Here is a 72,089-nt window from a genome sequence, read left to right as displayed (position 1 = left end):
CACATATTGCAGATGAATGGTGTTACACACTTTTCTTTATTTGTCTTTTATTGTGCACATATATATATATTTATTTCTCTTTTACACAATACGGAAAATAATGTGTATCCCTGTATAAGGAAATATATGTTAATACATGTCAAATATGGATTAATCTTTATTTTTATTTTTATTTGTTGTGTTGGTTTTTGTTTTTTTTTTTTTTTTTTTTTTTTTTTTTTTTTTATGTTAAGTGGTTGTTTGACGTCATTCCATGCAACGTGGCAGTCCTTCCCGCTCGTTTTTTTCTTTAGGGGATGTGCCTGTGATGTCAATGTGTCTATATATTGTATACATTGTCTGTACTAGACAGATTGGATGTTATCTGTTTCTTTGGTGGTCCTGATGAAGGGGGCAGATGCCCCAGAAACGCGTTGACCTGGAAAACAATAAAGTAACACTGGTCTGAACATCATCTGAAGTGATCTATTGGCGCGGCATTAAAACACCACTCTCTTGTGCTCTCTGTTAACTTAAATATTCGGTCAGGGCAAGAAGAAACTCGGTCTGAGGGGTAGGGGAGTGCAAACACAACAATTGATGATTAAGTTCTAGATCACACCTACTGTCAACCCACAGTCAGACACTCGAGGAGGTCAACAGAGGCGGTGGAGGAGGATGCAACCGACGTCGAAGTAACCTGGCGCCTTCCTGGACACAGTCGGAGCACTGGTAGCACGTCTACAACTGCATCCTCAGCCACCACTCTGCCTCTGAGCATTATTCGGGGTGGATCAACAGGTCGCATGGCCTCTAAGCCTTGCCTAGCCAGGTCCTTTTTTGACATAGAAAAAGATCGCCCAAATTATGTGATCTGTAAAATTTGTCATGGTTCTCTTAGTAGAGGTCAAAACCTCAGCAGTTTGACAACTTCTTCCATGAATCGTCACATGAATAAATATCATATGGCCCGATGGGAAGCTCACCGTGCTGCAATGCGGCCTAGCGGAGCGAACCATCCACCGCCTGCCCCTTCCAGTGCATCCGCGCGCTCGTCATCTTCTAGGACTGTGGGGACAGCTGTCACACCTGTTTTTCCACCCACAACTTCCACCACTGTAACCGCAACAGGCAGTTTGCTTGGTAGGTCGTCAGTTGGTTTGGAAGGGGAAACAAGTGAGTGTGTACAGCTCTCTCAGACATCGATAGCACCAACTTTGGATGAAGGCAACATCATGTCTCCGCCTGCACTTTCCTCACAAAGCTGCATTTTTCCAGGGACACCCGACTCAACACCGTCTACACACAGCAGCCAGATCTCTGTCCCTCAGATGTGGTCAAATAAAAGGCCACTTCCTGCGACCCATGACAAAGCGAAGAGGTTGACTCTATCCCTCTGTAAGCTGTTGACTACAGAAATGCTGCCTTTCCGCCTAGTGGACACACAGGATTTTAGAGACCTTATGTCTGTCGCTGTGCCCCAGTACCAGATGCCTAGTCGCCACTACTTCTCTAAGAAAGGTGTGCCCGCGCTACACCAGCATGTCGCACACAACATCACCGCTTCCTTGAGAAACTCTGTGTGTGAACGGGTGCATTTCACCACCGATACTTGGACCAGTAAGCATGGACAGGGACGTTACATGTCGCTGACTGGCCACTGGGTAACTATGGTGATAGATGGTGAAGGGTCTGCTGCACAAGTCTTGCCGTCCCCACGACTTGTGTGTCAATCCTCTGTCTGTCCAAGTTCCGCCACTGCTTCTGCATCCTCCACCTCATCTGGGTCCTCCACCTCCGCCCCAAGCCTGCCTGGTCAGGCCACCAGCGTTCTCACTGCGCAGAAGGAATCACGCACCCCTCATTACTATGCTGGTAGCAGAGCGCAACGGCATCAGGCGGTCTTTAGCTTGACATGTCTTTGAAATAGGAGTCACACAGCGACTGAGTTGTGGGCAGCTCTGGAGACTGATTTTGATAAATGGTTGTCTCCACTCAACCTGCAGCCTGGTAAGGCCGTGTGCGACAATGCTGCAAACCTGGGTGCGGCCCTTCGCCTGGGCAAGGTGACACACGTGCCTTGTATGGCTCACGTGTTTAACCTTGTTGTCCAGCAATTTTTAACACACTATCCCGGCCTAGATGGCCTTCTGACCAGGGCACGGAAACTGTCTGCAGTGCTCACTTCCGCCGTTCAACCGCCGCACCTGAGCGACTTGCATCGCTCCAGAAGTCTTTCGGCCTGCCGGTTCATCGCCTGAAATGCGATGTGGCGACACGCTGGAATTCAACTCTCCACATGTTACAGCGACTGTGGCAGCACCGGCGAGCCCTGGTGCAATACGTCATGATGTATAGCCTGGGCCAACGAGATGCAGAAGTGGGGCAGATCACCCTGATGGAGTGATCTCAGATCAAGGACCTATGCACCCTTCTGCACAGTTTCGACATGGCGACGAATATGTTTAGCGCTGACAATGCCATTATCAGCATGACGATTACAGTCATTTACATGCTGGAGCACACGCTAAACACTATTCGTAGTCAGGGGGTGGGACAACAGGAAGGGGAGGAACTACAGGAGGATTCATATGCGCAAGACACAACAACATCACCAAGGTCCAGACGTTCATCATCACCAACGCGGCAGGCATGGGACCATGGGGGACAGGGATCAACAAGGGCGCATGGTAGCAGGTGAGATGTTGAGGAAGGTGCAGGAGGACATGAAGATATGGAGGACGAACTGTCCATGGACATGGAAGACTCAGCAGATGAGGGGGACCTTGGTCAAATTTCAGTTGAAAGAGGTTGGGGGGAGATGACAGAGGAAGAAAGAACGGTTAGCACCTCTATGCCACAAACACAGCGTGGACTTGGTGCGCATGGCTGCGCAAGACACATGAGTGCCTTCTTGTTGCACTACCTCCAACATGACCCTCGTATTGTCAAAATTAGAAGTGATGATGACTACTGGCTTGCCACACTATTAGATCCCCGGGACAAGTCCAAATTTTGTGACATAATTCCACCCATAGAAAGGGACGCACGTATGCAGGAGTATCAGCAGAAGCTGTTACTCGATCTTAGCTCGGCTTTTCCACCAAACAACCGTGCAGGTGAAGGGAGTGATTCTCCCAGTTGTAACTTGACAAACATGGGACGGCCTCGTCATCTTCAACAGTCTACCCGTACCAGTAGGACCGTATCTGGTGCTGGTAACAGCAATTTTATGGAATCTTTTCATAATTTTTTTAGACCCTCCTTTGCAAGGCCACCAGAGACAACAAGTCTGACACATAGTCAACGGATGGAGAGGATGATACAGGAGTATCTCCAAATGAACATCGATGCAATGACTTTGCAAATGGAGCCTTGCTCCTTTTGTGCTTCAAATCTAGAAAAATGTCAAGAGCTCTCCAGTTACGCCTCGAAGATTTTGTCGTGTCCAGCTGCCAGCGTTGTCTCTGAACGTGTCTTCAGTGCTGCTGGGTGTGTGCTGACAGATAAGCGCACGCGTCTGTCCAGTGACAATGTGGACAGACTGACGTTCATCAAAATGAACAAGTCATGGATCCAGAAGGAATTTACTACCCCTGTGTCATCCTGGGGAGAGTAAATGCTTGTGGATTTGGAATGTGCTTGATGCAAATCAAAACATCCTGTTTGCAACTAGGGCACAAGTGCTGCCACTGATAAGGTGTCTGTGTGGGGCCCAATTTTTGGAAAAAAAGGGAGACTCCGCTTGGAGTAACCCTTGCTTGCTGTGTTTTTTAAAAATGATACAAGATGAACAGATCTGAAGGCAAGATGAAGCCAACATCATGTCTCCGCCTGCACTTTTCTCACAAACCTGCATTTTTCCAGGGACACCCTACTCAACACCGTCTACAGACAGCAGCCAGATCTCTGTCCCTCAGATGTGGTCAAATAAAAGGCCACTTACTGCGACCCATGACAAAGCTAAGTGGTTGACTCTATCCCTCTGTAAGCTGTTGGCTACCGAAATGCTGCCTTTACGCGTAGTGGACACACAGGATTTTACAGACCTTATGTCTGTCGCTGTGCCCCAGTACCAGATGCCCAATCACCACTGCTTCTCCAAGAAAAGCATGCCCGCGCTACACCGGCATGTCGCACACAACATCACCACTTCCTTGAGAAAATCTGTGTGCGACAGGGTGCATTTCAACACAGATACTTGGACCAGTAAGCATAGACAGGGTCATTACATGTCACTGACTGGGCACTGGCAAACTATGGTGAGAGATGGAGAAGGGTCTGCTGTACAAGTCTTGCCGTCCCCACGAGTTGTTTCAATCCTTGTTCTGTATGTAGAAGTTAATACACTGCTTCTGCCTCTTCAACCTCGTGTGGGTCCTCTACCTTTGCGCAAACCCTGTGTGGTCAGGCCACCCTTCCTTGCAACTGCGCACAAGGACTACCACACACCTCCTTACTATGCTGGCAGCAGAGCTCAATGCCATCAGGCGGTCAAAGTTTTACTTTGAAATGTATGGGAAATGTGAGTCACACCGCTATTACAGAGAATAGTAGTCAGGCAGGGTCAAAACATTAATTGAGGAACAGGAACAGAATGGGACGGCCAGGACTTAATCAGAAAACAAGCAGAGGTGAAATGCGTATCGGCCAACAAGGTACATAAACAGCAAGCAGGAAAAGTAGTCAGGTAACAAGCACACAAAATCATAAAACTGAACTGGGGGTAAAATTAACCAGAGGTTCATAGCTATGTCTGGCAGTGGTCTGCAGACAGGATGGGCATAAAAAAGGGTGTGGTGTCTTCCCATTGGTTGTAGCTGAATGATGGTATTTCATCTGTGAGATACCCACCAGCTACATTCAGCCAGAGATTCTGCATCTGTCAAGGTAATGCAGCCCAGTGGGTGAGCATAACCTGCGTCCACCTGCGCCGCTGGCATCGACTACTCTCCCATCATCAGCACTATTCATGAAAGGAACACGTTGTCACCTGGCGACCGGAGTACAAATTGACGGAGCGGACTCCGTTGGTGACTTAACAGCCGTGTGCGGCAATGATGCAAACCTGGCTGCGGGCCATCCTCAGGGCAATGTGACACACGTGCCTTTTATGGCTCACGTGTTGATCCGAATTCTCCAGCAATTTTTAAAACACCATCACGGCCTACATGGCCTTGTGCAGCGGGCACGCTCGCTATGTGCTCACTTCCATCGTGCGCACACAGCAGCTCAACAACTTTCATCACTCCGGAAGTCTTAGGGTCTGGCAGTTAAACGCCGGAAATGCGATGTTCCGACACGCAGGAATTGGAATCTGCACATGTTGCAGCGTGTGTGGCAGCACCGCAGAGCCCTGCTGAAATACGGTAAGACATATAGCCTGGGATAAGTTGATCCAGAGGTGGTGCAGATCACGCTGCTGGAGTGGTGTCAGATCAAGGACCTATGCACCCTGCTACACAGTTTTGAAATGTCGACGAAGATGTTTAGCACTGGCAATGTCATTCTCAGCGTGACAATTCTGGTCATCTACATGATGGAGCACACTGTAATTATTATTCGGAGTCAGGTGTTGGGACAAGAGGAAGGGGAGGAAGTACAGGAGGAGTCATATGCGGAAGGGATAACAAGATCTACGAGGTCCAGATGGTCAGCGGCACCTATGCGGCAGTCATGGTGAGGGAGAGGGATTAACAAGGGCGCATAGTATCAGCAAAAAGTGTTGATGAAAGTGCAGGAGCCCATGAAGAAATGGAGGACGAACTGGCGATGGGCATGGAAGACTCAGCAGATGAGTGAGAGCTTGCTCACATTTCGGTTGTGCGAGGTTGTGGGTAGAGGGCAGAGGAAGGATGCACGATTCTCACCTCTCTGCCACCAACACACCAAGGACTTGGTCCTCCTGGATGCACAAGACACATGAGCGCCTTCTTGCTGCACTACCTACATGACCCTCGGATTGTATGAATTTGAAGTAATCCTGAATACTGGGTTGCCACACTGTTAGATCCCCGGTACAAGACAAAATTTGGCGAACTAATTCCTGCCATAGAAATAGACGCACGTATACAGGAGTATCTGCAGAATGTGGTACGCAATCTTAGATCTACTTTTCCACTAAACACCAGTGCTGCACAGAGTGAATCTCAACACTTTGTCATGGATAGGAGGAAATGGTCTTTTACTTGTCCACATCGGAGGGACCGAGGGATGGCTGCTGTGCTGAGATGGCGTTGAGTACGGTGTCCCTGCACAGTTGCACTTTTGGTCATATCCCAAAATGAGTTGAAAAAGGACAGATGCTGTTGGAAAGGGGAACAGGTGTGTTGGAAAGGGGAAAAAAATTTTGGTCCGTGGATTTGGTGGTTAAACAACTGTAACATTTGCTGAAGAAACAACATCTGTTACAGTGGGACTGGCAGATTTGGATAAAGTGGTATATAATCTGTGACCGCTATATAACAAAAATTAATAAGAAAAGAAAGAGAAAGGTATATATCACCTTCAGCAGTCAGTGTCCACCGTGCTCCCAGTTGGAAAAGGAGAGGTTGGCAACTTGAAGGTTTGGTGGAGGATACAGAGCTGTGTGGCTATGAAACTAATAGTAGCCTGAACCGAGTTAGACGCCATTCGGATCTGGAGACTGTGAGCCCTGTTAGCGTCACAGGGTCCACATGCCCACCCAGCCCAGGAACTCCCTGTTAACAACACAGGGGCCATTGAGTACGCTGACCGTGTGCGTAGGGGCCACACCTGTGGACAGCAGGCGCATCAGCAGCAGCAGGCCTGTTAATGCCACTGGGCTGCACAAGCAGGACTGTTAGGACAGGAGCTGGTCTTAACCGTTCTGCGTTACCAACTGTGGTGGTGGCCTGCATCCACCACCCTATCCCTGCCTACCTCTGGCCTAAAGCCGCAATGGGTTCAACACATGGAGGTGTGCTCTTTCGGAGCATAATAGAAGACTGCGCACCTCCTTGTTGGCTCCAGCCCCTTTTATAACCTGGGTCCGCCCCAAACCAGGGTGAACCACAATGCACCTCCTGGAGACAAAAGCAGAGTGACACGTCATGAGTGGCATAACTAGCGTCCTATTTGGAAACGCAACTTCAATGATGACCTCATGGCTGCCATGACCCAAACACCTCACCAGTCATCGTCTGACCATCAATAATGCGGTGACAAGTCATAGGTGTGGGCCTCTGCAAGCCATTTGGGAGGACACCTGATGCCCTGTGGTCTATATGGGACCCCCACATCAGGGCCAGGGCCAAAGAGTTCATTACCGGACCTAGTCTCTGATGCAGGAAGTGCCTGAGCATGCTCAGTAGCATGAAATACAGTCTCTGAAAAAAGACTATCAGCTTTAGCATGGTGTCTAGGCACAAAACAGGACTTAGACCCGGCACAGAATGCAAGCACCTGTGCAAAGAGGCTTTTCACACTTAGTGTGGGAGCATGCGCTGTATCCCGAAATGAAGACTTAGCGTCAGGAATGGCACAGTCAGGCTGAGCATACTCACTAGGCGAAACACTGTAATTATGCTGCAGCTGGGGTACATCGGCACACGCATGCGCACTAGCTGCCTCTCCACACTTAGACGTGGAGGGGAAATTTGTCTTGGAGATGCTGTCTATGAACAGAAGGAAAAGCTAAAGGAAGCCTGACTTTCTATCCCTCCGAATTATGAAATGCAGCAATGAATTCCATGAGTTTGCTATAACATTAGCGTAGCTAAATGTGCATGAGGGTGTGATGTAGAGGTGCTAGAAATAGCTTGTCACCAGTGGGGCACTAATGGAATACAACAGCCAGTTCTATGATGCCACAAAATGGCAGTATTTTGTGCTATCATTATAGCTTATTAAAAACAGAGCACGAGGTTGTCATGCAGAGGTGCTGCACATAGATTTGCAGTAGTGTGAATAGACAAAAGTACAATAGCCACGTTTAGGATACAACTAGGTACAGTGAGTGTTTGCTAGTATAATGGCTGAGTTTAAAAAAGTTTGAGTGTGCAATGCAGGCAGATGTCCTGCAAATATCGTTCCAATACTGTGAATTGACAAAAGTACAATAGCCACGTTTAGGATACAACTAGGTACAGTGAGTGTTTGCTAGTATAATGGCTGAGTTTAAAAAAGTTTGAGTGTGCAATGCAGGCAGACGTGCTGCAAATAACGTTCCAATACTGTGAATAGACAAAAGTACAATAGCCACGTTTAGGATACAACTAGGTACACTGAGTGTTTGCTACTATAAATGGCTGAGTTTAAAAAAGTTTGAGTGTGCAATGCAGGCAGACGTGCTGCAAATAACGTTCCAATACTGTGAATTGACAAAAGTACAATAGCCACGTTTAGGATACAACTAGGTACAGTGAGTGTTTGCTAGTATAATGGCTGAGTTTAAAAAAGTTTGAGTGTGCAATGCAGGCAGACGTGCTGCAAATAACGTTCCAATACTGTGAATTGACAAAAGTACAATAGCCACGTTTAGGATACAACTAGGTACAGTGAGTGTTTGCTAGTATAATGGCTGAGTTTAAAAAAGTTTGAGTGTGCAATGCAGGCAGACGTGCTGCAAATAACGTTCCAATACTGTGAATTGACAAAAGTACAATAGCCACGTTTAGGATACAACTAGGTACAGTGAGTGTTTGCTAGTATAATGGCTGAGTTTAAAAAAGTTTGAGTGTGCAATGCAGGCAGACGTGCTGCAAATAACGTTCCAATACTGTGAATTGACAAAAGTACAATAGCCACGTTTAGGATACAACTAGGTACAGTGAGTGTTTGCTAGTATAATGGCTGAGTTTAAAAAAGTTTGAGTGTGCAATGCAGGCAGACGTGCTGCAAATAACGTTCCAATACTGTGAATTGACAAAAGTACAATAGCCACGTTTAGGATACAACTAGGTACAGTGAGTGTTTGCTAGTATAATGGCTGAGTTTAAAAAAGTTAGAGTGTGCAATGCAGGCAGACGTGCTGCAAATATCGTTCCAATACTGTGAATAGACAAAAGTAAAATAGCCACGTTTAGGATACAACTAGGTACACTGAGTGTTTGCTAGTATAATGGCTGAGTTTAAAAAAGTTAGAGTGTGCAATGCAGGCAGACGTGCTGCAAATAACGTTCCAATACTGTGAATAGACAAAAGTACAATAGCCACGTTTAGGATACAACTAGGTACACTGAGTGTTTGCTACTATAAATGGCTGAGTTTAAAAAAGTTTGAGTGTGCAATGCAGGCAGACGTGCTGCAAATAACGTTCCAATACTGTGAATTGACAAAAGTACAATAGCCACGTTTAGGATACAACTAGGTACACTGAGTGTTTGCTACTATAAATGGCTGAGTTTAAAAAAGTTTGAGTGTGCAATGCAGGCAGACGTGCTGCAAATAACGTTCCAATACTGTGAATTGACAAAAGTACAATAGCCACGTTTAGGATACAACTAGGTACACTGAGTGTTTGCTAGTATAATGGCTGAGTTTAAAAAAGTTAGAGTGTGCAATGCAGGCAGACGTGCTGCAAATATCGTTCCAATACTGTGAATAGACAAAAGTACAATAGCCACGTTTAGGATACAACTAGGTACACTGAGTGTTTGCTACTATAAATGGCTGAGTTTAAAAAAGTTAGAGTGTGCAATGCAGGCAGACGTGCTGCAAATATCGTTCCAATACTGTGAATAGACAAAAGTACAATAGCCACGTTTAGGATACAACTAGGTACACTGAGTGTTTGCTAGTATAATGGCTTAGTAACAATGAGTTGTAGTGTGCAATGCAGGCAGACGTGCTCTGCAAATGTCTTTGCACTAGTGGGACTATAGCAAAGTCCAATAGCCACGTTTAGGATGCCACTAGGTACACTGAGTGTTTGCTAGTAAAATTGCTTAGTTTAAAAAAGTTGGAGTGTGCAATGCAGGCAGATGTGCTCTGCTAATATCTTTGCACTAGTGGGACTATAGCAAAGTCCAATAGCCACGTATAGGATGCCACTAGGTACACTGAGTGTTTGCTAGTATAATGGCTTAGTTAAAATGAGTTTGAGTGTGCAATGCAGGCAGACGCGCTATGCAAATGTCTTTGCACTAGTGGGACTATAGCAAAGTCCAATAGCCACGTATAGGATGCCACTAGGTACACTGAGTGTTTGCTAGTATAATGGCTTGGTTTTAATGAGTTGGAGTGTGCAATGCAGGCAGACGCGCTCTGCAAATGTCTTTGCACTAGTGGGACTATAGCAAAGTCCAATAGCCACGTATAGGATGCCACTAGGTACACTGAGTGTTTGCTAGTATAATGGCTTGGTTAGAATGAGTTGTAGTGTGCAATGCAGGCAGATGTGCTCTGCTAATGTCTTTGCACTAGTGGGACTATAGCAAAGTCCAATAGCCACGTATAGGATGCCACTAGGTACACTGAGTGTTTGCTAGTATAATGGCTTAGTTAAAATGAGTTTGAGTGTGCAATGCAGGCAGACGCGCTATGCAAATGTCTTTGCACTAGTGGGACTATAGCAAAGTCCAATAGCCACGTATAGGATGCCACTAGGTACACTGAGTGTTTGCTAGTATAATGGCTTGGTTAGAATGAGTTGTAGTGTGCAATGCAGGCAGATGTGCTCTGCTAATGTCTTTGCACTAGTGGGACTATAGCAAAGTCCAATAGCCACGTATAGGATGCCACTAGGTACACTGAGTGTTTGCTAGTATAATGGCTTAGTTAAAATGAGTTTGAGTGTGCAATGCCGGCAGACGCGCTATGCAAATGTCTTTGCACTAGTGGGACTATAGCAAAGTCCAATAGCCACGTATAGGATGCCACTAGGTACACTGAGTGTTTGCTAGTATAATGGCTTGGTTTTAATGAGTTGGAGTGTGCAATGCAGGCAGACGCGCTCTGCAAATGTCTTTGCACTAGTGGGACTATAGCAAAGTCCAATAGCCACGTATAGGATGCCACTAGGTACACTGAGTGTTTGCTAGTATAATGGCTTGGTTAGAATGAGTTGTAGTGTGCAATGCAGGCAGACGCGCTCTGCAAATGTCTTTGCACTAGTGGGACTATAGCAAAGTCCAATAGCCACGTATAGGATGCCACTAGGTACACTGAGTGTTTGCTAGTATAATGGCTTGGTTAGAATGAGTTGTAGTGTGCAATGCAGGCAGACGCGCTCTGCAAATGTCTTTGCACTAGTGGGACTATAGCAAAGTCCAATAGCCACGTATAGGATGCCACTAGGTACACTGAGTGTTTGCTAGTATAATGGCTTAGTTATCAGTTGGAGTGTGCAGAGGACAAGAGGGTACAGTGGCAGGATTGTGGTGCTCTGGGTAGAGGAATGGAAGCCTGCCTTTCTATTCCCTCCTAATGGTGAAATGCAGGTAGGAAATCCCTGACCTGGGCTACACAGACGCTGTTGCTGTTTGCAGGACCTGTCACCTATGGCTCTCTGACCCTGCCGGTTGGAGCCCTTAAAAGGACTGCTATAAAGTGCTCTCCCTAAGCTGTCTAACGCTGTGTATGCAGCGCATACAGCTGTATCGGCTATAGGACTCAGGAAGACGGAGCTGCGACAGTGATGTCTGACACCAAAGACGCAGAAGGCAGATAATGGCGTCCGTGAAGAAAATGTCCGGTTTTATAATGCAGGGACATGTGACATGCAGATCCTATCACACATGCCGTTGCTTCTCTGGCTCAAAGTCCACTTAGCTGTGTGTGTGTCTGGGATTGGCTGACATGCTGGCCCGCCCCACAAGACGCGCGCGCTTAGGGAAGGAAGACAAGAAAAAAAAAAAAAAAAAATGGCGATCGCCATTATAGAAACAGCAGTGATCTGAAGGCGCTGTTCACGCACACTATACACTGAAATGTGATAATAGTTTGATTCACAGAGTGACTTACACTATTACAGCAGAAACCAAGCTATGATTTAGCTGTTTTTTGGCTGCTAGAACCGTTCTCGAACGTTTCTAGAACTACCGAGCTTTTGCAAAAAGCTCGAGTTCTAGTTCGATCTAGAACATGCCCCAAAATCACTCGAGCCGCGAACTGGAGAACCACGAACCACGAACCGCGCTCAACTCTACTCAACAACTGCCCTCTTCTGCTCACATATCCTGACCAACATGTGCAGAGTTGAATTCCAATGCGTGGGGACATCACACACCAGTCTGTGAGCCGGAAGATGCAAACGGCGCTGAAAGCCGGCAAGGCCGGCTGAAGCAGTAGGTGACTTTCGAAAATGTGCAGACAGGCGGCGAACTTTTACCAGTAGATCAGACAGCTCTGGGTATGACTTTATAAACCGCTGAACCACGAGGTTGAGCACATGGGCCACGCATGGAACATGTGTCAGCTGGCCTCGCCTCAAAGCCGCCACCAGGTTCCGGCCATTGTCACACACGACCTTTCCTGGCTTTAGGTTCAGAGGTGTGAGCCAGTGATCTGCCTGCTGTTTCAGAGCTGTCCACAGCTCTTCTGCATTGTGGGGTTTGTCACCTATGCAGATTAGCTTCAGCACAGCCTGTTGCCGCTTCGCCGAGGCAGTGCTGCAGTGCTTCCAGCTTGTGACTGGTGTGGAGGGCACAGTGGATGAGGATGCGCAGGAGGAGGAGGAGGCTGAAGAGCATGACATTCCGGAGCTGTAGAGTGTGGGTGAAACACTGACTGAGGTAGGGCCTGCAAACCTTGGTGTGGGAAGGACGTGTTCCGTCCCTCGCTCAGACTGGGTCCCAGCTTCCACAATATTAACCCAGTGTGCCGTCAACGAGATGTAGCGGCCTTGCCCACAAGCACTTGTCCACGTGTCTGTGGTTAGGTGGACCTTGGGTGAAACAGCGTTGTTCAGGGCACGTGTGATGTTTTGTGACACGTGGTTATGCAACGCGGGGACGGCACACCGGGAGAAATAGTGGCGGCTGGGGACCGAGTAACGTGGGACAGCTGCCGCCATCAGGTCACGGAATGCTTCAGTCTCCACCAGCCTAAAAGGCAACATTTCCAGCGCAAGCAGTCGCGAAATGTTAGCATTTAGAACTGTGGCATGTGGGGTGTTGGCAGTGTATTTGCGCCTGCGTTCAAAGGTTTGCTGAATGGATAACTGAACGCTGCGCTGGGACAAGGACGTGCTTGATGATGGTGTTCTTTCTGCGTAGGCAACTGCAGGTGCAGGAGTGGAGGAGGCTTGTTCGCAGGCAGCATGGACAGAAGATTGGCTCGCATGCACAACCAGCGAAGACGTAGCAGTGACATCAGCAAGCACTGCTCCTCGACTCTGTTGTACTTCCCACAAAGTCGGGTGCTTGGCTGACATGTGCCTGATCATGCTGGTGGTGGTCAGGCTGCTAGTTTTGGTACCCCTGCTGATGCTGGCACGGCAGGTGTTGCAAATGGCCTTTTTTGAATCATCTGGATCCAACTTAAAAAACTGCCAGACTCGGGAAGACCTAACATTTGTACAGGCACCTTGTGTCGTCGTGTTGTTCCGGGGAACGGTTGCCTGACTTCTGCCTGGGGCCACCACCCTGCTTCTTACTGCCTGTTGTGATGCTACGCCTCCCTCCCCCTGTGCACTGCTGTCCTCGCTCTGCATATCCTCCTGCCAGGTTGGGTCAGTTACTGGATCATCCACCACGTCGTCTTCCTCTTCCGCACCCTGCTCCTCCTCCTGACTTGCTGACAATTGTGTCTCATCATCGTCCACCACTTGTTGAGACACGTTGCCAACTTCGTGAGAACGTGGCTGCTCAAATATTTGGCCATCTGTACAGACGATCTCCTCATGACCCACTTCAATATGAGCTGGCGAGAGGCCAGAATGTGTGAATGGAAACGTGAACAGCTCTTCCGAGTGTCCAAGTGTGGGATCATTAATGTCCGAGGAGGACGTGTACTCAGCCTGGTGGTAGGAAGGAGGATCAGGTTCAGAAATGTGCGGTGCAGTATCACGGCTACTGACACTTGACCGTGTGGAAGACAGAGTGTTTGTGGTGGTGCCAATCTGACTGGAAGCATTATCTGCTATCCAACTAACAACCTGTTGACACTGGTCTTGGTTCAAGAGCGGTGTACTGCTGCGGTCCCCAAGAATTTGGGACAGGACGTGCGAGCGACTAGATGTGGCCCTTTGTTGTGGCGAAATTAGAGCTTGCCCACGACCTCGGCCTCTGCCTGCACCACCATCACGTCCACTTCCTTGTTCCTTGCCAATGCCCTTGCGCATTTTGCAATGCTGTGCACTGCTGACGTGTATATTCACTACTTGTGCGTTATATCAAAGTGTGTGGAAATTGCACACAAGTGCACCTGTACGCTGCCACCAACAGGCACACACGTGCGGTTTTAAAAACCAAGCACGGACGCAATAATAACCTAACAGGTTTTTTTGGGGAGCGACAATTACAGACAAGTCAGACACTATCTGGACTGTTTTACACTGTGTACACCAGCCCCAGATATGATGAAGGCTGGTATACGGTCACCACTACCCTGCCTGCCTGCCTGCCTGTATACTGGTACAATAGTCCTGACAAGGACTCTTTTGGTCACTAGCCTGTATTCAGACCTGGCTATACCCTGCCTGTATATAGCAACAGTAGTCCTGAGAAGGACTCTGCTACTGTACTCCGACCTGCCTATACCCTGCCTGCCTGTATACAACTAGAATAGTCCTGAGAAGGACTTTTGGTCACACTGTTTGCAGCCCTGCAACTGAAAAAGCTATAAAGGGCCGCAAAGCTTTCCCTGAATCAGCGACACTCTCCCTGCACTCACTGTCTGGATAGCTGTGAGCAGAGCACAGCGCGCCGGCCGATATAAAGGCTCGGTCACGCTGTGCAGGCCGGCCAATCACTGCAATTCCACAACTAACAGGGCTGTGGCATTGCAGTGGTCTGCCAGCCAATCCCTGCATGAGGGCTGGCTCTCAAAAGAGCGCCAACATGCAGAAATGAAGACCACGAGTACAGCACGAGTATCGCGAGATTACTCGGTCCCCGCCGAGCAGCCCGAGTACAGCGATACTCGTGCGAGTACCGAGTAGTGACAAGCATGCTCGCTCATCACTAATACACAGTCATGATACAGCCCGACAGCTGGGGGCTGGAGCTGTGGGCTTTATTTGTGCTGCTATCAGAATACGGGAAACCTGCACCGAATGTTTTATTTATTCATTTAGTTTTATACCACAATACTAACCCACAGACAGTTGCACTGCATTCCCCGCCCACCGGCTGTCCTGGCGCCTTTGATTGGTTGCAGTCAGCTGAGAGGCTGCCACTTAGGATGGGAGTGCATCTAACTGCAACCAATTGCACGCGCCGGTGGGCAGTGAAAGCAGTGAATATTCAATGTGTTAATTGTCGGGTCCAGATGGCAAAGCATGACCTGGAAGCAGCTTGCCGCCATGACGAAGGTTCACTGAGTACACCGCGCGTGCTCCTACCCCCATTCCCTTCTACCTACATTTTAATCTTCGGATTCTGGTTCCCATAGACTTATATGTGTACCAAATTCTGGACCGGATGTTGTTTTTTAAAAAATTCAGCAGGGACCCACTGGTCCCGGTTTTCTGCGAATTCGACCAACTCTATACAAGAGATATTTCATTACAGTGACAATGGTCAGATTGGTCACTAAGATGTTAAGCTTCAGCAGCTTTAGCATTAGTACTAAGGAGCTCAAGTCCGACTCCATCCCCATCGATTGAGTGTCAGCGTTCACAGGAGATCAGCATTAGAGATGAGCGAACCGGTCGCGGTTCGTCTCGAGCTTGGTTCGCCGAACAGAGGCCTCGTTCGAGTTCGGTTCGGCAAACTGGTTCGGCGAACCACTCGAACCCATAGGAAACAATGGGAGGCAATCACAAACACATAAAAAACACATTATAAATGTACACATACAGTTAATAAACATTGCCATAACACTAACCTGTCCCCGGGATGCGTCCTGCACTCTGTCTCCCGCCGCTTTTCCATCGGTAATCGCTGCGTCTTCCCGGTAACCAGTCACATGTCTATTATCTCATTGGCTACAGACTGGTCACATGACTATGACGCGTCATGCTAGGACCTCTCATTGCATCTCTCTGGTACACGGTGCACGTTTGTGTATCGGCGACATGCTCTAGCACACAGTCGACTCCCCATTCTGCTTCCTCGTTCCCTTATTGTCCGGCTGACACAGCCGGTGAATAATGGAGATCACCGTTGCCATAGCAACGCGCTTGGTAGCGGTGACTGTGATGTCACCGCTACCACACGCAGCGGCACCGGAATCACGTGATCGGAGCAGCGTTGCTATGGCAACCCGTCGCTTACAGCCGGGAGCCTGTGGTCACTGTCACAGAGTGATTTCTGCACGAAGCACAGCATCCTTTCTCCCATGCTGTCTGATGGAGCAGAGCTGCATGTGTTGAAGGAGAAAGAAGACAGAAGAGCATGGATCGTGGAGGAATAAGAGGGGGTAATAAAGATGGAGTCTCTAAGTGTGTCTGTGTATTTATTTCTATTAAAGTATTTTTTCTCTGTGTGGTGTTTTTTTTAACCCTTTATTGGAGATTCTTAATGGCCGGGTCAAACTTGCTTGACATTAACAATCTCTGGCTTAATACTACCTAGTAAAACAAAGCTAGTATTAACTCATGATTACCCAGCAAGCCACCCAGCTTCAGGGCTGCTGGAAGAGTTGGATACAGCGCCAGATGATGGCGCTTCTATGAGAGTGCCATTTTCTGGGGCGGCTGCGGACTGCAATTCGCAGCAGAGGCGCCCACAAACCTCGGGCTAACCTGTGCTGAGGATTCCAATCCCGAGCTGCCTAGTTGTAACCGGCTGGACACAAAAATGGGTCGAAGCCCACATCATTTTTTTTTTTTTATTTCATAAAATTCATGAATTAATTAAAAAAAGGGCTTCCCTATATTTTTAGTTCCCAGCCGGGTACAAATAGGCAGCTGGGGGTTGGGGGCAGCCGTACCTGCCTGCTGTACCTGGCTAGCATACAAAAATATGGCGAAGTCCACGTCATTTTTTTGTAGTTTTTTGGCAAAAAAAATAAAAAATACTTCCCTGGATTTTCCATTGCCAGTGAAGGTAACACCAAGCAGTGTGGGTTGGCAGCCAGTAGCTGCTTGGATTACCCTTAGCTAGCAAGACAAAAAAATGCAGCGGGAGCCCATAAATAGTTTTTTTAATTATTTATTTAAATAACTAAAAACAAAGAGGGCTTCCCTGTATTTTGATTGCCTGTCATCACAGTGCTGTAAAAATAAATCTTTAAAAAAAATGACGTAGCGCTCCACGGTATTTTTGATTCTCAGCGCAGATAAAGCAGACAGCTACGGGTTGCCACCACCATCTGCCTGTCGTTACCTTTGCTGGCAATCAAAATACAGGGAAGCCCATTAATTTTTTTTATTTAAAAAAATAGTTAAAAAAAAAATGACGTTGGGTCCCCCCATTTTTGATAGCCAGCTAGGGTAAAGCAGAAGGCTGTAGCCTGAAAACCACAACTGGCAGCTTTACCGTCGTTAGGGATCCAATGTGGAGGTCACCCCAGGCTCTTTTTTTATAATTATTTTATAAATATTAATAATTAAAAAAAAAAAAGTAGGGTCCCCCCCCAAATTGGATCACCAGCCAAGGTAAAGCGGACAGCTGTGGTTTGGTATTCTCAGGGTGGGAAGGTCCATAGTTATTGGGCCTTCACAGCCTAAAAATAGCAGGCCGCAGGCACCCCAGAAGTGGCGCATCCACTAGATGCGCCAATCCTGGCGCTTCACCACAGCTCATCCCGTGCCCTGGTGCAGTGGAAAACGGGGTAATAAATGGGGATGATACTAACTGTAAGGTCACCTGACATCAAGCCCAGCAGTTTGTGATGTCATGGCGTCTATCAGATACCCGATATCACAAACTGTCAGTACTAACAAAAAAAATAGACAAAAAAAAATTTATTTGAAAAAACACTCCCCAAAACATTCCCTCTTTCACCAATTTATTGTAAGGAAAAAAAATAAGGGGGTCCCATGATGACTCTGGACCGTCTAGAATATAGGGGGACACACTCAGGGAACGTGTCCCCCATTTTCTAGGAGTGCAGACCCTCCATGTGAGGAGTGTGGGTGCAATGAATCTGCATCCACTCTCCCCGGGTCCACAGCAGCAGAGTCCATGTCGTAACTGTTGCTACCAAAGCTGCAATGCCCTGCTCATGAGGTAAGGGCATGCCTAATCTGGAGAACTATTCTACATTTCCAAATATTGGTATTTGCTGATACGATTGCTATTCCACCTACTATATATTGGGGATAGGATCTTGGAGATGGAATACCCCCTTAAGTCCAGTTATCCAGCCGAATGAATACTAAACAACAGAGCTTGCTATTTAGTCATGTTTTCTTGTGGCGTATAACGGACTCTCACGTTTGGTAGTCGTTCAGCAGGGCAACAGAAATAGCAAATCCCTCTGTTTGTAAATGTAGTATAGCTCTCCTGATCAACTATGTTCCTTACCTCATGAGCAGGGCATTGCAGTAGCTTACAGATGCATCGTTACCACCACTCACTGTGTCTGAACACAGGAAGCTGAGCTGAGAACCGCTCTGTGCATGCGGCAGCGTCTATTGTGAAGGAGGGGGCAGCGGGGGATCAATGCTGCACAGGTACCGTGGGACACCGGGGAACACCGGTGGGGTTATAGGGGGTGACCTGGCAGGGCCTGGGGACGAGTTTTCTGTTGCATGTGTCATGGCACATGCGACAGAAATCAGAGGAGTAGGGTGATTGCGGCCAGCGCGCTGCTGTGCGCGCGGCTATCTTGGATTTCCGGGAGGGGGGGCACTTTGGCGACAGGGAGGGGACCAGGGAGGAGATTTATCTCCCATCTGACATGTTTATTCATGCCAGATGGGAGATAAATAATTTTTTAAAGGCGCTGTCATTTACTGTAACGTGATCACCGGTATGCGGTGTATACCGGTGATCACGTGAGCGGGGACCGGAAAAACCGGCCTGAACCATGATCTCCAGGGTCTCAGCTACCCCCTGAAGTTCCAGAGATTTTCTGATGCTGGGGGGCGCTATTCATATTCACTTATTTCTGCCTGCTGTTTATAAACGGCAGATCAAAATAAGGCTACATTCACACGACTGATCCGTTTTTTGCGGTCCTTAAAAACGGTCCGTTTTTGTCACGGGTGCATCCGTGTGGCATCCATTTCCGTTCCGTATTGTTAGGTCCGGGTAATGGATGCACTGGGTCGTGCACCCCACCGGAGGCCTGGGTGCACGGTAGCCGGAGCACTAGCATGGCAGGGACTGCGTCCCACAGGGGATGTGTAGAACAGAGTCACTGGGGCTTCAGAGTTCCTGGAGACAGTGCAGGAATCTGGCACAAGTGCCGGGTAGGAATGTCAGGCAATAGTATTGATCACAGGACACGGCACAAGGGGGACCTGAGCACCTAGCTTTTAAGACAAGGCTTACAAGACACGTTAATCAGGCCCCGCCCACATGGAAAGGCCAGTCTTATATACCCAGCACAGCCTCATGTCATATCTTGCTGCAGCAGTGCTGGGCCCATAAGACCAGGTGAGTGGGGGTGGCCCAACCCTATACAGAAGCATGAGTCAGACACATGAGACTGGGGACAGGACACAGGAAAGCACGAGCGGGAGCGGCAGCCGTGACCGGTGGACACGTGGACCGGATCAGTGGGTAAGGAGCGGTGCTGTGCAGGTGCGACCGGATCAGTGGGTAAGGAGCGGTGCCGGGATGGTGCGACCGGATCAGTGGGTAAGGAGCGGTGCCGAGGCATTGGGAGCGTGACACGTATACGGTCCGTATGTCATCCGTTTGTCATCCGTGTGCCTTCCGCTTTTTTGGTGTACTGCCAAGAAACTGAAGGAGGGAAAATACATAAATTTTCCCAGGATCCATAGCTTCAACCTACATGAGGCGGTCACTTGTTCACTCCAGTGCCATTTTCTACAGCTTTTCACAGCGTAGAGCGCTCTGGTGATTTTCTTGTGCTTGTACACTTCATATCAGTCTTTTCTGTCATTATAATGGCAGAAAGACACATAATGTCCCACTCTCCTGCATTTTGTAATTTTGCACCCTTTGGTGCCTTTCATGTAGCACTAAGGGGTGCTTAGCTTTGTATTTACAAAAAAAAATAAATACATGTTAAAAAAAAATGACGTGGGGTTCTCCCTATTTTTGTAGCCAGCTAGGGTAAAACAGACGGCTGCAGCCTGCAGACCACAGCTGGCAGCTTCACCTTGGCTGGTAATCGAAAACTGAGGGCACCCCACGCTGTTATTTTAAATTAAATAAATAATTTAAAAAAAAAAAAAACACGAGGGGTCCCCCCAAAATTGGATTACCAGCCAAGGTAAATCAGACAGCTGGGGTCTGATATTCTCAGACTAGGGAGGTCCATGGTTATTGGACTCTCCCCAGCCTAAAAATAGCAGGCCGCAGCCGCCCTAGAAGTGGCGCATCGATTAGATGCGCCAATCATGGTGCTTCGCCCCAGCTCATCCCGTGTCCTGGTGCGGTGGCAAAAGCGGTAATATATGGAGTTAATACCAGATGCATAATGTCACCTGGCATCAAGCCCTGGGGTTTGAGATGTCAGGCGTCTATCAGATACCCGACATCACCAACCCAGTCAGTAATAAAAAAAAAAAAATAGATGACAAACACATTTTTATTTGAAAAAACACTCCCCAAAACATTCCCTCTTTCACCAATTTATTAGAAAGAAAAACAAATCCAGGTCTGCTATAATCCAAGGGGTTCCCATGACGATCCATACCATAGTCACTGTCCCAGCCAATGAAGAACAGAATGTTCCCCATTGGCTGGGAGAGCAATCCAGTGACCTGAGCTAACATTAATAGGTCAGCCCAGGTCACTGCAGGGCATGACAAGTGCTGCTGTCAGGAGCGAGGTACAATACCTGCGGTGACAATCTCCTGCACTGCTGACAGCAGACCTGTCACTGACTTCAATGACCTTCACAGCCAAGTATCGCGAGAGCCAGTGACCTCACCGCTAGTGACAGTCTCGGGCCGCAGTGAGAGATGTGAAGTGGCAGCCATGGAAGACAGTGACAGCGCTGAGGTCGGGAGGGCGGGACTTCATCACCGCAGGTAAGCCGAGCAGGGCCATGTGTGCGTAGTGCAAGGTGGACGGAGCCAAACGGGGTAATGTGTGCAGAGTGCCAGGTGGGGGGAGCTAAGCGGGGTAATGTGTGCGGAGTGCGAGGTAGGCAGAGCCTAGCGGGGTAATGTGTGCAGAGTGCCAGGTGGGTGGAGCTAAGCGGGGTAATGTGTGCAGAGTGCCCGGTGGGTGGAGATAAGCGGGGTAATGTGTGCAGAGTGCCAGGTGGGTGGAGCTAAGCGGGGTAATGTGTGCAAAGTGCCAGGTGGGTGGAGATAAGCGGGGTAATGTGTGCAGAGTGCCAGGTGGGTGGAGCTAAGCGGGGTAATGTGTGCAGAGTGCCAGGTGGGTGGAACCAAGCGGGGTAATGTGTGCAGAGTGCGAGGTGGGCAGAGCCGAGCGGGGTAATGTGTGCAGACTGCGAGGTTTGTGGAGCTAAGCGGGGTAATGTGTGCAGAGTGTCAGGTGGGTGGAGCCAAGTGGGGTAATGTGTGAGGTGGGTGGAGTCAAGCGGGGTAATGTGTGCGGAGTGTGAGGTGGGTGGAGCCAAGCAGAGTAATGTGTGCAGAGTGCCAGGTGGGTGAAGCTAAGTGGGGTAATGTGTGCAGAGTGCCAGGTGGGTGGAGCCAAGCGGGGTAATGTGTGTGGAGTGTGAGGTGGGTGGAGCCAAGCAGGGTAATGTGTGCGGAGTGTGATGTGGGTTGAGCTAAGCAGGGTAATGTGTGCGGAGTGCCAGGTGGGTGGAGCCAAGCAAGGTAATGTGTGCGGAGTACCAGGTGGGTGGACCAAGCGGGGTAATGTGTGCAGAGTGCCAGGTGGGTGGAGCTAAGCGGGGTAATGTGTGCAGAGTGCCAGGTGGGTGGAGCCAAGCGGGGTAATGTGCGGAGTGCCAGGTGGGTGGGGCCAATCGGGTTAATGTGTGCAGAGTGCCAGGTGGGTGGAGCTAAGCGGGGTAATGTGTGCAGAGTGCCAGGTGGGTGGAGCCAAGCGGGGTAATGTGTGCGGAGTGCCAGGTGGGTGGAGCCAAGTGGGGTAATGTGTGCAGAGTGCCAGGTGGGTGGAGCCAAGCGGGGCCATGTGTGTGGGCGGCAGAGTGCGAAGTGGGTGTAGCCAAGCTGGGCCATGTGTGCAGGCGGCGGAGTACAAAGTGGGTGGAGCCTAGCGGGGCCATGTGTGCGGGCAGCGGAGTGCGAAGTGGGTGGAGCCTAGCGGGGCCATGTGTGCGGGCGGCGGAGTGCGAAGTGGATGGAGCCTAGCAGGGTCATGTGGCGTTGAAGATGTCAGTGCCGGGGACTGCATGGCTGGGGACAGGTGAGTGTGAGTGTGTGTGTGTATACATGCCGAGTGCAGGAGGGGGCGGAGCCGAGCGGGGAAGTGTCGGCTCCCTGCATACGTAACCAGGGTAAATATCGGTTTACTAACCAAAGCTTTGCTTGGATACCCGATATTTATCTTGGTTACCAGCTTACCGCAGGCTGCCAGCGATGGCTCCCTGCACACTGTAGCTGTAAAAAGCCCTGCTTTTGCTGATAGAACCGTTCTCGAATGTAACTCGAGCTGCCGAACTTTTAGCAAAAAGCTCGAGTTCTAGTTCGATCTAGAACACCTCTCAAAATCTCTCGAACCGCGAACTGGAGAACCACGAACCGCGATCAACTCTAATCAGCATATGTTGTTGTATGGAGCGGGACTGAAGTATCCCTCTGAACAGCAGAAGGAATCGGAATATATGAGCTTCAAGTTCCCTAACTGAGAATAGTAAAAACTAATTAAACTGTAAAAAAAATTGTTTCAAAATATGAAAAAAACACCCAAACCCCCCCCAAAAGTTCAAGTCACCCTCCTTTTGCACCTTTGAAAATAAAACAAAAAGAAATTACACATATTTGATATCGTAAAGTTCAAAATATATATAAAAAAAATTAATCTGATTAGTACAGGGTGTAAAGAGAAAATAATCAAAACGTCAGAATTTTTTGGGAGGGTCGATAGAACATTGCAATAAAGTGAAGTAAAAGGCGATCAAAACATCACATCTACTCCAAAATGGTATAATTTAAAATGTCAGCTCAGGACACAAAAAATAAACCATCACGCAACCCCGGAACCCAAAAAATGAGAATGCAACTGGTCTCAGAAAATGGCGATAAAAGCGCAATTCTTTTCTTTGACAAAATTCTTAAATTTTCTTCAACACTTTAATAAAAAAAAAAACTATACACATTTGGTATCTATGAACACGTACTGACCTGGGAAGTCATACAGCCAGGTCAGATTTACCTAAGGCCTCTTTTACACGTCAGTATTTTGCATCAGTGTTTCGTCAGTGTGTCATGAATGTTTGGATGCCAAAAACAGGAGTGGAACTTACAGGGAAGAACTATAATTGAAAGACTGACACCTGTCCTGTGTTTTGGAGACACTCCGGGTTTTGGCATCCAAATACTGATGAAACACTGATGCAAAATACTGGCATGTGAAAGAGGCCTTAGGCTATGTGCGCACTAGAAATGTGAAGTTTCTCAAGAAAATTTCTTGAGAAACTTCTGCCAGTGAAAGATTTCCGGACCTGCGAAAAAAATCCGCACCAAATCCGCATACGGTTTTGCCGCGGATTTGCCGTGGATTTACCGCGGATTTACCGCGGATTTACCGCAGGTTTGTCCCTGCAATAAATAATAAAGATAATCGATAGACAGATAATGGATAGAGGGAAAGATGGATAGATGAATAGATGAATAGATAGATAGAGGGATAGATAGATAGATGAATAGATGAATAGATAGATAGATAGAGGGATAGATGGATAGATAGATAGAGGGATAGATGGATGGATAGATAGATAGAGGGATAGATAGATAGAGGGATAGATGAGAAAAACCTATATAATGTTCCACCTCCCTGCATTTTCTAAGCTGGCACCCTTTAGTGACTTTAATGTGGCACTAAAGGGTGCTTAGCCTTGTATTTAGCCATAAAATAAATAAATAATTAAAAAAAAACGACGTGAGGTCCGCCCATTTTTTGTAGCCAGCTAGGGTAAAGCAGACGGTTGCAGCCTGCAGACCACCGCTGGCAGCTTCACCTTGGCTGATAATCCAAAACAGTGGGCACCCCATGCTGTTATTTTAAATTATATAAATAATTTAAAACAAAAAACGTGCGGTCCCCCCATATTGGATCACCAGCCAAGGTAAAGCGGACAGCTGGGGTCTGATATTCTCAGACTAGGGAGGTCCACTGTTATTGGACACTCCCCAGCCTAAAAATAGCAGGCCGCAGCCGCCCCAGAAGTGGCGCATCCATTAGACGTGCCAATCCTGGCGCTTTGCCCCAGCTCATCCCGCGCCCTGGTGCGTTGGCAAACGGGGTAATATATGGGGTTGATGCCAGATGTGTAATGTCACCTGCATCAAGCCCTGGGGTTGGTGAGGTCAGGCTTCTATCAGATACCCGACATCACCAACCCAGTCAGTAATAATTAAAAAATAGACAACAAAAAAAGTTTTATTTGAAAAAACACTCCCCAAAACATTCCCTCTTTAACCAATTTATTGAAAACGTCCGGCGTAATCCAATAAGGGGGGGGGCACGGCGATCCATACCATAGTCGCTGTCCCAGTCAATGAAGAACAGAATGTTCCCCATTGGCTGGGAGAGCAATGCAGTGACCTGAGCTAACATCAATAGGTCAGCTCAGGTCACTGCAGGGGATGACGAGCGCTGCCATCAGGAGCATAGATGAGATCATTACCTTCTGTGATCATCTTCTGTACTGCTGACGTCAGCGCTGTCACTGACTTCTATGCCCGCCGCGTTGTCAGAAGTATCGCGAGAGCCCGTGACGTCACCGCTAGTGACAGTCTCGGGCCGCTCGCGAGACGGGCATAGACAGCAGTGACCGCGGTGACGTCAGGAGGCAGGAGATCGTCACAGCAGGTAATGATCTCACCTCCTGACAGCAGCGATCGTCATCCCCGCGGCTCCCAGCACTGCAGGATGTCAGTGTCTGCCTGCGCTGCCGCGTGACAGGCTGCTGACACTGCGGGCAGACACTGACACCCTGCAGTGCAGGCAGCCGCGAGGCCGGAGCAGGACACAGACTGCACGGGCACCTGGAGGTCGCACGGAAGTGCTTCTGTGCGGCGTCCAGGGAGTGCGACGTCTGTGTTTACTCTGCTCCGCCTCCTCTTCCTGGCATAATGACATAGCTTCCTGCAAAACCGCAGGCAGCGATGAGCATTCCCGCAGGTAATTCGCGGCTATTCCGGTGGTATACCGCACATCATTGCTACCTGCGGAATACCCCCGGAATACCGCAGGTACCTGCGGAAATTAATGGACATGCACATTTTCTCAAGAAAGTTTCTCGAGAAAATTTTCTCAAGAAATTTTCTTGAGAAAAATCCGCACAGTGCGCACAACTATTTTTTTTTCTCATTGAATTTCATGGGAAATGTCTGCACAAAGATTGCAGACATTTCTCAAGAAATTTCCGGGGCAAATCCGCGGGTAAATCCGCAGGTAAAAAGCTCTAGTGCGCACATAGCCTAATAGTGAAGATGGTAAATTAAATAAAATAATTGTGAAGTGGCACTTTTTTTGCAATTTCACCGCACTTTGAATTTATTTCCTGTTTTCCAGTACATTTGGCAGAATATTGCAGTAATTAAAAAGTACAGCTTGTCCCACAAGAAATAAGCCCCATTTTGCTATATTGACTGATCATAAAAAAGTTATAGCTCTTAGAAGACAGGGAGGAAATAGCAAAAATGGAAAATGTAAAAATGCTGGTGATTAAGAGGTTAAAGGTGCTTTAATACTGTTTTGGTAATTAGCAGCTACTTCTCTGCATTGTAATGATTCTTTTAATTTTAAAGGCACTGTGCTGGTATGTTCTGAAGAAGATGACAAGTTTGCAAACATGAGATATGAGCATGACGTCTGTACTAAATGGGGTGAAAAAAAAAATGGGACTGACTTCAATCCATAAAGATGTCATCTATATGATACCTACATATAAATTATTTTTTTGATTCTGACTGCATCAAATCACTACTGTGGATCCTTCTGGTCAGGTGTTGGCTTGTAACAACTCTCAGCATCTCCTTAATACTGTAAAGGGCATACTGAGTTGAACATGTATATAATACAAGTGTATATGGAGGCTATCCTGACATTGCAATTGATTTCATTAAGCTTGGATCTTCATTCATGCACTGATGGTTCTGGCGTTGTATTCATTCAGTGATAATGTTTCTTGTGCTGAATTTATGTACTGATGGTGGTTCTGGTGCAGGATTCATGTCCTGAAGTTGGTTCTGGTGCTGCATTCATGTACTGATAGTGGTACTAGTGCAAGAATCATGTCCTGATGAAATTTCTTGTGCTGGATTCATGTACTGTACTAATGGTGTTTCTGGCAAAGTATTCATTTATTGACAGTGGTTCTTATTCTGTTCCCATGTACCAATCCAGAACTGGTCAGATAAGGTGCTACATGACTATGTTAAAACTCAAAACACTTCAAAACTTGTAGTTTAGGCATTTTCAGGAGAGTTTGGAGACTTTCTATTAGTTTCTGCTTAAAAAAATCAGTGTAAGTTTTTTAAGCAGAATGTTAACAGAAACTCGGCAAATCATCATCAAAAGCTGCAAACGTCTCAAAACTTGGTTCTAGTGATACTGTATATTCATTTACTAATGGTGATTCTGGTGATGTATTCATATACTGAAAGTGGCTCTGGTGATGTATTCATATAAGTACCCCTTTAAAAAAATTTACACAGCCCATGGGATTAGTATAAAAGAACAATGTTACCCTTGGATAAAAACAATGTCCTGGCCTAAGGCATTAAATAAAACAAATAATATTATTAGACTATCTCTAAGTACTATGCCAAAATTACTTAAACAATGATATGTATCCAGCGCGGGCTCCAGGGCTTTACCTGTAGTGATTGTGTGGACACATTGTATTACTATAAATATGAACACTGCAGATCTGTCTCCACAACACATCAACATGAAGATTGTAGTTGTCCTCATCCTCGCAGCTCAAACTGCTACGAGCACAATAACGGACCAGTGCAATTTGTTGCTTACAATAAAGAAGTTTTCTATGGATGAAAACACGGCGGCAAATCGTAAGTATGTCCTCTAAATTATGTATACAATGATTTGCTGCTCTGGATGTTCTATCTATCTACTGTATCTATCCCTCTATCTATCTATCTATCTATCTGTCTATCTTCCTAATCATCGATGTTGGTCACAATTATTTAATCTACTCCATGTATAATGTATCTCATTATCTAAGTTTCTCACAATGATCAGTTGGGACTTTTTCTTTTAGTTTTAATACCAGGAGCTAATAATACATTTATCTCACCATTATCTATCTTTCTATGTATATTACAGCCATTTATCACTTCTAACTTAATTATTGATAGTTACCAGTTAGTGCTCTATGTCTGTTTTTTTTTTTTTTCCTTTCAGTTGTGTGCATAGCTCATCATGCCAGTGGGTATAATACAAATCGTACAGACGGTGAGTACTATGGTGTCTTCCAGATCAGAGCCAAGGAATGGTGTGCCAATGAAAAATACAAATCAAATCGATGCAACATCCCATGTTCAGGTAAGATTCACCTCCATACTCTGTGTGCAGAATTATTAGGTTAATGAGTATTTTGATCACATGATACTTTTTCTACATGTTGTCCTACTCCAAGCTGTATAGGCTTGAAAGCCAACTACAAATTAAGTAAACCAGGTGATATGTATCTCTGTAATGAGGAAGGGTGTGGTGTAATGACATCAACACCCTATATAAGGTGTGCTTAATTATTAGGCAACTTCCTTTTGTACCGCCCCTGCAGTAGTCGGACTGCTCGGATCCGGGGTTGCTGTGGCTCGAAGGTCTCCGGACCTTGCGGCCACTCGAAAATAAAAGGGGGTTATTTACAGGGGATAAGTGTTCATGGTAAGGGGAGTACCACCGCTGCCGATGGGAGTACCCGGGGGAGATGTAGTGGGGCAGCCAGTTGACATTCCCTCCATGGGTAGGGGAGATCTGACTGATGGAGGTGTAGGGTAGCGTGATTCAGGCTATGCGGGCAGGCAGGCCGCAGGGGGGAGCAGCGTACTCACTTAGGCTGTGTGGATGTTGGTGCGACCATTAAGCAGACTCTGACACAGGAGTAAACCAAGTCTCTGGGTGCCGCTGCCACTCTGGGGAGCTCATCCGTGAATCCTTTCTCGTTGGTAATGCTAGTGGTCCGGAGCCTGCCTCCATGCACTTGTATTTAGACGTTTCTGAGTGACTCCTTAGCCTGAAGCTGTCGGGGTCCCACTCCCTATAATTAAATAGAGGAGCTGTGCTCTCGATGGCTGACACTTGGGATTTCAGTGGGCCACATAAGCTGGAAAGCCCTATCCCCCTCGTTGTGTTGGTGCCTTCGATCTCTGAGCTCTTGGGGAAAGTTCATGAAGAGACTATCCTCCATAGGTGAATTACCAGGTTGCGTGAAGCTACTCCCTGATCTAGGGTCCAGTACCCTGCCTTGCTCGGTACCGGTTCGGTTACTAGATTTTCCAGTGCCGACCGCTCTCCAAAACTAAGTCTAGACACCCTTCTCCAATACCCTGCGACCAGGTCTCCGACTCCTCCGGTCCCAGACCATCATCTGCGACCTAACCGAAGTCACCCAGGGAGCTACAACTCCCTCAGCATCTCACTGTCTGAGTGCTACTACTGGTCTGACTGTGTCCCTCCCACCAGTCTGCCTGACCCCTAGGCGGGTGGCCATTTTCCAGCTAGAGCACCCACTAGTGTGCCTGACAGAGTGTGGTGTGAGGTGTGGTTAGGATTTGAGTGCTGATGGAAGCAATACCAATAGTTAGGATCCCAGAACCATGAAGAGTGAGTTCTGCACCATAAGAGAAAGTAATGCAGTTCCTTGTGACACCCTGATAGAGTCAGGAGCATCACACTTTCCCTTGGCAAAATAGGTCAGAAGAAAGATTTGACGGGCTCTGAAAAGTCCAAAATTGTGAGATGTCTTGCAGAGGAATGCAGCAGTCTTGAAATTGACAAAATTTTGAAGTGTGATCACCGAACAATCAAGCGATTCATGGCAAATAGCCAACAGGGTCACAAGAAGCGTGTTGGGCAAAAAAAGGCGCAAAATAACTGCCCATGAATTGAGGAAAATCAAGCGTGAAGCTGCCAAGATGCCATTTACCACCAATTTGGCCATATTTCAGAGCTGCAACATTACTGGAGTATCAAAAAGCACAAGGTGTGCCATACTCAGGGACATGGCCAAGGTAAGGAAGGCTGAAAAAAACAAGAAACATAAGATAAAACGTCAAACTGGGCCAAGAAATATCTTAAGACTGATTTTTCAAAGGTTTTATGGACTGATGAAATGAGAGTGACTCTTGATGGGCCAGATGGATGAGCCAGAGGCTGGATCAGTAAAAGGGAGAGAGCTCCACTCCGACTCAGACACCAGCAAGGTGGAGGTTGGGTACTGGTATGGGCTGGTATCATCAAAGATGAACTTGTGGGACCTTTTTGGGTTGAGGATTCAGTGAAGCTCAACTCCTAGACCTACTGCCAGTTTCTGTAAGACAACTTCTTCAAGCAGTTGTACAGGAAGAAGTCGGTATCGTTCAAGAAAAACATGATTTTCATGCAGGACAATGCTCCATCACATGAATCCAACTACTCCACGGCGTGGCTGGCCAGTAAAGGTCTAAAAGATGAAAAAATAATAACATGGCCCCCTTGTTCACCTGATCTGAACCCCATAGAGAACCTGTGGTCCCTCATAAAATGTGAGATCTACAGGAAGGGAAACAGTACACCTCTTGGAACAGTGGCTGGGAGGCTGTGGTGGCTGCTGCACACAATGGATGGTAGGCTAAGTGTCATCATAAAGAAAGGTGGCTATTTTGGTCACTAATTTTTTGGGGTTTTGTTTTTGCATGTCAGAAATGTTTATTTCCAAATTTTGTGCCGTTATATTGGTTTACCTGGTGAAAATAAACAAGTGAGATGGGAATATATTTGTTTTTTATTAAGTTGCCTAACAATTCTGCACAGTAATAGTTACCTGCAAAAACAGATATCCTCCTAAGATAGCCAAATCTAAAGAAACCTCACTCCAACTTCCAAAAATATTAAGCTTTGATATTATGAGTCTTTTGGGTTGATTCAGAACATAGTTGTTGATCAATAATAAAAAAAATCCTCTAAAATACAACTTGCCTAATAATTCTGCACATGGTGTACTCTGACAAAGTCAAATAAATTGTGTGTGTGTGTGTAACTGTCCAAAAATGATCATCCCTTGTATCTTTTATCTCCACCACTTGGACAACCCCTTGTCAATTTCTATATTCCGCCACAGTAGCCTATTCTCATCTCTGATGCCAGAGTCATTCCAACAATGTCGCGCCTGGTTTCCCTGTGTGACGCCCTGAACTAGCCAGGTAGTCACAGACACACCACACATGCCCCCTCCCTTCCGGATAGGTGACAACTGTCACACAGAAAATCCTTGCTGCCACCCTCCAGGCTTGATGTCCACACCAGGTGGGGCAGAAGCAGGCGGTTGACTCCGCCCACCGAGGAGTTCACAGGTCTGGAGGCGGGAAAAGGAGCAGTTAGAGCAAGAGAGCGAGAGAGCAGAGTTTGGACAGTGAGAGGAGAAAGACACACACCGGCGTACCGGAGATCAGGCCCGCCAGTGGAACTGCCCGGTGTCTGGGTTGGAGCCCAGGCACTTTCAGCAAGGTCGGCAGGCGGTGGTGGCCGTCTGCAGGCGTTGGTGTACGGTCGGTTGAACTGTAGGACCGGGGTCGGGCGCTGGCCTGCCGGTACCGAACCGGGGAGCCGATTTGAAGCCAAGCACCAAGCAGGGTACTCAGACCCTGACTAGGCAGATAGCCAACCTTTAGTCAAATTTACTGATTGTGGTCTGGACCTCAGGGGTTCATTCCCACACAAGTCCCGATTGAAGGCAACAGGCCACCCGTTCTGGATAAGTGCCACCACAAAAGGCCAGAGATCCAAGGGGCCAGCGCCTGCAGGCAAACGGGCTCCTCTAGCACGTATACGTCAGGGAGCGGACTGCCGGTGTCCAGGCACCGGAGTCATTCACAACATAACATCGGTGCAAGGGGAACGACAGCCACCACCAACCCGTCCAGGGAGAACACTGCAGCCGGCTGCGGGCCCCATCCGTTCTACCGTTTGGTTTACCAGAGACTCCGTTATCTTGTGCCAGAGTGAGTACACCAGTGCCATCAGGCACCGCACCGCAACACTGCGCCCTGCACCCTCATCCAGTACGCCCACGCTCCCCCCCTCAGCACCTGTCCTGCGGGCCCCCGGGACCATCGCCCCTGCCCACAGAGGGGTTAACACCAGGCTGCATAACACCGTCCCCGGGAGGCCTAGTCAACGGCAGCGGCGGTGTCCACCATACAATCACCACAACCCGTGGGTGGTGTCACGAACTGTGTTAATTCCACAGAGCGAACACCCAAACCCCTGCGTGCACTGCCACTACTCCTTAAAGAGCCACGTGTCCCCGGGTCCGTGAGACGCTCGAGCCACCACCCGTACACGAGCACGGATCCGAGCGGCTCGGCGGTCGCAGCCGAGGCCGCGGGGCGGTACACCTACACCTTTTTGTTATGTCATGTGAGCTTTGCACCCAACTCTGTTACCTAGTTATGAAAGTGCCTGACTGCAATACTGACTGACAACTTGCAGTGCGAGTGCATCAGTACATGGCTAGGGTATGCTTACAGCCACCACTGTCAGTGCTGTGATCAGTGACTGCATTTCTTCTGGTCTCACCTGCATGACTGAAAGCCAGTGGCTCACAGGAGAAATAAAATATATTTCCTTCCAGGTGTTGCACTTTCAGTACAACAGTCGAGCACTTTCTTAGCACTAGTAGCCTATATCTGTAGGTTAATAACATTATTGAACCTGACAGGTTTCCTGTAATATGCAGAGTATCGCACAACTTGCACCTCTAGTGGTTATAAAAGATACTCTAAAAACATGTTAATAATTATATATCATACATAATAATTATTATTCTGTATTTGAACTTATTATAGATTAGTGACTCGATTAAATTAAAATTAGTTCAATGCAAATCACATCTTTGTAAATTGTATTAAGTTCATTTGTCCTAGTGAATTGAAACAATTTGCGATTTTATTTGCACGAATCGTAAAAATATTAATCGCCATCTTATACATTGCAGAAGAGGAAGCTCACATGACCTCAGGTATGGCAGCACAGTTTTTCCCATAATGTGTTGTAGCAATATCATCACATGGTATAGTACAGTCATGGCAAACCTTTCACAGGCCAAGTGCCCAAACTGTAGCCCTAAACCCATTTTTTTCCCGAAGTGCCAACCAATCCTATCATGTAGATAATTGATTGTAAACTTACCTTTGCCGTCTTCTCTTCAGCAGGGGCATCACGCTCATGCTTACCACACATTGAAGCTCAGCCCCTGCCATTTCCAGACACAGCAGTTGGATTGATCTTTCTGGAAAAAATTGCAGCATATTAGACAGAGATTTTAGCATGGAATACAATCAGATTTCACCCTCTAATCCACATCTACATTTCAAAGTCTTAACATCTTGAAATCCCATAAAGATGTACAAGTTGCTCCCCTCTCCCTTCATTGTGTAGTTCTGTCCCCCTTCCTGGGCCACTTCCTGGTAAGGCTAGGTTCACACACTGCGTTTTTTTGACGCTGCGTTTTTGTGCATTTTTTGCGGCAAAAACCGCACAAAAATGCACCCGCGTAAAAAAAACGCGGCAAAAAGCGCACACATTTTGCCGCGATTTGGTGCGTTTTTTTGCTGCGTTTTGCTGCGTTTTTGCTCACTGCGTCTTTATGCGTTTTTTATCAGTGAACAAAAAAAAGGTCTGATGTCATTTCCTTCTTCAATGTGTTCTTCATTCTACACTACTGTTTGCAGAAGAGCAGACAGCTGCAGAACTACAAGGCTCAGCATACTCCATCCAGGACTGTATGCTGGAGGGAGAGTCAGGGGGAGCAGACCTACAAGGCTCAGCATCCTCCATCCAATAGTGTATGCAGGAGAGCAGACAGCAGCTGTCGAACTACAAGGCTCAGCATCCTCCATCCAATAGTGTATGCAGGAGAGCAGACAGCAGCTGTCGAACTACAAGGCTCAGCATCCTCCTTCCAGGACTGTATGCAGGATTTCTTTGCCCCCCCCCAAACAAAAAAAATAACGTGGGCTTCGCCATATTTTTGTATGCTAGCCGGGTACAGCAGGCAGGTACGGGCTGCCCCCAACCCCCAGCTGCCTATTTGTTGGCTGGGAACCAAAAATATAGGGAAGCCCTTTTTTTTTTTAATTATTTCATGAATTTCATGAAATAATTTTTAAAAAAAAATGACGTGAGCTTCGCCCAATTTTTGAGTCCAGCCGGGTACAACTAGGCAGCTGGGGATTGGAATCCACAGTGCAGGGTGCCCATGCTTTCTGGGCACCCCTGCTGTGAATTGCAGTCCCGCAGCCACCCCAGAAAATGGCGCTTTCATAGAAGCGCCATCTTCTGGCGCTGTATCCAACTCTTCCAGCTGCCCTGATGCCGGGTGGCTCGCTGGGTAATAATGGGGTTAGGGCTAGCTGTATAGCTGGCCCTAAGCCCGAAATTCATGGTGTCACGCCAATATTAGACATGGCCACCATAAATTTCTAGTAAAGATAAAAAAAAAACACAACACACAGAAAAATATTTTTATTAGAAATAAAACACAACACAATTAGTGACTCTATCTTTATTGAAATAAAGAACCACCCTCCGCAGTAATCCTGGGTCAAGGGTCCCGCGCCGTCCAATCCGGATCCAATATCATCTGATCGGTTTGCTGGAAGGCAAAGCGATCAGATGATGTGTCAGGTTCTAGGGGCTGAAGCACATCACACATCAGTTGATTGTATAAAAGCCGTTTATACAATCAGCAGATGCATCGGTGCAAAAAAAAAAAAAATACTCACTTATGTGCTGATTACCAGCAGCTCCTGGAGCGATGGGGCGGGAGTCTGATCCTGTCCGATCTCTGCAGCAGCTGCCGGTAAGGCTGCTTTCACACTATGTTTTTTTTTAACATGCGTCATGAACGTTTTTTTGCTGTAAAAGCGGATCCTGCTTTTACAGCAAAAAACGCATGCTAACGCATGTGTTATTTTGCAGAATCCTGTCACTGGATGTTTAGGGGCGGGCATTGGAGTCATGTGATCGGGAGTGAGGGGAACTAAACGTGCCAGACTGGGAGCCGGCTTCTTACAACTGCGGAAGTTCGTAACCAAGGTAAACATCGGGTAACTTGCTTGGATACCCGATATTTATCTTGGTTACGAGCGTCTGTACACGTAACCAACGTAAACATCGGGTAACTAAGAGAAGTGGTTACCCGATATTTACCTTGGCTACGAGTGTCCGCAGCTCTCAGGTGGGAGAGAGAGACAGGAGAGGGAGGGGGAGAGACAGAGAGAGAGAGGGAGGAATGAGAGGGTGGAGGGAGAGGGTGAGAGAGGGAGGAGAGAGAGGGACTGATCACCCGAGACTGGTTTCTGTGCATGCTCAGTAGAGCAAGCAGGATCCTGTCTATCAGCATGCCAGCGTTCACATGCGTTTGCATGCTGTTTAGTCAGGATCCAGCAATTTGCAGTATTTGGACGCAGCTCAAAAACGCTACAAGTAGCGTCTTTGAAAAATGTTAAAAAACTGCAAGTCGCTGGATCCTCACTATAACGCACGCAAACGCAGGTGAACGCATGTTAACGCGAGTCCATTGCAAATGCATTGAAATGAAAACGCATTTGCACTGGATCCGCTTTTGCGTTAAAAAAACGTTCATGACGGATGTTAAAAAAACGTAGTGTGAAAGCAGCCTAATCAGGGATGAAGTCTCCTGACGCATCCGCTGATAGGTTAAACCGGCCGGGCGCCCACGTCACCGGGATACTTACGATCACCTGATGCGTCAGGTGACTGCATCAGGTGATCCATCGCCAGGTCCTGCATCCATCGGAGGTGTCCCAGCCGTCTGCACACAGCCGGAGCGGGGGTGGCGATACCGTGAGAGGAGATGGGAGCAGGCATGGCACCGGGAGTCTGCAGACAGGTGAGTATAACTTTTTTTTTTTTTTTCTACTGTTCACTTTTGTTTTCGCAGCCGCTTCCACCTCCTGCCCAGACATGGCGCCGCACGGCAGCATACATGCACAGGACCAGAGGTGGAAGCGGCGGTGACGGTACCGGGAGGATTCACGCTTCTGTGTTAACTGACAGAAGGAATCCTCTTCCTGTACATGTCACTTTATAACCCACCTCCTGCGTTTATAGCTGCGTTTTTGGTCTTAGAAACGCACCAAAACGCAGTTATTTGCGTTTCTCATTGCGTCTTTCAACATCCCATTGCACTCAATGGATGAAAAGCGCAGTGAAAAACGCGGTAATAATTGACATGCTGCGTTTTTGTGGTACCACAAAAACGCAGCTGAAAAAAACCGCTGTGTGCAGACAGCAAAAATGAAAACTCATAGACTTTGCTGGGGAAGCAAAGTCATGCAGTTTTCTGAGCAAAAACGCACCCGAAAACTGCGCAAAAACGCCGCGAAAAACGCACTGTGTGAACTTACTCTAAACATGTCGCCCATCCTGATATATATTTCCTACATTCTGGTATATTTGTCTCCATCATGGCCCCATCCTGGTAAATGTATCCCATCCCAGCATATTCCCCATTCCTGGTAAATGTCCTCCATTCTGGTAAATGTACCCCATCATTGTAAATGTATCCCATCCTGGCATGTTCCCCCATGCTGTTAAATGACTCCATCCTGGTAAATGTACCCCATCCTGATAAATGTCATCCTTCCTGCTAAATGTTCCCCATCCTGGCATGTTCATGTAGCCCCATCCTGGCATGTTTCCCCCCATCCTGGTAAATGTATCCCCCATCCTGGTAAATGTATGCCTTTCTGCTAAATGTACCCCATCCTGGCATGTTTCCCTCCATCCTTGCATGTTTCCCCATCCTTGCAGTCATGTTTCCCCCATCTTTGCATGTTTCCCCCATCTTTGCAGCCATGTTTCCCCATCCTTGTAGTCATGTTTCCCCCATCCTTGCAGTCATGTTTCCCCATCTTTGCATGTTTTCCCCATCTATGCAGCCATGTTTCCCCAATCCTTGCAGTCATGTTTCCCCCATCCTTGCATGTTTCCCTCATCTTTGCAGTCATGTTTCCCCCATCCTTTCAGCCATGTTTCCCCCATCCATGCATGTTTCCCCCATCGTTGCAGCCACGTTTCCCTCCATCTTTGCACGTTTCCCCCATCCTTGCACGTTTCCCCCATCCTTACAGCCATGTTTGCCCCGTGCTCTGTTTTCTCCGTGCTCTCCATGTTTGCCCCGTGCTCTCTGTATGCCCCGTGCTCTGTTTGTTTGCCCTGTGCTCTGTTTGCCCCGTCCTCTGTTTGTTTGCCCCATGCTCTGTTTGCCCCATGCTCTGTTTGCCTTGTACTGTTTGTTTGCCCCGTGCTCTGTTTGTTTGCCCCATGCTCTATTTGTTTGCCCCGTGCTCTATTTGTTTGCCCCGTGCTCTGTTTGTTTGCCCCGTGCTCTGTTTGTTTGCCCCGTGCTATGTTTACCCCGTACTCTGTTTGTTTGCAATTGTATGTATCAGCTCACCGTGTGAAAGCTCAATCCCGGTTTCGTCCTGGAGCACGGACAGGCACTGCCACAGCCCGGTATAATATAGGAAAGAAGAAAAGATGTCCAGCTCTTCAGGCAAAGAAACCAACATCTTTATTTCATCATTCAGACACAAAGAATGACATGACCAGCACTACGCGTTTCAGGTGAAACACTCACCCTTAATCATGATGCTGGAGAAACGGCGCTACAGAGTTTATATGCAAATGCTAATTAGTGAAACAGGTGTTTAAATCACTTGAGCACCTCACATACTTGAAAATAAGGCTTCCATGAGAGTTGTTACATAGATATAAATATAATACAAATTTTCAAATTTCTGGACTAGGTTTAAAAATATATATAAGTTCTGGCGTGCTAGTTATAGTGCGCCACTGTACACGTGCAAATATAACATCTCAAAGTGCGTGCACATGAAATACGTACAAGCACATAATCATACATAAATAAATCTGCACATGTAAAAATGCACATAAGAATTTTTTATATATATATATATATATATATATATATATATATATTATATATATATATACACACACATATATACATGTACATATATATGTTTCCTTTCTTTGTTCATACTCAATTGTAGTGCAATATGCAAGTTTTCAAATTAAACATGAGTGTTTTTGTTCCCCCCCCCATATGCAATTGAGTAATCGTATTTCTTTTGAACATAATTCTGAGTGCAAAATAACCAAAATTACCTAGATAACCCATTTTATGTGCAAATTCTCTATTTCAATAAATTTATAGTTTAGGTAGAGAGACCAATTCTCAGTTTTTATAAAGATGATTTCTTTGGTAGGCTGTATCAATGTAAATAAGGTGTAAATGTATTTTGTGCTGAGCAAAAGCTACTAAGGTCATGTTATAAGTTATGACTATCTCTTTAAATTATCAATAGTATATTCATTTCTTTAATTGTGCTCAGTATGTAGCAAAGCCGACTATATACATTTGCTGTAATAGTAAGCTGATAGATTGCCACTGACAGAGTGAACCACACTCTGTGAATGCCACGACTGAGTCTGCAGTGCGGCCATTCATAAATTTAACAGAGTAATTAATGCTACGGTCATTGGAGATTAAATCTCAAGTTTTTTAAGGGAGCAAAAACATACCCTGCGGCTGGCATACACCCCAACCGGCATAAAAAGAACTGTGCACCACAGGCAAAGCAGGAGGGATCGTACCATGACCACACAAATGTACCGCACAGGAGTCACACAAGCCGCAGGTAATGTGAATTGGAATCATAAATCGCACATTTGGGGACAAATTTTTATGTTGCAAATGATTGGTTGCCAACAGACATTTTAGGACCCAGTGTCCACATATCAAGTCAATATTTGTAATATTAATGATTGATAAATTAATAATTAGCAATTAGTTTGTAAAGTGCAGGGGTTTTTTAGCTACAATATAACAACATGACGAACTTTCATTAATTATTATTCAATAAAAAATCATGAGGTCTCTGCGGAGATTCAAACCATGGGGGAAAGTAGTTCCCAGTTTGAATATCCACCAGGCCTCTCTTTTGCGCAAAAATGTTTCTATGTCACCCCCTCTGTGTGACCTATGTATTTTTTCTATGCCGTATACCTGTAGGGTGTCAATTTTACCCTGATGTTTATTAATGCAATGTTTTGATAACTGGGAGGTGCCTCTGGAGGTTTTTTTATGTGTTATATCATATAGATGTTCTTTTATACGTATATGAAGTTCCCGTTTTGTACTTCCAATGTATTTTAATTTGCAGGTTGTGCATTCTGCCAAGTAAACTATGTATGTGCTTCTGCAATTTATGAAAGTTTTGATCGCATGGCTGCTGCCAGCATTGTTGTTGTCAAAAGATACAGTTTTTTTGGGAGTCAATGGACATAGCTTGCACTGTCTTCTTGCGCATTGGTAAAAACCTTTCAGGGACAACCAATTGGTGCCTAAAAGATTCGATTTTTTTGTCATTAATGTCACTTGGGGATAATTTGTCACCCAGTGACTTTGCTCTTTTAGCAACCATTCTGCAATTATTATCGAGAACTTTTTTCAAGGTTGTATCTGTTTCAATATATTTAAATTGCGGAAAAAGATTTTTCGTATATCTGCAAATTGGTTGCTATATTGTAATGCTAAAGTGATAACTGAATTGGCAATCGATTGATTTTTGGATAAGATCTGGATGGGAGCTTTAGTTGAGATATTTTTTGATTTTGCAATTTTTTGTGCTCTGCTAAGCATCCAGTTCTTATATCCTCTTTTTTTAAGTCTTGAGTTGATTATATTTACTTCAGTTTGTAAAGTTATTTGTGAATTGCAATTTCTGTATGCTCGTTGGGTTTCCCCTACTGGTATGGCCTTAATAGTATGTGAAGGGTGATGGCTTGCTGCATGCAAGATTGTGTTTCCTGATACTTTTTTTCTATGGGTGCATGTTTCAATATGCCCAGTGTTTGAACCCGTCATTCGCAAATCGAGAAAATCTACAGTGCGTTGCTGAAAATCCACCTTAAATTTTAGGTTGAAAGGATTATTATTCATGTAAGTAGTGAAGTCTGATACGAGAGATCCACCGCCCGCCCACACCAGGAGGATATCATCGATGAATCTCCCGTACCAGACCACACACTCCACAAATGGATTATCATCACTATAGATGTATATCTCTTCCCACCAACTCATGACTAGATTTGCGACTGACGGGGAGTATTTAGCACTAGAGTTGAGCGCGGTTCTAGGTTCGAGGTTCTCCAGTTCTAGGCTCGAGTGATTTTGGGGGCTGTTCGAGATCGAACTAGAACTCGAGCTTTTTGCAAAAGCTCAATAGTTCTAGATACATTCGAGAACGGTTATAGCAGCAAAAAGCAGGGCTTTTTACAGCTACAGTGTGCAGGAGCCATCGCTGGCAGCCTGCCAGAAGCTGGTAACCAAGATAAACATCGGGTATCCAACCAAAGCGCTTTGGTTAGTAACCCGATGTTTATCATAGTTACGTGCAGGAAGCCCACACTTCCCCGCTCAGCTCGCTCCGCCCCCTCCTGCCCGCGGCATGTATTGTACACACGTACACACATACACACACACACACACACACACACACATGGTCCCGCTCGGCTTACCTGCGGTGATGAAGTCCCGCCATCCCGACCTCAGCGCTGTCACTGTCCTCCATGGCCGCCGCTTGTCACATCACCTTCTCTCGCTTCCAACCCGAGACTGACTAGCGGTGACGTCACGGGCCTTTCGCGATACTTGGTGTGAAGGTGGCGGTCATTGAACTCAGTGACAGGGGCTGTCAGTGTGCTGGAGATCAGCGCAGGTAATGTACCTCGCTGACAGCAGCACTTGTCATGCCCTGCAGTGACCTGGGCTGACCCATTGATGTTAGCTCAGGTCACTGCACTGCTCTCCCTGCCAATGGGGAACATCCTGCTCTTCATTGACTGGGACAGTGTGGATCGTCATGGCAACCCCTTGGATTACACCAGACCTAGATTTGTTTTTCATTCTAATAAATTGGTTAAAGAGGGAATGTTTTGGGGAGTGTTTTTTCAAATAAAAATGTGTTTGTCGTCTATTTTTTTTTATTACTGACTGGGTTGGTGATGTCGGGTATCTGATAGACGCCTGACCTCACCAACCCCAGGGCTTGATGCCAGGTGACATTACACATCTGGTATTAACCCCATATATTACCCCGTTTGCCACCGCACCAGGGCGCGGGATGAGCTGGGGCGAAGCACCAGGATTGGCGCATCTAATGGATGCGCCACTTCTGGGGCGGCTGCGGCCTGCTATTTTTAGGCTGGGGAGAGTCCAATAACCATGGAACTCCCTAGTCTGAGAATATCAGGCCCCAGCTGTCTGCTTTACCTTGGCTGGTGATCCAATTTTGGGGGACCCCTACGTGTTTTTTTTTTTAATTATTTATTTAATTTAAAATAACAGCGTGGGGTGCCCTCAGTTTTGTATTACCAGCCAAGGTGAGGTTGCCAGCTGTGGTCTGCAGGCTGCAGCCGTCTGCTTTACCCTAGCTGGCTACAAAACTAGGGGGAACCCTACGTCATTTTTTTTTTTCATTTTTTTGGCTAAATACAAAGCTAAGCACCCCTTAGTGCCACATGAAAGGCACCAAAGGGTGCTCCACTTTTTCTCCATTTTTTCTCCACTTTTTCTCCACTTTTTCTCCAACTTTTTCTCCAACTTTTTCTCCAACTTTTTCTCCACTTTTTCTCCACTTTTTCTCCACTTTTTCTCCACTTTTTCTCCACTTTTTCTCCATTTTTTTCTCCACTTTTTCTCCACTTTTTCTCCATTTTTTTCTCCATTTTTTCTCCATTTTTTCTCCACTTTTTCTCCACTTTTTCTCCACTTTTTCTCCATTTTTTTCTCCACTTTTTCTCCATTTTTTCTCCAACTTTTTCTCCACTTTTTCTCAACTTTTTCTACATTTTTTTCTACATTTTTTCTCCACTTTTTCTCCAACTTTTTCTCCACTTTTTCTACATTTTTTTTCTCCACTTTTTCTCCACTTTTTCTCCATTTTTTTCTCCACTTTTTCTCCACTTTTTCTACATTTTTTTCTACATTTTTTCTCCACTTTTTCTCCAACTTTTTCTCCACTTTTTCTCCACTTTTTCTACATTTTTTTTCTCCACTTTTTCTCCACTTTTTCTACATTTTTTTCTCCACTTTTTCTCCACTTTTTCTCCATTTTTTTCTCCACTTTTTCTCCACTTTTTCTCCATTTTTTTCTCCACTTTTTCTCCGTTCTTTTTCTATGGTCGGTCTACCCATTAGCTCTGCCATGCATACTGATTGACATCTCTTTCGTACCAGAGCTGTCTAAGCCTACTCTGACCCCATATTTGTCATTACTATATTGTCCTTGTACTGTATTATGACATTTGTATCATGTGTTTCATTTCTTGCTGTGTTGCAATTTTTTTGCTGCATCCCAATTGTACCTCTACATTGTTCGAGTTTATGTTATTGTTCTCTCACTCTTATGTGATACTGATTATTGTCATTTTTCATGATTACATGCAGATAAGTCCAATCTGACGAAGGCTCAGGCCGAAACGTCATTTGTAACTTGTTTTGGACAAAAACTTTTTTTCTTAATACGGACCAATAAAGAGTGATTTTGCATTACTATCCGTTGTGACTTACTGACTTAGTCTGGGAGATTTAGAGTGCCGAGGTTACTCACTAATTTTATCTATTATTACCTCTGAGCACCTATATACCAGTGAGCAGAGCTTCCTCTACAGTAGTTCTCCTGATTAGGCATGCCCTTACCTCATGAGCAGGGCATTACAGCTTTGGTAGCAACCATTACGACATGGACTCTGCTGCTGTGGACCCGGGGAGAGTGAGTGCAGATTCATTGCACCCACACTCCTCATATGAAGGGTCCGCACTCCTAGAAAATGGGGGATACGTTCCCTGAGTGTCTCCCCCCCATATTCTAGACGGTCCAGAGTCGTCGTGGGACCCCTTTATTTTTTTTCTTACAATAAATTGGTGAAAGAGGAAATGTTTTGGGGACTGTTTTTTCAAATAAATTTCTTTTGTCGATTTTTTTTTTTTTGTTAGTACTCACAGTTTATGATGTTGGGTATCTAATAGACGCCATGACATCACAAACTGCTGAGCTTGATCTCAGGTTACTTTACAGCTAGTATCAACCCGATTTATTACCCCGTTTGCCACTGCACTAGGGCACGGGATGAGCTGGGGTGAAGCGCCAGGATTGGCGCATCTAGTGGATGCGCCACGTCTGGGGTGCCTGCGGCCTGCTATTTTTAGGCTGTGAAGGCCCAATAACTATGGACCTTCCCACCCTGAGAATACCAGACCACAGCTGTCCGCTTTACCTAGGCTGGTGATCCAATTTGGGGGGGACCCTACTTTTATTGTGTAATTATTAATATTTATAAAATAATTATAAAAAAGAGCCTGAGGGGACCTCCACATTGGATCCCCAACCACAGTAAAGCTGCCAGCTGTGGTTTTCAGGCTACAGCCGTCTGCTTTACCCTAGCTGGCTATCAAAAATGGGACCCAACGTTATTTTATTTTTAACTATTTTTTAAATAGAAAAAATAATGGGCTTCCCTGTATTTTGATTGCCAACCAAGGTGACAGCAGGCAGATGGGGGTGGCAACCCATAGCTGTCTGCTTTATCTGCTCTGAGAATCAAAAATACCGCGAGCGCTACGTCATTTTTTTTAAAGATTTATTTTTACAGCACTGTGATGTCCAGCAATCAAAATACAGGGAAGCCCATTTTATTTTTAGTTATTTAAATAAATAATTAAAAAAAATATATATGGGCTCCCGCTGCATTTTTTGTATTGCTAGCTAAGGGTAATCCAAGCAGCTACTGGCTGCTAACCCCCACTGCTTGGTGTTACCTTGACTGGCAATGGAAAATCCAGGGAAGCATTTTTTATTTTTTTTGCCAAAAAACTACAAAAAAAGGACGTGAGCTTCGCCATATTTTTGTATGCTAGCCAGGTATAGCAGGCAGGTGCTGGAAGAGTTGGATACAGCGCCAGAAGATGGCGCTTCTATGAAAATGCCATTTTCTGAGGCGGCTGCAGACTGCAATTCGCAGCAGTGGGGCCCAGAAAGCTCAGGCCAACCTGTGCTGCGGATTCCAATCTCCAGCTGCCTAGTTGTACCTGGCTGGACACAAAAATGGGGCGAAGCCTACGTCATTTGTTTTCTAATTATTTCATGAAATTCATGAAATAATAAAAAAAGGGCTTCCCTTTATTTTTGGTTCCCAGCCGGGTACAAATAGGCAACTGGGGGTTGGGGGCAGCCGTACCTGCCTGCAGTACCTGGCTAGCATACAAAAATATGGCGAAGCCCACATAATTTTTTCAGGGGGCAAAAAACTTCTGCATACAGTCCTGGATGGAGTATGCTGAGCCTTGTAGTTCTGCAGCTGCTGTCTGTCTGTATGGAGAAGAGCAGACAGCAGCTGCAGAACTACAAGGCTCAGCATACTCCATCCAGGACTGTATGCAGAATTTTTTTGCCCACCAAAAAAATGACGTGGGCTTCGCCATATTTTTGTATGCTAGCCAGGTACAGCAGGCAGCCACGGGCTGCCTCCAACCCCCAGTTGCCTATTTGTACCCGGCTGGGAACCAAAAATATAGGGATGCCCGTTTTTTTTTAATTATTTCACTTATTTCATGAAATAATTAAAAAACAAATGAAGTGGGCTTCGCCCCATTTTTGTGTCCAGCCGGGTACAACTAGGCAGCTGGGGATTGGAATCCGCAGCACAGGTTAGCCCGAGGTTTCTGGGCGCCTCTGCTGCGGATTTCAGTCCGCAGCCGTCCCAGAAAATGGCGCTCCCATAGAAGCGCCATCATCTGGCGCTGTATCCAACTCTTCCGACAGCCCTGGAGCCGGGTGGCTTGTTGGGTAATCATGAGTTAATACTGGCTTTGTTTTACTAGCCAGTATTAAGCCAGAGATTCTTAATGTCAGGTTTGACCCGGCCATTAAGAATCTCCAATAAAGGGTTAAAAAAAACACCACACAGAGAAAAAATACTTTAATAGAAATAAATACACAGACACATTAGAGACTCCATCTTTATTACCCCCTGTCAGCCCTCCGCGATCCTGCTCTTCTGTCTTCTTTCTTTCTAGTGTAGTAGTAGTGACGATTGTAGTGAGGATGAGGTTCCCCAGCTCATCACTTGATGAGCTGGGGAACCTCATCCTCACTACAATCCTCACTAGTGTAGTAGTAGTGACGATTGTAGTGAGGATGAGGTTCACCAGCTCATCACTTGGGGCTGGGGAACCTCATCCTCACTACAATCCTCACTACAATCGGGAAGCAGCGTGCAGCCTTCACTCCGTGAGTGATCAGTGCTGGCTGTCAGCGGTAACAGCGGTAATGCTGACAGACGCGTTACCATAGCAACGGTGCTCTCGGAGCCGCGGTTAGCGGTGACGTCACCGCTAACTGCGTTGCTATGGCAACGGTGATCTCCGTTAATGACCGGCTGTGTCAGCCGGTCCCTAACGGAACGGGGAGTCGACCGTGTGCTAGAGCATGTCGCCGGTACACGGCGATACACATATGTGCACCGTGTACCGGAGAGATGCACTCGCAGGTCCTACATGACGCGTCATAGTCATGTGACCAGTCTGTAGCCAATGAGATAATAGCCACGTGACTGGTCACATGGCTATTTTGACGTCACGATAGGTCCTGCATCTCTGCTGGCAGTGCTGTCACTGGGAGGATTCAGCGATCATCGGATGGAATAGCGGCAGGAGACAGAGTGCAGAAGGGATCGCGAGGACCGGAAAGTGTTATGGCAATGTTTATTAATAGTGATGAGCGAGTACTAAAAAGCTCGGGTGCTCGAAGCTCGGGCCGAGCCTCCCAAGATACTCGTGTACTCGGCCCGAGCAACGAGCCCAATGTTATCCTATGGGAGACCCGAGTATTTTTGTGAAATGACCCCCCGGCAGCATGGAGAAACCCTAAAAATGTCACAAAAGTCTCAGAAGAGTGCTCAAATGACATGGCAACAGCATGGGGAAGACCTATTGAAGCATTTATCACTGAAAAGTCACAGCTGTGAACAATTTTGTCCGCGTTTTACGCCATTTTTACGGACTCACCAGAAAACCTTCCAAAATGACCCCAAAATGATTTTTCATGGTGGAAATGTTAAGGGCACATACCCAATAGTGAGATAGAGCTGGTGTATGTTACTTTTTGAGATTAATACATGAAAGATTGTACGTGAAAACATTGTGTGGCACTCCGATGTCCCTGAGAAGAGACGTACATGAAGGCCTCTTGAGTCTAATGTGCCCATTTTGAGGAAGTGAGTCTTTGTAGTATTTTCCTTTGCCAGGGCAGTCCAAAATTGTGAGGTTCACCAATGCCCCTGCATACAGACGTGCATGAGGGCCTGTAAACCTGAAGTGCCCATTGTAAGGAAGTGGGTCTATTGTAGTATAGCCCTTAGGCAGGGCAGCCAAAAATTGGGAGGCTCCACATTGTCCCTGGATAGAGACGTGCATGATGGCCTGTAAACCTGAAGTGCCCATTGTCAGGAAATGGGTGTATTATAGTATAGCCCTTAGGCAGGGCAGCCAAAAATTGGGAGGCTCCACATTGTCCCTGGATAGAGACGTGCATGATGGCCTGTAAACCTGAAGTGCCCATTGTAAGGAAGTGGGTCTATTGTAGTATAGCCCTTAGGCAGGGCAGCCAAAAATTGGGAGGCTCCACGTTGTCCCTGGATAGAGACGTGCATGAGGGCCTGTAAACCTGAAGTGCCCATTGGAAGTAAGTGGGTCTATTGTAGTATAGCCCTTAGGCAGGGCAGCCAAAAATTGGGAGGCTCCACGTTGTCCCTGGATAGAGACGTGCATGAGGGCCTGTAAACCTGAAGTGCCCATTGTCAGGAAGTGGGTGTATTATAGTATAGCCCTTAGGCAGGGCAGCCAAAAATTGGGAGGCTCCACATTGTCCCTGGATAGAGACGTGCATGATGGCCTGTAAACCTGAAGTGCCCATTGTAAGGAAGTTGGTCTATTGTAGTATAGCCCTTAGACAGGGCAGCCAAAAATTGGGAGGCTCCACGTTGTCCCTGGATAGAGACGTGCATGAGGGCCTGTAAACCTGAAGTGCCCATTGGAAGTAAGTGGGTCTATTGTAGTATAGCCCTTAGGCAGGGCAGCCAAAAATTGGGAGGCTCCACGTTGTCCCTGGATAGAGACCTGTTAGGTTCTTAGTGCCTCCGTGCTTGCATTTAAAAACCGCACGTGTGTGCCTGTTGGTGGCAGCTTTCCGCTGCATTTGTGTGAGTTTTGCAAAAACTTGGATATAACGCACAAGTCTAGTGAATACACATCAGCACAGCATTGCAAAATGCGCAAGGGCGTTGTCAACGAACAAGGAAGTGGACGTGATGGTGGTGCAGGCAGAGACCGAGGTTGTGTGCAAGCTCTAATTTCGCCACAACAAAGGGCCACATCTAGTCGCTCGCACGTCCTGTCCCAAATTCTTGGGGACCGCAGCAGTACACCGCTCTTGAACCAAGACCAGTGTCAACAGGTTGTTAGTTGGATAGCGGATAATGCTTCCAGTCAGATTGGCACCACCACAAACACTCTGTCTTCCACACGGTCAAGTGTCAGTAGCCGTGATACTGCACCGCACATTTCAGAACCTGATCCTCCTTCCTACCACCAGGCCGAGTACACGTCCACGGACATTACTGATCCCACACTTGGACACTCGGAAGAGCTGTTCGTTCACGTTTCCATTCACAAATTCTGGCCTCTCGCCAGCTCCTGTTGAAGTGGGCCATGACGAGATTGTATGTACAGATGCCCAAATATTTGAGCAGCCACGTTCTCACGAAGTTGGCAACGTGTCTCAACAAGGGGTGGACAATGATGAGACACAATTGTCAGGAAGTCAGGAGGAGGAGCAGGGTGCGGAAGAGGAAGACGACGTGGTGGATGATCCAGTAACTGACCCAACCTGGCAGGAGGATATGCAGAGCGAGGACAGCAGTGCACAGGGGGAGGGAGGCGTAGCATCCCAACAGGCAGTAAGAAGCAGAGTGGTGGCCCCAGGCAGACGTCAGGCAACTGTTCCCCGGAACAACACGACACAAGGTGCCTGTACAAATGTTAGGTCTTCCCGAGTCTGGCTGTAATACTATTGTATGTATTGAGGATTTCGATTGCGTTAGGGCAATGACAACCAGAGACGAGTTCTTGGTGCAAGACGTTTATAATATGCAACCAGCAAATATGTACATAAACGGAACAAAAACACAGTAGAACATAAATACAGGAAATACCTTCCAGGGACGGAGCGAAAGGGAATTCCCGGGACCGCGCACCGGATTCCCCCAGGGAGACCACCAAGAGCGAACCCCTATACAGGGACTGTCTGGCAATCACCCCAGAAGCCCTAAATGCGCAGCAGCCGGGACACAAAAGGGCAATAGGTAAGTCCAAAAATGTCCGTACGTGATGTGAGTCCAGAGTGGTATTAAACGGAAGGAACCGGGCAGAAGTGCCGACCAAAGACGGCAAACGGAGTCCGGGCACAGCTAGATGATACCAGATGAAGTCCAGAGTCGGTGTCGGTTGTTTTCCAAGAGGATCCGAATAACAATCAGGAACCAAAAGCAGCAGGGCAGGAGCACACAGGAAGCAGTATACTCAGGCACTGGACTAAGCTTTAGGGGCGGCTTTTAAACAGATGGACAGGAAGTAGGGCAACAGAACAGAAAACTCCATGTTAACAAAGGGCAAGCTCTTTCAAAAGAAAACTGGAAAACCCGGAACTCTGACACTGGCAGTTTTTTAAGTTGGCTCCAGATGATTCTAAAAAGGCCATTTGCAACACCTGCCATGCCAGCATCAGCAGGGGTACCAAAACTAGCAGCCTGACCACCACCAGCATGATCAGGCACATGTCAGCCAAGCACCCGACTTTGTGGGAAGTACAACAGAGTCGAGGAGCAGTGCTTGCTGATGTCACTGCTACGTCTTCGCTGGTTGTGCATGCGAGCCAATCCCCTGTCCATGCTGCTTGCGAACAAGCCTCCTCCACTCCTGCACCTGCAGTTGCCTACGCAGAAAGAACACCATCATCAAGCACGTCCTTGTCCCAGCGCAGCGTTCAGTTATCCATTCAGCAAACCTTTGAACGCAGGCGCAAATACACTGCCAACACCCCACATGCCACAGTTCTAAATGCTAACATTTCGCGACTGCTTGCGCTGGAAATGTTGCCTTTTAGGCTGGTTGAGACAGAAGCATTCCGCGACCTGATGGTGTCAGCTGTCCCACGTTACTCGGTCCACAGCCGCCACTATTTCTCCCGGTGTGCCGTCCCCGCATTGCATAACCACGTGTCACAAAACATCACACGTGCCCTGAACAACGCTGTTTCAGCCAAAGTCCACCTAACCACAGACACGTGGACAAGTGCATGTTGGCAAGGCCGCTACATCTCGTTGACGTCACACTGGGTTAATATTGTGCAAGCTGGGACCCAGTCTGAGCGAGGGACGGAACACGTCCTTCACACACCAAGTTTTGCAGGCCCTACCTCAGTCAGGGTTTCACACACACTCTACAGCTCCGGAATGTCATGCTCCTCAGCCTCCTCCTCCTCCTGCGCATCCTGATCCACTTTACCCTCCACACCAGTCCCAAGCTGGAAGTGTCGCGGGCGGAGGAGGGGACGGTGCGCTCTCCCACTGCTCGGGTCCGGCTGACGCTGCTCTACGGCTGCTGCTGCTCGTTGGCTCGAGCGATGGCCGGATCCCGGGGACTCGAGCGGCGCTACTCGCCCGTGAGTGAAAAGGGGTGGTTTGGGTTTTGGGGATATTGTCCGTGACGCCACCCACGGTTGTGGTGATTGTGTGGACACCACCGCTGCTCTGGACGGGGATCCCGGGAGCCTGTGACAGGGAGCAGCTTTGTTGTTATTTCTCCCCTCCGTGGGTAGGGGGGTTGGTTGTCCCGGGGCCTGGTGATGGGGTAGAGATGGATGACAGGCGGGTTGCGGGGCCTGATGAGGTGCAGGGTCGCAGGGGCAGCGCTGTGCCGCACGGCACGGAGGTACTCACTCAGCCCAATGATGATGACACAGTTCACGGTAAAACAAGTGGCTGGATGGACGGGTCACTCGGACGGCTGCGGTTGTTCCTCCCTGCAGGTTAGTGATGACTGTCTCTCCCTGCACCTAAGTTAAGTGTTGGTAGTGATGGTTTCCCAACGGTAACCCGCTCCCCGACCTGGATATGGGCCGGAGGAGCCCCTTTTGCCCACAGGCGCTGGCCCTGGGAGACGGTTGCCCTTGGCGGTGGCGGTGTCTCCCCTTCACGGTTGTACGGTTGCCTTCTATCTGGACTTGGCTGTTTGGAAACCCTGAGGTCCCCTTCACTAACGGATTTGGCAAATTCACGGCGACACCAAGCCTTGCCGGGACCCGAAAGTCCTCTGCCAATGGTGCTGGCTTCTCTTTGTATACCGGTCCGGTACGGCCGGGTCACCACCCGTCCACGGTCCTTACGGCAGACTCCAATCGGCCTCCACTGCAGACGGTCACCAAATCCTGCCAACCTTGCTGTCCTGTCCGGGCCACACACCCGGACCAACTTCAGGCTCTTTGCTGTCACTTTTCTCCTCTCTTCTACTTTCCTCCTTCCACTTCCTTAGCTTAACTCTCACTGCCTGTGTTTTCCCTCCTCCTCGGTGGGTGGAGACCAACCGCCTGGCTCCACACCCTGGTGTGGACAACAGCCCCTGGGGAAGGCAACAAGGATTTTGTGTTTTGACTATGATATGCCTGCAGGGAGTGTGGGGTGTTTAAGTGTTGTGCTCTGTGGCCCCTGGCTTGTCCAGGGTGACACAGAAGCACTGCAGCACTGCCTCGGCGAAGCGGCAACAGGCAGTGCTGAAGCTAATCTGCATAGGTGACAAACCCCACAATGCAGAAGAGGTGTGGACAGCTCTGAAACAGCAGGCAGATCACTGGCTCACAACTCTGAACCTAAAGCCAGGAAAGGTCGTGTGTGACAATGGCCGGAACATGGTGGCGGCTTTGAGGCGAGGCCAGCTGACACATGTTCCATGCGTGGCCCATGTGCTCAACCTCGTGGTTCAGCGGTTTCTAAAGTCATACTCAGAGCTGTCTGATCTGCTGGTAAAAGTTCGCCGCCTGTCTGCACATTTGCGAAAGTCACCTACTGCTTCAGCCGGCCTTGCCGGCTTAAGACGCCGTTTGCATATTCCGGCACACAGACTGGTGTGTGATGTCCCCACGCGTTGGAATTCAACTCTGCACAAGTTGGTCAGGATATGTGAGCAGAAGAGGGCAGTTGTTGAGTACCTGCATCACCTAAGCCGTCGGGAAATGGGTCAAACTCCACACATAACACCTGAGGAGTGGAGATGGATGTCCGACCTATGCACCATCCGCCAAAACTTTGAGGACTCCACCAAGATGGTGAGCGGCGATGACGACATTATTAGCGTCACCATACCGCTTCTCTGCCTTCTAAAATGGTCTCTGCTCAAAAAACAACCATGATGCATTGCAGGCGGAGCGCGATGAGTTTGAGCAAGAAACAGTAGTGGGTGTGGGTGATGATAACACACAGCCCAGCCTCGTCTCATCACAACGTGCAGTGGAGGACTATGACGAGGAGGAGGATGAAGACATGGAGCAACTCTCCGGCCAAATTGAGGATATGACATGCAGTCATATCCTCGGTTCAGCGTGGCTGGCCAGAGGACAGGGTAGATGATGAGGAGGAGGAGGAGGAGGACAGCATGTTCAGTCATCGTGTTGGTCAGGATACTGAAGTGATGGCTGTTAAGAGTCTGGCACACATGGCTGACTTTATGGTAAGCTGCCTGTCTCGTGACCCTCGCGTTAAGAACATCTTGGCCGACAATCATTACTGGTTGGTAACACTGTTAGACCCACGCTAAAAGGAGAACTTTATGTCTCTTATTCCCGAGGCGGAGAGGTCAGGCAAAATGCAGCAGTTCCAGAAGGCCATAGTCACGGAAGTAGGCAAAGCATTCCCCTCACAAAACGCTAGCGGCATAGGTCAGGAATCAGTGGACAACCAAGGCGTACAGCCGAGAGGGGCACAAGTCCAATCCGCCAGAGGTAGGGGAACGGTCTTTAAGATGTGGGACAGTTTTCTCAGCCCCTCACATACCACAGCCCCTGAGGTGAGGGGTAGTGCCACAAGAAATCCTAAGTTTGGCCAGATGCTCAAGGAGTACCTTGCAGATCAAACAACTGTACTCCGACATTCCTCTGTGCCTTACAATTAATGTGTATCCAAGCTGGACACGTGGCATGAATTGGCTCTCTACGCCTTGGAAGTCCTGGCCTGCCCTGCCGCTAGCGTTTTGTCAGAGCGTGTTTTTAGTGCCGCAGGTGGAATCATCACAGATAAACGCACCCGCCTGTCAACTGTAAATGCTGACAGGCTGACTCTGATCAAGATGAACAAGGGTTGGATTTGGCCAGACTTCACCACACACACCAACAGCAAATGACAGCGGAATTTAAAGTTTGTAACGGGAATTTGCCATGTACCTCCACTCACCCATGGTAACACACTTCTGGACTTTGGCTAATCGCTGGACTGCTCCTCCTTCTCCTCATGCGCCATCATGGTGACCGTTACAATAGTTAAGCCGTTGTTTCAGGTATACCCCCAGTGGTAAATTTTTTCGCCCATTCTTTCTGAATGGGCATTACAACGACAGGAGACCCGCTCCTTTGCAATGGGAACAATGTTTTGAGGCCCTCATGCACATCTCTATCCAGGGACAATGTGGAGCCTCCCAATTTTTGGCTGCCCTGCCTAAGGGCTATACTACAATAGACCCACTTCCTTACAATGGGCACTTCATGTTTACAGGCCATCATGCACGTCTCTATCCAGGGACAATATGGAGCCTGACGCTGCCACCGACTGCCACACACGTGCTGTTTTTAAATGCAAGCACGGACGCAATAAGAACCTAACTGGTTTTTAGGAGCGACAATTACTGAGAAGTCTGACACTATCAGGCACTGCTGACTGACGTGTATTATACACTAGACTTGTGCGTTATATAATAGTTTGTGCAAAACGCGCACCTGTACGCTGCCACCGACAGACACACACGTGCTGTTTTTAAATGCAAGCACGGACGCAATAAGAACCTAACTGGTTTTTAGGAGCGACAATTACTGAGAAGTCTGACACTATCAGACACTGCTGACTGACGTGTATTATACACTAGACTTGTGCGTTATATAATAGTTTGTGCAAAACGCGCACCTGTACGCTGCCACCGACAGACACACACGTGCTGTTTTTAAATGCAAGCACGGACGCAATAAGAACCTAACTGGTTTTTAGGAGCGACAATTACTGAGAAGTCTGACACTATCAGACACTGCTGACTGACGTGTATTATACACTAGACTTGTGCGTTATATAATAGTTTGTGCAAAACGCGCACCTGTACGCTGCCACCGACAGACACACACGTGCTGTTTTTAAATGCAAGCACGGACGCAATAAGAACCTAACTGGTTTTTAGGAGCGACAATTACTGAGAAGTCTGACACTATCAGACACTGCTGACTGACGTGTATTATACACTAGACTTGTGCGTTATATAATAGTTTGTGCAAAACGCGCACCTGTACGCTGCCACCGACAGACACACACGTGCTGTTTTTAAATGCAAGCACGGACGCAATAAGAACCTAACTGGTTTTTAGGAGCGACAATTACTGAGAAGTCTGACACTATCAGACACTGCTGACTGACGTGTATTATACACTAGACTTGTGCGTTATATAATAGTTTGTGCAAAACGCGCACCTGTACGCTGCCACCGACAGACACACACGTGCTGTTTTTAAATGCAAGCACGGACGCAATAAGAACCTAACTGGTTTTTAGGAGCGACAATTACTGAGAAGTCTGACACTATCAGACACTGCTGACTGACGTGTATTATACACTAGACTTGTGCGTTATATAATAGTTTGTGCAAAACGCGCACCTGTACGCTGCCACCGACAGACACACACGTGCTGTTTTTAAATGCAAGCACGGACGCAATAAGAACCTAACTGGTTTTTAGGAGCGACAATTACTGAGAAGTCTGACACTATCAGACACTGCTGACTGACGTGTATTATACACTAGACTTGTGCGTTATATAATAGTTTGTGCAAAACGCGCACCTGTACGCTGCCACCGACAGACACACACGTGCTTTTTTTAAATGCAAGCACGGACGCAATAAGAACCTAACAGGTTTTTAGGAGCGACAATTACTGAGAAGTCTGACACTATCAGACACTGCTGACTGACGTGTATTATACACTAGACTTGTGCGTTATATAATAGTTTGTGCAAAACGCGCACCTGTACGCTGCCACCGACAGACACACACGTGCTGTTTTTAAATGCAAGCACGGACGCAATAAGAACCTAACTGGTTTTTAGGAGCGACAATTACTGAGAAGTCTGACACTATCAGACACTGCTGACTGACGTGTATTATACACTAGACTTGTGCGTTATATAATAGTTTGTGCAAAACGCGCACCTGTACCCTGCCACCGACTGCCACACACGTGCTGTTTTTAAATGCAAGCACGGACGCAATAAGAACCTAACTGGTTTTTAGGAGCGACAATTACTGAGAAGTCTGACACTATCAGACACTGCTGACTGACGTGTATTATACACTAGACTTGTGCGTTATATAATAGTTTGTGCAAAACGCGCACCTGTACGCTGCCACCGACTGCCACACACGTGCTGTTTTTAAATGCAAGCACGGACGCAATAAGAACCTAACTGGTTTTTAGGAGCGACAATTACTGAGAAGTCTGACACTATCAGACACTGCTGACTGACGTGTATTATACACTAGACTTGTGCGTTTGGGAATACGGGCTGCAGTATCACCGCTAATGGGGAACTCTAGTTTGTATTGATTACCCAATTCTTCTAGTGTTAGTAATGCAAGTTGTTCTTTAAATTTAAGATTTACATTTTTTCAGCAGCAATTTTTTTTTAAAGCAGCAATTACAGTCAGGGACTTTACATTATTTTTACACCACCAGCCGATCTGGTGTATTGTTGACACCTCCACACTAGGCAAAGCTCCTGCACCTCCTACACATCCACAATGGATATCTTCCTGTCTCCAACAGCAACAGCGTAGAATGTTGTACACTAGGTGACTGTGTACTACAATTGAGCAAATTAGAAAGCAATAATGGTAGAAGCATCACCCCAACATCATCATTTTTTGCTAAATGAGAATTCTTGGTGGAAATCTCTTCCTTGCCCAGTAGTGGGAACACAAAAGGATTTTACAATATAATTTTTAGTCATAAACTTATATGGATAAATAACTTATGTGGAGAAAATAATTGGACTAGAACTCGAATGCTGACTCTTTCTTTCTCGTTGTTTGAAGATAATAGTAGATAGAGAAGCAACAAAGTTGATAGAATAGACAGTGAGGAAAAATGGGTGGTCCTGGTCCCTGCTTTAATCATTTATAATATTCAGGGTAAAACAAGATTTGGCTTGGATGATAGGCCCAGGCAGATTCATTTTTAGTAGGTCTTTTGTAGAATTGTGTTCAGGGAGTTTTATTTGTCCTCCTGGACTTTCAGGCAGCAACAGAACAGTCAGACTAATTACAAAAGACTAAGCAGGATCATTTTTGGGAAGTTTTCTAATTTTAGGAAACATGAAAAGTCTGTCAGTGAGCTGTGCGATATTGTTTATCATTCAATTATATGGACATTTTGACATTTGTAAGGCTGTGTTTGTGTTAAAGATAGTGATGGGCAGACCCAGACTGTAAAAGTCCGTATCCACGCGGTTTCAAAGGTAACTGGGTACCGGACCTGGGTTCAAGATTCTGGGTGTTTGATCCAGAGCCGGCACTCGAGAAATAAAAAAAAATAAAGGAAAAATAAAGCAAATAAGAATGAAGCAAACGCTTCATACTTACCGAGGCTACGTCGTGGCTGTACACTGCTCCCGCAGCCTCTCCTTCACTTTCTGGGCTGCTCATGAGGCTCAACCATATGCACTGTTTTCCTCGCCCACTGGCCAACCTGGCGTCTGTGATTGGTTGCATTCAGTAGAGCCCCCAGCCTGTGTGACAGTGTCTGACTGCAATCAATCACAGGCACTTTCTGCTGGTCAATATTGTGGTATAAAACTAAATAAAATATTTGGTGTATTGTCCCCCCATATTATGATACCCAGCACAGATAAAGCCTATGGCTACAGACTGCAGCCCCCAGCCATGCACTTATCTCAGCTGTGTATCAAAATAAGAGGAACTGCATACAGCTTTTTTTGTAATTATATAAATAATTAAGAAAAAAAAACCGACATGCTATCCCCTAAATTTTGAAACCCAGCCAAGATAAAGCCCGACAACTGGGGGTGGATACTCTCAGACTGGGGAGGGCCATGCTTATTGGACCGCCCCCCAGCCTAAAAATAGCAGCCTACAGCCACCCGCGCTTGTCACATCCATTAGATGTGACAAGCCTGGCTCTTTACCTGGCTTTTCCCCATTGCCCAGGTGCGGTGGCAATTAAGGTAATAGAAGGGGTTAATAACAGTCCACAGTTGTCACTAAGCCCTAGATTAGTAATGGGAGGCGTCTATGAGACACCTCCATTACTAATCTGTAAGTGAAAGTAAATAATCACAAACAACAAAAAAACACTTTATTTGAAACAAAATAGAAAAACACACCCTCTTTCACCACTTTATTAACCCCCAAAATACTCATGTAGGTCCAACGTAATCCACACAAGGTCCCACGATGATTTAGCTCTGATACATCTGAGTCACAGCTTGCGATCATGGCAGATGTCCACAAGCTGTAACTGCAGGCAGAGAATGAGCTACAATCAGCAGTGATGTCACTCAGGTTAGTTGCGGTCATAGCAGAGGGAGAACTGTGGGAACCTTTCTGCTGTGATCGTGGCTACCCTGAGGAGTGACATCACCACTGATCATAGCTCATTCTCAGCTGGGAACTCACAACGGGTAGTCATGTTACATGATCGTGTGTTGTCAGGCTAGGATCCAGCCTAATAACCATAGGCCTCCCAGTCTGAGAATACCAGCCCCCAGCTGTCGAGCTTTATCTTGATTGGGTATCAAAATTGTGGGGATCGTTTTTTTAAAATTATTTATTTCAAAAATAATAAAAAAAATAAATAAATAAATAAAAAAATGCATACGGCTCCTTTTATTTTGATTCACAGCCAAGATGAGCACACGGCTGGGGGTTGCCTCCTGTAGCCATGGAATTTATCTGTGCTGGGTATCATAATCTTTATTTATTTTTACTAAAAAAATTGTTTAAAAGAACTGAGAGTCCTCAGCGGTTGATACCTTTTAATGGCTAACTGAAAAGATGGTAATAATTGCAAGCTTTCGAGACTACTCAGGTCTCTTCATCAGGCATGGTATAACACAAAATCTGAAGAGTCACATATTTATACACAACAGGACTTAGAATAGTGCAGTAAAAAAAAAACAAAAAAAAAAACCAAGTTATATAAAACAGAACTATCTCTATGGCAGGGGGCAAACTGTTGTGGCCATAAATTTTGCTGCAGTTCAGTGTGAAAGTTTTATTGTCCTCTGATCAGGGTCTGGTCCGGGCTGTGATGGGCTTGGATGGTCAGAGGAGCACATCATTTATTTTTACTGTATGATATAGACGCAGACAGTGCCTGTGATTGGAAGCAGTCAGCTGACATGCTGTCACTCAGGGTGTGGGCGTGTCTGACTGCAACCAATCACAGGTGCCGATAGGTGGGGAATTGTTAGGGCCAGATGGACGGGTAGACCCTGGAGGTGGATCCACTGGGCCGAACTCCCGGATGAGGGAAAGGAGTCCGGTAGCCGGAGCACTGTAGGTAGCAGGACAGTCCGTGCACTGGAAGAAAATGGAGAAGTCCCTGGGACCACGAGGTCACTGATGGTGGTCCGGGTGACGGAGCTCAGGTTCGGAAGCCGTGATGGTGTCAGGCGGGGTCCGGAACCGTTGGAGCGAGATGACGGGTCACCGCAGGGATCCGAGATGGTATGGACTGTCAGGATGGCAGATGGACAGCGTTCGGGGTTCGAGGTACCGCAGAACCGGATGGCGATGCAGGATCGGCTCTAGAAGATAGAGAGGTAAGTATCTCACAAAACACAAGGAGACCTGACTCCTAGCTTGGGAAAACACGAAGAACAGGCCCCGCTCCCTTGGACATTAACCCCCTATATACCCTGTACCTATGTGCATCATTTCCTGTAATTTGACACTGGCCCTTTAAGAAAGGGTCAGTGACCGCGCGTGCGCCCTAATGCGCATGCGCGCGGCCCGGGTGCCAGAAGCCAGGGAAGGAAGCTGAGAGGAGGACGCAGGGGAGCCGGCCAGGACCTGGGAAGCCGTCGGGCGCCGGGAGCGGAGACCAGGGGGCCTGGGAAGGATGGGCACCGGAGGTTGGAGAGCGGGGAGCATGGCAGGTGAGCCGGGGAGCGGAGCTGAGGACCCGGGGAGCGGAGCAGAGGACCCGGGGAGTGGAGCAGAGGACCCGGGGAGGGGAGCCGAGGACCCGGGGAGCGTGACAGTACCCCCCCCCCACACCCCCCTCCCCGCAACCGGGACATGAAGGCACGGATCAGAGGAGTGCCCACGTTCTCCCTGGGCTCCCAGGACCTATCCTCAGGACCATACCCCTCCCAGTCCACCAGGAAGAACTGCCGACCACGTACGGTCTTCATGGCCACGATATCCCTTACCGCATAGATGTCGTCCTCAGCAATAGGAGGAGGAGCCGGGCTGGCGGCAGCGGAGAAGGGACCAAGGACAACCGGCTTGAGCAGAGAGACGTGGAAGGAGTTGGGTATTCTCATTGTGGCCGGGAGCTGTAGTTTGTAGGAAACCTCATTGATCTTGCCGAGGACTTTAAACGGCCCGATGTAGCGAGGTCCCAGCTTGTAGGATGGTATCTTCAGTCGGATGTACTTGGAAGCAAGCCAGACGAGATCTCCCGGAGAGAAACACGGAGGATCTAGGCGTCTCTTGTCCGCGTGTCTCTTCATCCGCAGGGTTGCCCGTGCAAGGGACGCCTTAACTGAGTCCCAAATGGTTGTAAAGTCACGGAGTACTGCATCAGCAGCAGGGATGTCCGAGGACGAGGATACAGGCAATGGGACAGACGGCTGAAGTCCGTAGACGACATGGAAGGGAGAACTGGAGGAGGACTCACTGACGTGGTGATTATGGGAGAATTCTGCCCAAGGAAGAAGCGTGGACCAATCGTCATGATGGGCGTTCACGTAGTGACGTAAGAAAGAGGTCAATATCTGATTGACCCTCTCCACTTGGCCATTAGACTGAGGATGGTAGGCAGATGAAAAGTCTAGAGTCACTCCCAGATGTTTGCAGAGAGCCCTCCAGAAGCGGGAGGTGAACTGAGTTCCTCTGTCGGACACTATGTGTGAAGGAAAGCCATGCAAGCGGAAGATGTGATGTATATAGGCGTCCGCGAGTTCCTGAGAAGAGGGCAGTCCAGCCATAGGAACGAAATGGGCCATTTTAGAGAATCGATCCACCACGACCCATATGACTGTGTGTCCGGAGGACAATGGCAAGTCCGTAATAAAGTCCATCGCTATGTGCTGCCAGGGAACTGAGGGTATGGGCAGAGGCAGAAGACGGCCGTATGGCAGGTGTTTGGGTGTCTTGTTCCTGGCACAGGAGGAGCAGGCAGAGACAAAAGAGGCGACGTCCGTGCGCAGGGATGGCCACCAGTAATGACGTACAATAGCGCTCCATGTTTTCTTCTGACCTGCATGACCGGCTATTTTCGAGGCATGGCCCCAGTGTAACACTTTTTGCCTGTCAGTCTCAGAGACATAGGTCTTCCCGGGCGGTATCTGGGCCAGGGTGACAGGAGCCACCGGAATAATCTTGCTTGGACAGATGATGGGTTGAGATGTCTCTTCCTCCTGTTCCATGGGCACGAAAGACCTAGACAAGGCATCAGCGCGTACATTCTTGTTTGCGGGTCGGAAATGAAGCTGGAAGTCGAACCGGGCAAAGAACAAGGACCACCTGGCTTGCTGTGGGTTCAGTCGCTGAGCAGTCCGCAGGTATTCCAGGTTTTTGTGGTCTGTGTAAACAATGGCAGGGTACACTGCTCCTTCCAGAAGATAGCGCCATTCCTCCAGAGCCAGTTTGACCGCCAATAGCTCTCGGTCACCGATGGTGTAATTGCGTTCAGGCGCGGAGAAGCTCTTGGAGAAGAAACCGCACGTCACCATCTTCCCGGAGGAGGACTTCTGCATGAGCACTGCTCCGGCTCCCGAGGAGGAGGCATCCACCTCCAAGGTGAACTGGCGGTTTAACTCCGGACGGTGGAGTACAGGAGAGGAGGCAAAGGCTCGTTTTAGAGCGCCAAACGCGGCGTCGGCCGCAGGTGACCAGTCCTTTGGATTAGCCCCCTTCTTGGTCAAAGCGGAGAGAGGAGCAGTCAGAGCCGAGAAGTGAGGAATGAACTGGCGGTAATAGTTAGCGAATCCGAGAAAGCGTTGGATTGCCTTCAGTCCAGAAGGAGGAGGCCAGTTGAGAATGGAGGAGACCTTCTTGGGATCCATCTGCAGTCCGGTATCGGTGATGAGGTACCCCAGGAAGGGGAGAGAAGACTGTTCGAAGACGCACTTCTCGTACTTGGCGTACAGACGATTCTCTCTCAGTCGCTGTAGAACCAGTTGCACGTTCTCTCGGTGGGTCTGGAGGTCCGGAGAGAAGACAAGGATGTCGTCCAGATATACCACCACACAGATGTAGAGAAGGTCCCGAAACACATCGTTCACTAATTCTTGGAAGACAGCTGGTGCGTTACACAGGCCGAAGGGCATCACGCAGTATTCATAGTGCCCATCGCGAGTGTTGAACGCGGTCTTCCATTCATCCCCTGAGCGGATACGGACCAGGTTGTAGGCACCCCGAAGATCCAACTTGGTGAACACACGAGCTCCTCTGAGCCGATCAAACAATTCGGGGATGAGCGGCAGGGGGTACTTGTTTTTCACGGTGATTAGGTTCAATCCCCGGTAGTCTATACATGGGCGTAGGTCACCCTCTTTCTTCTTTACGAAGAAGAAGCCTGCTCCAGCAGGAGAGGAGGATCTCCGGATGAATCCCTTAGCCAGGCTCTCTGTGATGTACGTAGACATGGCCCTTGTTTCGGCTGGAGACAGTGGATATATCCGTCCTCGAGGTGGTGTAGTTCCTGGGAGCAGGTCAATGGCACAATCGTAAGGACGATGTGGCGGAAGTACTTTGGACTCCTTCTTGTCAAAGACGTCCACGAAGGACCAATAGGCTGAGGGCAGTCCCGGTAGGGACTCGGGAACCGGAGGTCGCCGGATGGGTTGTATGGTCTTCAGACACCTCTCATGGCAAGAAGGCCCCCATCGAGTAATATCACCAGTGCCCCAGCTGACTGAAGGCTCGTGTGTCCGCAACCAGGGAAGACCCAGCAGAATTTGATGTGACATATGTGGGAGGACGTAGAGAGCGATGTTCTCGGTGTGCAGAGCACCGATACGCAGTTCAAGCGGCTTGGTGATCCAGGAGATGGTGTCAGAGAGAGGTCTCCCATCCACAGAGGCAATCACGAGGGGCTTGTCGAGTGGAGTAACAGGCACCTGGTACTTGTCCACCGTGGCCTGCTGGATGAAATTGTCTGCTGCCCCAGAATCGAGGTACGCCTCAGCCGTAAACCGCGTCTCTCCCGTTGTTACTTGCACAGTCCATGTGACTGGGTCTGAGAGAGTCCCAGCACCTAGGGTGGCCTCTCCTACCAACCCTAGGCTTTGGAGTTTCCCGGCCTCTCAGGACAGGCGCGTAGCAGGTGTGTGCCCTCTCCGCAGTAAAAGCAGAGACCCTTGGCGAGCCGCTCTGCTCGACGTTGTTCAGACTGTCGCACACGGTCGATCTGCATGGGCTCATGAACGGAGACACCAGAGGCCGTTGACTGGAGTACGGTGGGCTTCCGTGGAGGAGAGGAATGCCGTACCGGACGTCTCTCACGGGATACCTCTTTGGACCGCTCCTGAAAGCGTACGTCCACTCGAGTCGCTAGGGTAATCAGGGCGTCCAGGGTGGACGGTACATCACGTCCAGCCAGCTCATCTTTGATTCGACCCGATAGTCCTTCCCAGAAGGCGGCGGTTAGGGCCTCGTTATTCCACCCGAGTTCTGAAGCCAAGGTGCGGAAACGGATGGCGTATTGACCCACCGTCAGTGTTCCCTGACGTAACCGGAGAAGTGATGACGCAGACGCGGAGGCGCGTCCGGGTTCGTCAAAGGTGCTGCGAAAGGCCTGCAGGAACTCCTGGAGGTTCTTGGTCATAGGTTCCTCCTTCTCCCACAAGGGGTTCATCCACGCCAGTGCCTCGCCCTCTAGGTGAGACATGATGAAGGCGACCTTGGCTTGGTCGGAGGCAAACAGATGTGGCAGCTGCGTGAAATGGAGGGAGCATTGGTTTATAAACCCCCTGCAGGTCTTGGGATCTCCGGCGTACCGGGGTGGTGTGGCCAAACACAGTCTGGAAGCATCCGAAGAGACAGCCACGGGAGCGGGGGTCGTGGCTTGACTAGTGGAGGCTCGGGATGATGAAGACGTGACTGCCGCTTGTAGCGTGGTCAGACGGGTGTCCACGGAAGTCATAAAGTTCAGCATGCGGGTCTGAACTTCACGCTGGCGTTGGAGTTCCTCATGCAAGGCCGCTAGTGCTTCGGCGGGATCCATGGCCTGTTCTTACTGTTAGGGCCAGATGGACGGGTAGACCCTGGAGGTGGATCCACTGGGCCGAACTCCCGGATGAGGGAAAGGAGTCCGGTAGCCGGAGCACTGTAGGTAGCAGGACAGTCCGTGCACTGGAAGAAAATGGAGAAGTCCCTGGGACCACGAGGTCACTGATGGTGGTCCGGGTGACGGAGCTCAGGTTCGGAAGCCGTGATGGTGTCAGGCGGGGTCCGGAACCGTTGGAGCGAGATGACGGGTCACCGCAGGGATCCGAGATGGTATGGACTGTCAGGATGGCAGATGGACAGCGTTCGGGGTTCGAGGTACCGCAGAACCGGATGGCGATGCAGGATCGGCTCTAGAAGATAGAGAGGTAAGTATCTCACAAAACACAAGGAGACCTGACTCCTAGCTTGGGAAAACACGAAGAACAGGCCCCGCTCCCTTGGACATTAACCCCCTATATACCCTGTACCTATGTGCATCATTTCCTGTAATTTGACACTGGCCCTTTAAGAAAGGGTCAGTGACCGCGCGCGCGCCCTAATGCACGTGCGCGCGGCCCGGGTGCCAGAAGCCAGGGAAGGAAGCTGAGAGGAGGACGCAGGGGAGCCGGCCAGGACCTGGGAAGCCGTCGGGCGCCGGGAGCGGAGACCAGGGGGCCTGGGAAGGACGGGCACCGGAGGTTGGAGAGCGGGGAGCATGGCAGGTGAGCCGGGGAGCGGAGCTGAGGACCCGGGGAGCGGAGCAGAGGACCCGGGGAGCGGAGCAGAGGACCCGGGGAGGGGAGCCGAGGACCCGGGGAGCATGACAGGAATACGGTGAATATTCAATTATTGTTAATTATCATACCAAAAGTGAATGATCGGCCTGGAACGCCATGATGGATGCTCAGTAAGTACAGCGCACTTGCTCCTATCCCCCATCCCGTCTACCAACATTTTTAATCGACGGATTCTGATCCCCATACACTTATATGGAGATCGGAACCGGATTTTGAAAACCAGATAACAGGGACCCGATGCTGGTTATCTGCAAGTCCGCTCATCACTAATTAAAGACCTTCAAAGGAGAAGGACAGTCTTAGGAGACCTGAGAATGTTAAATGTGTATTTCAGGACATTGAAGGCTTTGCAGCATTTTCAATTCCTACTGAATAAAAAAGCTGCAAATCACGTTGTTGGAAAAAATTGTTAGTAAGTGGAGAATTCACTGTAATGTTGTCTTCTTTTGTGCAGAGTTACTCGGCCAAAACTTAATGGATGATGTCCTATGTGCCATCAAAATTAAAAGATTGTATCCATATACTGCCTGGTAGGTCTTAACTCCGATCTGTTACAGAATCATGTGCGCTTTCTTTACATTTTATATGTATTACTATTTCCACATTGCATTCCACCCACAGCAGGAAAAAGATGAGTTGAGGTTAATTCATACTGCTCCCTATCATTGAGATGTCACAGAAATTTTTAGCTACATCAGATCAATCATAGAAGCCATAAAAATGTAGGTAGCAAGGTTTGGTGTCTCCAGATATCTGGAGATAGACGGTCATAGTTCATCTAAATAGGGACTAAATTATATTTATTTATAGCAGCCATTTTTCTAATATAGTGCCCCAAATCATAAGAAGAAATGATAATATTCTGTCTGTTTTATAGTGCCAATATAGGAAGCTTAATTCCTTACAGACGTCAGACGGACAAACCCTCACATAAAAAGCCTCACTCAGCTCCATCAATAAAAAATAAAAAAATTATGAGCAGCCTGTTTTTATTTTTTTCAACAATTTTCTAAATTTTCTTCCACCACTAAAAAAACAAAATATAAAAAAAAAAACCAAAACTTATTACTGTAATCATACTAACTGCAAAATCATGTCCCAGGTACGTTTTGTTGCCAAATGAACAAGGCAAAAAAATCCTTGAAAAACTGGTGTTGGAATTGTTTTTTTCATTTACCATTTCCTTACACTTGAATTTTTTTCCACTTTCTAATACACTTTATGGTAAAATGAGTGATATCATTCATAACGACAACTCGGTCCACAAAACACAAGCCCTGATATGGCTAAGTCATAGAAAATAAAGTTAGGACTCTTGGAAGAAATATAGGAAAAAATGAGACTTCAGAAATGAAAATCGGTCATTACTGGACGGAGTTAAGAGCCAACAGCAGCACAGTGCTATATAATGCACATAATAATAATAATAATAATAATAATAATAATAATAATAATAATAATAAAAATATGTATATTAATCTTCTAAGCTCTTTATACATTTCATGTCTGTGACTATTTAATATCCATAAACTACAATAGAAAATATAAGATTCTAAAAGCACGACCATGATGGAAGTTTTATATGAGCCTGATTAATTGAAAAAGCGTAGCCCTAGCATAGCCATGGGTGAAACTATCCCATAACTCAGCCAGGTATGGCTGGGCATGGGTTAATAAAATTGAATACTGCTAGGAGAATGGGGGTAAAAAGTTCAATGTGAGGAATAAAGGGGGTGCGGAGTAGGTAAAAGAGCGGGGCTATATTTAGGGGTGAGTTTTGGTCTATTAAACTGGCATAAAGGCACCTCTCTGGAGGTCCCGGCCACCAGGTTAACTTGGTTATACAGTACATAGGTTAGGGTATTAGGTAAAATTGGTGTGGTGTCTTTTCGGCAGTCGGTGAGGAAAGGGTTTTTGGAGCTGGTGTTGAAAATTTGTTATATGGATTATTCTTTGTGGAGATAACCTCCTGTTGTTATTTTGGTAATTTGTTGTTGCCTAGTGGATTTTGGGGCTCTACAGGGTGGGCGAGTCCATGGGTGTCGGTAATATGGTAAAATGTTTTCCGGCAATAAAGGTGTCCCCGAGCCTGTGTTTGCAGCTGGGGGTGATGCTGGATGGTTATTTATCATATGGATATTTGTCCGCCAGGCTTTGGAGCTCCAAGAACCTCCTTTCTCAAAATTATATACCGTATTTTTCTAAATGATAAGATGGACTTTTCCTCCCAAAAATATGGGAGTAAAATGAGGGGTATGTCTTTAAAATCCGAATATAGCTTACCGGGGGGGCTGTCTGGCGACCGGTGCGTTCGGGCAGCCGGGTGCCTGAGGTTGCATGCGGGCAGCCGGGTGCCTGTGGCTGGGTGCGGGCAGCCAGGTGCTTGTGGCTGGGTGCGGGCGGCCGGGTGCCTGTGGCTGGGTGCGGGCAGCCGGGTGCCTATGGATGCGTGCGCGCAGCTGGGTGGTTGTGGCTGTCTGCGGGCAGTCGGGTGCCTGTGGCTGTTTTTCGGGCGGCCGGGTGCCTGTGGCTACGTGCGGGCAGCCGGGAGCCTGTGGCTGTGTGTGGGCAGCCGGGTGTGTGTGGATGCGTGCGGGAAGCCGGGTGCCTGTGGCTGCGTGTGGGCAGCCGGGTGGCTGTTGCTGCGTGCGGGCAGCCGGGTGCCTGTGGCTGTGTGCGGGCAGCCGGGTGCCTGTCGGTGCCGGCTGCCTCTCTGTTCGTGCGGGACGGCAAGCGGCCTGCTGGCTGCCACTCTGTGTGTGCAGGCGGCTGCGTGGCAGGTGTCCCAGTGTGTCCGCGGTCCCAGTTTCAAATGATGGCATCGGGAGTCAGCGCATGCTCAGTTAGAGCTCTTGGATGAGAGCTCCATCTGCACACGCGCCACTCCGAGTGTCAGCGCGTGCGCAGATGGAGTCCTTGGATGAGAGCTCCATCTGCACATGCGCCTCTCCAGGCACCATCATTTGAACCGGGACTGTGGACACACTGGGACACTCACTGCATTGGCCTGCTCCACCACTCACCCGCTGCAGCTGCTGCCGCCACGGACCCGCCGCGGTTGCCACTACGGACACCGCCGCGCCTGCCGCCACTGACCGCCGTTGCCACCACAGACCCGCCGCGGCTGACACAATGGACCCGCCGCAGCTGCCAGCACAACCTCTGCCTCCTGTGACCCCGGTTCACCACTACTGCTGCCCCCCTCCAGTTAGACAACACCGGATTATAAGACAGACCCCATTTTTTTTTAACCTTTTTTATCTCTAAATTTGTGCTGCGTCTTATAATCCGGTGCGTCTTATAAAATGAAAAATACTTTATGTTTGTTATAATAAAGGCTGATTTAACAATTTAATCCAATAAGTGTGTGTGTTGTTTCTTTGGGGGTAATTTTAATTGGAAGTTCACATCCTCTGCATTACTGCAGTCATGGAATTTCCCCATAATACCAAGCACAACCCATAGACATGAGTGTTACTGGAAAAAGCAGCCAAGTTTCTCATGCCCTTTATTCTCTTTGTAGTAATAATAATAATAATAATAATAATAATAATAATAATAATAATAATAATATATTGTTTTTCTCTTTCTCATATAGGGCTGTCTGGGCACCGCACTGTCAGAACAAGGATCTTTTAGGATATTTGAAATATTAATAGGATCATCCTGCTACAAACTGACCAGCCCTAAAGATCTAATAAAAAATCTTTACGTCTTTTCTCTAAACCATTGATTGAATTTGGCATTAAAAGGGATCTGTCACCAGGTTTTTTGCTCTCCCATCTGAGAGCAGCATGATGCACTAAATGGCAGGATACAGCTAGTTGTGTAGTAATATTCTCATGCTGATTAAAAGCTGATTTCATTGAAACAACAGACAGCTCAGTAAGTGATACATTGCTGGAATCAGACTCTCTGTCCCCATATCATGTTACTCTCAGATTAAATAGACTCCCTTTAGAGAAGTGAACAGCTGTGGAAAAAGGAGCGGACAGCTCAAACCTGAGCACACACAGAGTGGAGTACATAGCATATGTCGGCTATTGAATTTGTCCTGCCCTGTGTGTGCAGTCAGACTGTCACGCTGTTGTGGGAAAAGACACCTGTGGCGCCCTGGACTAGCCAGGTAGCCACAGACAAAACACACACATGCCCCCACCCCCCAGACAGTCACATTAGTCAGACAAAAACCCTTGTTGCCTCCCTCCAGGGTCTGATGTCCACACCAGGTGGGGCGGAGCTAGGCGGTTGGCCCCACCCACCGAGGGGTTCACAGGCCTGGAGGCGGGAAAAGAGTCAGTTGAGTTCAGTTGTGGAGGTGAAAGTGAGAGGAGTGAACACTTGAGGTGTCTGGGTAGGAGCCCAGGCACTGTCAGCAAGGTTGGCAGACGGGGGTGGCCGTCTGCAGGAGTGATGGATCTCTGCGGAACCGTAGGACCGGGATTGGGCGGTGGCCCACCGGTACCGAATCGGGGACCGGAGTGAAGTTAAGCACACAGGCAGGGCCATCGGACCCCGACCAGGCTTGGAGCCGCTGACAATAGTCAAATCCGTGTGTGACAGGAACCCCAGGGGTTTCCTAACTAGCCAAGTCCCATCAGAAGGCAACCGTCCGCACCGTGAGGATATACAGCAACCGCCACAGGCTAGAGATCCAAGGGCCAGCGCCTGCGGGCAAAACGGGCTCCTCCGGCACCTATACGCCAGGGAGCGGACTACCGTTGGGAAGCCATCGGAGTCAACTTGGTACACAAAGGTGCAGGGAAAGACAGCCACCATCACCTGTCCGGGGAGAGACACTGCAGCCGGCTGCGGGACCCGTCCATGCAGCCGTTTGGTTTACCGGAGACTTTGTGCATCTGTTGCTGAGTGAGTACACCAGTGCCATCTGGCACCGCGCCGCGCTGTCCCTGCAACCCTGCACCTCACCAACCCTGCCTCCTCGTCACACCACCGGGCCCCGGGACAACCAACCCCTACCCACGGAGGGGGAGAACAACATCCCAGCTGCTCCCTACCATCGCTTCCGGGATCCCCTCTTCACCACAACCCGTGGGTGGCGTCACGGACTAAATCCCCAAACAAGCCACCCCCTTTTCACTCATGGGCGAGGAGCGCCGCTCGAGTCCCCGGATCCGGCCCACCGCTCGAGCCACCGAGCAGCAGCAGCAGCGCCGGACCCGAGCGTTAGTGAGCGCAGCGCCCCGCCGCCCGCGACACACCCAGCAAGTGGACTCCAGGTAATAAGGAAGGCTGTAACACAAAGAGGGGGGGGGCAAGGGCTCCTACGCTGACCTTGACACTGGGGACCCCTGTGCTTACCTTCAAACCTTAGGTACCTATAATGGTTAGGAGGTGTGGCCCGCCAACATGCCCCTGTCTCCTAGCCAGACCCTAGGACTAAATCCTACCACCCACCATCCAAGGGGGGAAAAAACAAATACAAAACTAACCAGAAAAAGGGGAAAAAGGAAAAACAACAACTTATCTTTGAGAGGGAATCTTCAGAAAATACAGCTACAGTAATCTGAAGCAACATGCACACTAGAGCAAGCAACTTCTCTAAGTGAAGAGTAAAACTCACACTGTAGCAGTGAGAGGCCCAACCTTATAAAGGCCCTTAATTACCAGCTTCTCCAACCTGGCAAGGAACAGAAAAAAAAACATAAATCCAACCCTTAAGGGGACAGTGTCTATTAATGTCTGGACGATCGCCGAGCCCTTCTGCAACTGGTCCCAGCAGCAGCACCTGAAGGTCCAGACACATCCGTGACACAGGCAGAAGCTATTCCCTCCTCTCTCCTGAGCTGCACAGTTCTCGGGGTTCTGTTGAGCTATCGGTTGGGGTCTTAGGATCAGTATCCTCTCCGTGCTATAGACAAATAAACTGCTTTCAAAATGTGAGAAAAAAATCATGCAGAAAATGTAGTTATTCTTCCTTCTTGTGGAATTGTCTGAAAAAAAATGAAAAGTAAATATTTCTCATTTCTCAAATTAATAAAATCTGTAGCGCAATGAATACGTGTTCTTGTCCATGAACTACAGTTACAGTATACAGTGGAACCTTGGTTTACGAGAACAATCCGTTCTGGGAGTGTGTTTGTTAACCAAGTTACTCGTTCAGCAAAGCAAGATTTCCCATAGGAAATCATTGTGTACCACCCTGAGAGGGGCCCGGCCGCTGCTCGGGCTGAGCCGCTCGAGGTCCGGGCTCGGGTTATCGGTGGCACGAGTGCCTCCAAACAGGGGGCCACGTCGCTCTGTTAAAGGGGAGGCAGTGGGGGGTGGTGTTAGTGTGGGACAAGACGCGCAGCCGGGGAGGGCCGCGCTGTCGTCTAACGGGTCGTGACGCCACCCACGGGTCGTGGTGACGGGGTGCACCACCTCTGCGGCTGGAGTGAAGGCGGGCTCGTCCGGAATCGGTGTTGCGGCCGCAGCCTAGATGTTAGCCCCTCCGTGGGTAGGGGCGGTGTGTCCCGGGGCCCGGTTGGGGGGAAGACTGGAGCGTTGGTGTTGTTGTCGGGGTGCAGGGTGCCGTGCTGCAGTGCAGTGTCATGCCCGGATGGAACTGGTGTACTCACGATTAATTCACACTCAGAGTCACTGGTAAACCAAAGTTCGGGTATGGTCGGGTCCCACAGCCGGCTGCTCGTGTCCCATGTGAGGTTGATGGTGGCCCCTTTCCCTTGCACCTCTTGTTGTGGTTTTTCGGCTCCCCTGCCTGGACAGTGGTAGCCCGCTCCCTGGCGTTGAGCTGCTGGAGCAGCCCTCGGTTGCCCGCAGGCGCTGGCCCGTCGGATGTTTGGCCCTTGGCGGTGGCACTCACCCAGTATCGGTGGGCTTTTGCCTTCTTTCGGGACTTTGGGTGTGGATGAACCCGTGAGGTCCAGCCAGCAATCAGTCAATTTGCCTAAACTCAGTGGCTTCTAAGCTAGGACGGGGTCTGAGTACCTGGTTTCTGGTGCTCCGGTACACGGTTGACTCCCCGGTTCAGGGTCGGCGGGCTCCAACCCTGGCCCGGTCCCTACGGATCCGCGGGTTGCTGTACCGGTACTCCTGCAGGCGGCCACCACCATCTGCCTGCCTGATGTTTCAAGGGTCCCAGGCTCCTACCCGGGTCCCTGACAGCTCTGCTCCTCTACACTTCCTGTCACTGTCACACTCTACACTTCATCTGCTTGTATTTCCTGCCTCAGGACAGTAGTCTCCTTGGTGGGCGTGCCTTTCCGCCTCACTCCGCCCACCTGGTGTGCTCTACTGGCCCTGAGGGAGGCATCAGGTCTCCCTTTTGGGTGACTGATATGTCCTCACAGGGGGTGGGGGTGTGTGTGAGATGTGGTTGGTGTTGTTACTAGAGTTGAGCGCGGTTCGCGGTTCTCTAGTTCGCGGTTCGAGTGATTTTGGGGGTGTTCTAGATCGAACTAGAACTCGAGCTTTTTGCTATAAGCTCGACAGTTCGAGTTAAGTTCGAGAACGGTTCTATCAGCAAAAGCGTGGCTTTTTAAAGCTACAGTGTGCAGGGAGCCATCGCTGGCAGCCTGCGGTAAGCTGGTAACCAAGATAAACATCGGGTATCCAAGCAAAGTGCTTTGGTTAGTAACCCGATATTTATCCTACTTACGTGTGCAGGGAGCCGACACTTCCCGCTAGGCTTGCTCCGCCCCCTCCTGCACGCGGCATGTACACACACATACACTCACACACACACACTCACACTCACCTGTCCCCAGCCATGCAGTCCACGACACTGACGTCCTCAGCGCCACATGGCCCCGCTAGGCTCCACCCACTTCGCACTCCGCCGCCAGCACACATGGCCCCGCTAGGCTCCACCCACTTTGCACTCCTCCGCCGCCTGCACACATGGCCCCGCTAGGCTCTGCCCACCTGGCACTCTGCACACATGGCCCCGCTAGGCTCCGCCCACCTGGCACTCTGCTCACATGGCCCCGCTAGGTTCCACCCACCTGACACTCTGCACACATTACCCCACTAGGCTCCGCCCACCTGGCACTCTGCACACATTACCCCGCTAGGCTCCGCCCACCTGGCACTCTGCACACATGGTCCCGCTAGGCTCCGCCCACCTGGCACTCTGCACACATTACCTCGCTAGGCTCCGCCCACCTGGCACTCTGCACACATGGTCCCGCTAGGCTCCGCCCACCTGGCACTCTGCACACATGGTCCCGCTAGGCTCCGCCCACCTGGCACTCTGCACACATTACCCCGCTAGGCTCCGCCCACCTGGCACTCTGCACACATTACTCCGCTAGGCTCTGCCCACCTCACTCTGCACAGATGGCCCCGCTCGGCTTACCTGCGGTGATGAAGTCCCTCCCTCCCGACCTCAGCGCTGTCACTGTACTCCATGGCCGCCGCTTGTCACATCACCTTCTCTCACTTCCGACCCGAGACTGTGACTAGCGGTGACGTCACGGGCCGCTCGCGATACTTGGCTGTGAAGGTCATTGAAGTCAGTGACAGGTGCTGTCAGCAGTGCAGGAGATCAGCGCAGGTAATGTACCTCGCTGACAGCAGCACTTGTCATCCCCTGCAGTGACCTGGGCTGACCTATTGATGTCAGCTCAGGTCACTGCATTGCTCTCCCAGCCAATGGGGAACATCCTGCTCTTCATTGACTGGGACAGTGTGGATCGTCATAGGAACCCCTTGGATTACAGCAGACCTGGATTTGTTTTTCTTTCTAATAAATTGGTGAAAGAGGGAATGTGTTGGGGAGTGTTTTTTCAAATAAAAATGTGTTTGTCGTCTATTTTTTTTTATTACTGACTGGGTTGGTGAAGTCAGGTATCTGATAGACGCGTGACTTCACTAACCCCAGGGCTTGATGCCAGGTGACATTACACATCTGGTATTAACCCCATAAATTAC

At 48.3% G+C, this 72,089-nt stretch overlaps 1 protein-coding gene across 1 annotated transcript; it reads left to right on the top strand.

The window, feature by feature from the left end:
• Positions 1-27,217: 27,217 nt before the first annotated feature.
• On the top strand, positions 27,218-66,878 carry LOC142310223 (lysozyme C-like). The gene is made up of 4 exons (XM_075347712.1): positions 27,218-27,316; positions 27,669-27,809; positions 63,649-63,724; positions 66,793-66,878. The coding sequence occupies exons 1-4, from the start codon at positions 27,292-27,294 to the stop codon at positions 66,848-66,850; spliced, it is 300 nt and encodes a 99-aa protein (XP_075203827.1). The 5' UTR covers positions 27,218-27,291; the 3' UTR covers positions 66,851-66,878.
• Positions 66,879-72,089: the final 5,211 nt, after the last annotated feature.

The sequence above is a fragment of the Anomaloglossus baeobatrachus genome, chromosome 5 (assembly GCF_048569485.1).
Source record: "Anomaloglossus baeobatrachus isolate aAnoBae1 chromosome 5, aAnoBae1.hap1, whole genome shotgun sequence".
Classification (NCBI taxonomy): Eukaryota; Metazoa; Chordata; class Amphibia; order Anura; family Aromobatidae; genus Anomaloglossus; species Anomaloglossus baeobatrachus.
Note: the sequence above shows the minus strand (reverse complement) of the source record. Positions and strands in the feature narration are given on the sequence as shown.

Excerpts from the sequence above, each read along its gene's own strand:
- LOC142310223 (XM_075347712.1), top strand. The coding sequence starts at position 27,292 with ATGGATGAAAACACGGCGGCAAATC. Across the intron at positions 27,317-27,668 it reads TGAAAACACGGCGGCAAATC|TTGTGTGCATAGCTCATCAT; the intron begins GTAAGTATGTCC and ends TTTTCCTTTCAG. Across the intron at positions 63,725-66,792 it reads TTGTATCCATATACTGCCTG|GGCTGTCTGGGCACCGCACT; the intron begins GTAGGTCTTAAC and ends TTTCTCATATAG.